The sequence below is a fragment of the Alligator mississippiensis genome, chromosome 9 (assembly GCF_030867095.1).
Source record: "Alligator mississippiensis isolate rAllMis1 chromosome 9, rAllMis1, whole genome shotgun sequence".
Lineage (NCBI taxonomy): Eukaryota > Metazoa > Chordata > Crocodylia > Alligatoridae > Alligator > Alligator mississippiensis.
This window is the reverse complement of record NC_081832.1, coordinates 18251862-18323950: the sequence shown is the minus strand read 5'-3', so window position 1 is coordinate 18323950 and position 72089 is coordinate 18251862. Positions and strand designations below refer to the sequence as shown.

The 72089-nt window shown below is 43.2% G+C and overlaps 1 protein-coding gene and 1 non-coding gene across 2 annotated transcripts; both read right to left on the bottom strand.

The window, feature by feature from the left end:
- Positions 1–22113: 22113 nt before the first annotated feature.
- Positions 22114–39015, bottom strand: LOC102567917 (uncharacterized). The gene is made up of 4 exons (XR_009464330.1): positions 38777–39015; positions 31624–31717; positions 23570–23679; positions 22114–22461 (listed from the first exon to the last, which is right to left on the bottom strand). It is a non-coding gene; the product is annotated as an uncharacterized LOC102567917 (transcript).
- Positions 39016–42090: 3075 nt separating this feature from the next.
- Positions 42091–45532, bottom strand: MAFB (MAF bZIP transcription factor B). The gene has a single exon (XM_006265320.4). It carries the CDS (start codon positions 45000–45002, stop codon positions 44070–44072), a length of 933 nt encoding a protein of 310 aa, XP_006265382.1. The 5' UTR covers positions 45003–45532; the 3' UTR covers positions 42091–44069.
- Positions 45533–72089: the final 26557 nt, after the last annotated feature.

The window sequence follows — 72089 nt, the reverse complement described above, 5'->3', positions numbered from 1 at the left end:
TGTGTACAATTCAGGTCACCCCACTCAAGAAAGATGCATTGAAACTGAAACAGGTGTAGATGAGTGCTACCAGGATAATCAGGAGAATGGAGGTCATGTCACAAGAGAAAGTAAAAGTGCTTGGTTTATTTAGCTAAACAAAGCCTGGGAGTGGGGATATGACTTCTCTCCATAAATACACTACAGGCTAGTCAGAGAAAAATGCTGTTTAAGATAAAGGACAGTGTTGGCACAAGAACAAATTGGCATAATCTGGCCATGAATAAATTAGTAGAAGGTTTCTAACCATCCGAACAGAGTGAAGTTCTGGGACAACCTTCCAGTTAGAGTAGCAGAAACAACAGCCAGGTATTTCCAAGATGGAACTTCATCAGTTTATAAAAGGGATGGGATTATATTAACTGGTTACTTGTGATTTCAGGGGATTAGACTTGATCACTCAGTCTAGGACTCAGACAGTCCTATGTTACCTGAGTGCCTTCCCACAGTGAGGCCCCTCTTGCCTTAATGCCCCATGCATGAAGTCTTATAGCTTTTCATACCTAATAGGCATGCAGAAGGCAGGGGAGCCTGCACCTTATAGACTAACTCAGAGGTTTTCAACCTTTTTTAATACGTGTACCCTTGGCGGGTGCAGAGCAGGAATGGAGGTGGGAGGTGGCATGTGGCCAAACACGGAGCAGCGGCACAGGGTGGTGGATGGCAGTGGCTGATGCCACATGCAAGCCTCCACTCCCCCCCACCTGCATCCAACTGGCCAGGCAGCGCCTCTGGGCACTCTGTCCGCACCTACCCACACGTACCCCCTAGGGCCTTCCCAAGTACCCCCAGGGGTATGCATACCCTCTGTTGACAACCCCTGAACTAACTGAATCAGAGATGCCAAGAGTTTTATAAGCAACAGCTTTCTTTATCAAATGCTATGAAAAACATGTAAAGTAGAAACAGTGAAAGCAAGGAACTTGCAGTGGGAGAAAAGCAATGAAAAGCAATACTTTTTCAGCATGTCCTATCTACACAGCTTCAATTCGCAGGAACTCTAGAAAGGTTGAGCCCATACAGGGTACTACTAGTATCAGAAGCAAAAAGTTTATTTCTGTTTCAAGCCCTAACATTGCAGTATATTATGTTGAATAAAGTTCTACAAATGAGGGGGTGAGAATATGCAGTGACTTAGAGCTATAATTTTTCCACTTTCAGATCTCAACTTCAATGCATAATGATACAATAAGAAAGCAAAGACCAGTAATTGCTTAACACTTTTAATCATCAGAGGAAGTGAAATAACTGTAGTGGTCTCAGCCTAGTTCTGACTTTTGCTGTAAGAGCCCTTTCAATTCCTGTTCACACAGAATTCGAAGAACTCTGTCAGCCTAGGTCATGCGTAATTGCAAGCCGTGATGTGTAAGACATTTACGTACACAAAGATGCTAATTACTGTGGAGCAGATCATCAGAACTGGTCAAGCTGTTCTTCATAGTACCCAAGAGGGTTAGGAACAACCTTTCTGCTCTCATGATCCCTGGACTACTTTGACCTTTGCAAAACAATACCTAGGTAATGTTATAAGGAATTCCCAGAATAAGCTGGATGACAGTTTTTCAGTGAATAGTAAATTTCCTGGGAAGTGTGATTTCAATCATCCTGAATCCATTCACGAGTTTGGGTCAGATTCAATGTACAGTTGCAGCTGTGGTAAGATCCAAGTGTTACCACGCCCTTCCATCCTATAGTTTGGGGGCTAGAGCATTTACCCAGGATGAATTAAAATAGCAGCTGTGCCCAAGAAGAGAGTCCATTTCAACTAAACTGACAAAGAAAAAGTACCCAAACCACTATTAATGAGAAGAAAACAATATTAAGAAATCTTTTTTTTTTTTTTTTTTTGCTTTATGCTTTAAACCACATAGAAAAATTCCAAAATGTGTCAGTGCAGTGAGTTTAAAAAAAAACAACAACAGCAAGGCCAGATTCTCAAGAGTTTGTTGCACGGCTGAGAAAAGAATCTAGGTGAAGAACAAACTTGCAGGATCATCTAAGCTTTTATCCTCTTAGATATTGCTGGCTGCCAAAGGAGTGGAACAACGTGAAAGCCAGATGGTGAATCATCTTCACTCGTGCATACAGAACCTGCCTGGAAATTCAGGCAGGCCTTTTCATTTTGATTTTTCCTCTGTCCTTGAGGAAGGAAGGAGGAAGGAAGAACAGAAAGAAAAGATGCTTTTATTTTTTGTTGAACAGTTGTGAGGTAGCCCGAAAGCTGGGTTCCTTCCACTTCTATCTACCAGCAGCCATTGCTTCTTGTACAGTTCTCCACCATGCCATTGCTAGATAGGCATGTTTTAGGCATCGGGGCCTATTTAGGCTCAGAGCCCCTTGAAATCAGTGGGAGTCTTTCAATTACCTAAGCTCCCTAGCAGCTGTTGCACTTTACTTTGGCTCTTGGGTAAGGTTTTTAAGACTAAATTAAATGTATGGAACACAAAAGGCGGAGGAGGGTAATTGAAGAGGAGCATGTTCTCTCCTGACAGACATGTAACATATTTGGATATGAGTAGGTCAAATTATGGGTGCTGGAAGGGAGTCCATTAGCAGAATACGCTGACTGACAAACAGGCAAACTGCTGAGCTTGCTTTTAACTCTGGAACCTGCATTACAAGGATTATTTATTTTATTTTATTTGCATTGGACAGTAATGAAGTATTAACAGGATGGTCAATGATAATAGATTCTGATCCCTCTTGTATCAGTAACTCCTCATTTATGAAAAATTGTTAGGCCAGAATCAGGCCCTCTGAGACCACAAATGAATGTGCTGAAATGATTAGGCTTGAACTGCTTCTGCAACCTTTGAACAAGCCTCAGCCTACCATCCAGCTATATAATCACCAGCCATGGCTCAGTTACAGAACCTGTCCAACAGGCTTAGGGTGACCCATTCCTGCAAAATTGAGCATCAGCTGTCAGACCCCACAGATGAGCTAAGGAGGAGTCGCAACAGCAGCAAAAGAACCTGCAAGGATAGAAAACACCAATTATGTCTCAGTCTGCCTTTCAGCATGGCTTGTTTAAACACCTGTTATTTACTGAAAACTCAGGTTGCTGGACTCATCACAGGTACTGCTTCTGGCAAAAAAAGGCTTATCCGAATTTTAACCCTCTGTGACAAGATGTAGCATATCTTAAGTTTGTTTAGTCCTACTTTAGTGTATTTTGAAGATACTAAAATAGCTTCTGAAATTATTTTAAACCCATTAGACTTTCTGCTAAGGACCACAAGTCCCTTTGGGGAATGCTCAGGAGTTAAATTGACTTTTGTGAAATGTATCCAGATTAAAAAATGAGAATTGTTATTCTGTATGTTCCATGTCTGCCAGCCGCTACATCCAGTTGAGCTGTGTTTGGAGCAGGGGAAGAGATGATGGCTCTAGGTTTCCTTGATCTTAAAGATGGTTTAGGTCCAAAATATGTCCCCACCATAAAGGTTTCCTGGTAACCACAAGTGGTGTAAGGGAACTGGTCAACTAGAACAGTCTTCTCTAGCCACTATTCTGCTGGCTGGAGTTCACCAGAACATGTTGGGCTCTAGTAACTTCTTCCTGGATGCCACCAGCAAAATGTGTGGCTGCTCAGAAAGTCCCCAGGGCCTGGAAACAGGCAGCAAAGAGCTGTCAGTGCTATGTTCATTACTCTCTGTGGTGGTGGTAGAAAGCAGAAAGCTGGGTTCCAAGCTGCCTTCCAGAGATGTTTAAGAGGGGAGGCCTAACAGCTTCATCCCTTCTCCATGCCCTACTTAAGTCACAAATTAAATGTGTCCAGGAGTCTCATTCTCACCCTGGTGTATGTTTCATAACAGCAGCTTGGCCTGGCAAGCAGTTCTAGCACATGTGAAGCTGTGAATTTCAGTAGCAGGGCTGCTGCTGATCACCTCTTTAGCAGAATTGTGTAGGTGTTGCTCAGCTGGAAATGTAGGGAGTGGTATAGGTCTGGAGTGAGGAGCATCACATTAAGGAAAGCTTAATAAGGGGGGGGGTCTACCTGTACTTGGCTCCTGCCACTACTCTCCATTTCCTATTTCTATCAACACTGATGTTAATTTAAAAATGTAAAGTAAAACAAATTGGAAATTAAACCATTGACAATTCAGATTTTTCATCTATTTGAGCATGGAAAGGCTGAAACAGGAGGAAAAAGGCTGTTTTGGCCCCAGTGTATCCTGATCTGTACCAAGGATTTGTACAAATAATAGATATCACACAACATCTCATGTTTTCATGAGCTCTTCAATCAGTTTGTAGACTAAAGTAATGTGGCGGATTGTAAAGTACTTAGGAGACATTCTAACTATCAGGAGCCAAGAAGTAGACACTGACTCTCTGCATGTTTATCTATTGCTGCAGAAAATAAATGCATAGGCCCTGATCTTGCAAATACCTAGGCAGGTGATTATTCAGACATGAACAGTTCAATGGCAATGCTCACAGAAATAAGTTAGGCATGGGTGTACGTGTTTGCCAGATTCAGGACAAGAGGATTCTACTATCTGAGGAAAAAAAAACCATCTTGTGAGGAAATACTTGCTTTGCAAATATAATGTGACTCATATGAACTTACTGTACCTGTCAAATACTCAGATTATGTGTTGTCATTTTCACAAGTATTCTAAATAAAATCTTTTAAACTAGGAAGCTAAACTTTCAGGGTCCCCGATTTAGGAACCCAGATTCAGGATCCCAAATTTCTGGTATTTAAAGAGAAGAGCACACAAAAGTTCCCACTGATTTCAGGTGCCTAAAGACAAATGTATAGATATATTTAGATTCTTACTTAAAAAAAATAGGGCTTAGTCTCTTTCAGATGCTTTTCTTTGTCCCTTAAGAGCGCAATTATTATGAAAACACGGGGAGAATATATTTACTTTCACTTCAAAATTAAATTGCAAAAGTTGCTTTTAGGTTTTATAGAAAGGAAAGTTCCAAGTTCAAAACCCTATGAGATTTAAGAAAGTAGGATTTTTTAGGTAACTTATGTGGGTGTGTGTTTTCTCTATGATCCTTTATGAACTGATTGACTTCTAGCATGTGCTGGCTCCGGGTATGGAATGTGGAGGGAAGTTTGAGTGACTGCTGTTGTACAATATGTTTCATTGTCCTTTATTCTCTTACAGCTGTTTTTGTGAGTGTGGGTTTTGAGGGGCTGTGTGTGGTTTGTGTGTGTGAGTAGATTGCATAAGAATTTAAAGAGCCATGCATCCAAAGAAATCTAAACCCAGCCTCCACATCTGGATGCCTCAAATTTTACACCTATATGTTTGCACGCTCACTTTTTGGTGGTTACACTTTTGCTCATACAGTCATTCTGAAGGCTATACATAAACTGTGTGCAAGGTAGATGATTAGTTAACAAGCAATAGGCCTGAAAATAAAAAAGTATGTCATTTATAAGCACAGCGATAATGATGGGCCAGACTCTCAATTGGTAGAAACCAGTGTAGCTTGATTGAAGTCAACGGAGCTTCGGAGATTTACACCAGCTAAAGATACCATCCTATGTATTTCCTGAGTGAGCAAATCCAGAGAGTGAAATATTCCATTTGGTTTATTTTTACACAGCACAGTCTATAGAAAGTAATCACTTTGCCAAAGTAGCAGTTCTCACCTCATGGGTATTCATGTGAGAGCAATGATATTCTTAAATAAAATCACGAATTTCCTAGGCAAAAATCTTGCATTTCTGCCAATAAAACAGCAGCTACGGCAGCTTTAAGGCAGTAGTTTAAAAAACACTGCTATAAATAGGTATTTCTGCACTACAAGAAATTAAAGAGAACTGCAGGCCCAGCCTCTCCTAACTGTGCCCTTGAACTGAATGCACATTTGCACACTTAAGTAGCACACAGTCATTGCCATAAATTTGTGCACAGTTGTGGTTAAAGTAAACACACATTAGTGGCATCTGCAGTTACATGTACAGTGTTATGTGCTATTCTAAAAATTGGGATGTTGCTGACTTGGGCAAAATGAGCTTCCTCCAAACTTCTTTCTTTTTTGTTTCTTTCTTACTCATCACAAAACACTGCAACTGCAAAGCAGCCCCTGGGCATGCCTCAAATTGATTAGCATTGTGACCATCAAATTTCGCCATTCACCGCTATAAGTCACACCATTTCTTCAGGGCCACAACCATAATATCAATCTCCCCCTGTGCCATTTACATAGAAGATAGTGAAAGGGCCCATGAATGAAATTGTTCGGCAGAATCCAAGGTTATGGGAGTTTGGGCATTCACTTGCTGTTAGTCATTACCTTGTTTCATTGGGTGTGCCATTTGTGCTTTAATGAGGAGTGGTTAAGATACAAGTTCATTCAACCCAACTGGGTGTTGGTGGAAGATCAAACTGCATGGGGTGATAGGATTTCATTCACTTTGCTGGAGGGTTCAAAATATCCTGATAGGCTGGGACAGCTGATGAATGTTTTCAGTCTGTTTCAGACAGCGCAGGAAACTATAGGGGCAATAATGAGATGCATAAATTACAGGAAATATTAAAAATCAACAAAAAAGTATTCTGACACCTCAGCCTCAAATAATGCTTCCAGGGATGGATAATCTATTCAGGCAGAAATCCGCACCCACCCATACTCGCTGCCTCTGAGTCTGCCAAACTCAGCAAAGCACTACGCCTTTGGACTGACAGACATTTATATTGCAACACTACCACTCAGAGACAACACTTCAGGGGGTTACAGCATGAGGCTGTGGTAGAAACAGCATTGTAAATCAGTCACTGCTCTGCAGATTGTGAGGAGGAGCCATATGCTCTGGGATCCCATCCTATAGCATGGCCAAAAGAAATAACTACATGGGGAAATGATTAGCCCCGATGATCCCATTTTTGGAATAAAGGCGGTATAAGATGGGGCCCTGCTTCATGAGAAAGCAGGCCACTGACAAAAAAAAAAGCCATGTTTTAAGAATGGCAACATGGAGAAATCGGACTTTAGGTTCATTTGGTTCATTGTCCAAGTAGACACCTGCCCCTGATTTCTTCAGTCAACCACTTGTACAAATAAAATGCAAGACTGATATATAAAAACTATAGCCAAGAATGTGCAACAATAGCTATATAATAAAAGTGACAAAATGAGAATAAGTAACCCAACTTCACAGTGGTGTTTCCAGTGTTACAGTGATCAGTAGAGATGGACTCAATCTGCCAAAAAAAACCCAAAGCACCCAAAGGGCTGTGGTGTGTAGACCTACCAGATTGATCCCATCTCTGATAAAGAGGCTTTGCTGGTTTGATCAGAACTGAGAAGATATCTCATGGGAATACAATAAATTGTTTTCTTATTAAAACAAAGGAACCATGACAATATAGATAGGGGAACTAGCAGTGTCTGCTTAGAGAGGGGATTTCAACATCTTACTTTAACTAAAACATAAGGGGGTGGGAATGAAGGCAATAGGGGCTGAAAGTTGCAGATGTGTATAAAACAGAAGAGAGAAGAAAAGAAATGGAAGCAGGTCTAATAAAAAAAAAATGTCCAAAATAGCTGAGAAAGGAGACTATGAAAAAGATGGGGGCCCAGGTATGGGAGAGTTAGAATTATTGTGCTCAAAATTCAGCAGTGAATCAAAAACACTGGAAACACTCCTTATTATAGGTAAAATCAGATATACATCTTTACTGTGCATTTAGTCTCTATATCTCTAATGGACCTAATTAAACCTCTAAACTGGGAGAAAGCTTGGATATGGGCCCAAATCTGAATCTGCATAGCAGCCCATCCTTGCGGAAAAAAGCTTTGTGCTGACCTTAGGAATGTATCATACATAAAATACAGGAGAAAGACATAACATAGTAAGGAATCAGCAAGGTAGAAATAATAATAATGATAACGATGACATTATTTATAATAATAATAACCTGAAGGTAATAAAAATATAAGTAATTCTAAGTATCTTCGCAGGAATAACATGCATGAAAGCAAGATTATAGCATCGGACCCTAAGTGGAATCAATAGTAAATCAAGCAATAACATATAAAAATGAGAGAACATTTAAGCAACACTGACCATAATCTGGTGAGGTTTGTTAGTAAAATTTAAGTTAGACCACAAAAAGGGAAAAGTAAGGACACTAAATTTCCCTAAGAGCAATGAATTATTTAATAAATGTAGAGACTATTTGCAAGAGCTAGATGAGATAAAATTAAAGCAGGAAAGGACAGAACGGGGCAAAGGAAAGTGTTCAAAGGGAAGTTTTATGTCTGTCCAAGAGTGATGTCTGTTATTTTGCAACAAATATAACTGAATAAAGAACAGGTTCATGTGGTCGAGCATAAAAATGCAAACAGTAATCAGGATGCTAAGTAGTTGTGTATGTGTGGTGGGGGGGAGAGCATATGTGTGTGTAGGAGTGAGTGGTTGAGAGTAGATGTATGAGTCACTTTCAAAAAAAAAAAGAAAGAAAGAAGCATTCATGAGCTGGCCATGGTCAATGTGCCACATAACAATATTGTAACAGGATTATTAACAATCCTATTAGAGGCCAAGGAAAGTAGTTGAAAATGGAGCACATGCTGGAATTCTGAATTTTTAAAACTCAAACAATCTACTAATTATGACAGGGGACTGGAGGTGGCATTTGGTTCTTGGTTTAGTACTGCTCAACTTGTGATTTTAAATACCTCAGTTACTCTCAGTTTATTTATTTATAATAGGAACTATTTGGCAATCTCATATGTAAGCAGTGTTACCACTTCCACTTATAACAAAATGGCAGTAATAATAATTGCCACACTCCCAGGAGAGCTGTGAAGCACAATTAATTAGCATAGTTATAATATTTTGAGATCCTTAAACAAAGTGAATGGGGAAAGTTTTGCAGTTATCATTTGCATTTTCATGTGCTTCTTGACTTCCTAGTTTTTTCAGGGGCCAGAAGGAGAAGTGACCAAGCCTACTCTCCTAAAAACCTGGACCCAAGTTCAAATCAAGAAGTCCTGTTAAGAACAATGTTCTGCTAGGGTTGCAGGCATTATTGCTAGGCTTGAGAGACTTGGGCAAAGTTTCCCTGTATCTGGAAGTGTTCAAATGGAAACTCTCAACATTCTGAGGTTCAGTTAATACTATGTATTTCAAGGGCTGTTATGTTCATTTTTCAGAGGTTTAAGAACCAGGGATTTGTTTTATTTATTTATTTATTGTATGTCTTCATATGTCTTGAAGACTGACCAGGCAAAGGCTTTCTAGAAACTAAGACCTAAAAGGTGAGTGCCTTTTTGATGGAACCCAGTGAAAAAGTCCCATAGAAATGTTCCACAATTATAAACTTTCTATATGTTGTCTTAACCTTTATCCTATACAATTTAAAGGGAAAATGTATGTGTAAACTTGGATCCAACATACAAAGTGCCAAATTTTCAAAATCATTACTGGTTGTTATATCCTCCAGTAGCCCCTGTAGTGAGCAGGGTACCTTTTTATCAAATACTCAGCCTCCATACAGTTATGGGACCCGAATTTTCTGGAAGAAATAGCTACAAATTTGAATGGAAAAGTTAAATGTGGTGCTTTCTGGAGTATGGAAGCATTTAAAACCAGTGGATGCACAGTCTATGCTACTGGCCCAATATCTATTGGCTGCAAACGTCTATACCTCTGGGCTAAGACCCCTAGCAGTCTTTCCTGCCAGAGCAGGGGGGCTGGACCCGATGATCTCACGAGGTCCCTTTCAGCCTTAAACTTCTGTGAATCTGTGATGGTATATGCCACCTTTCACCACTATCCTGGGTACATGTGGAGTCCCACAGGTTTCACATCTTCTCCTCAACTGACAGGTAGTCACTAGTCTATAATACCCCACACAATATCCAATCCTCTCTAATGCAGGCATTACATTGTTCACTATTACTTTTTTTCAGTTCTAGGCTAGAATAGAGTAGCATGCCCTACTTAAATCCACCCTTGAAGCTCAGCTAGAAATTTCAAGTAAAGTTATAGAACGTAGTTCCTGAGTAGAGGGGCCTCAAGAATTTGTCACACTCCTGTAGAAAACCTAGCACTTCTCTTCTGGATGCAGATAAGATGTTAAGAGCTAAGAGCTAACAGTCTGCCAAGTTTTGTGGAACTGGAAGGCCTGAAATGTACCCTGTCTCTACACCCCATGTTTCACCTGTACGTTTCATAGATTTCATAGACATTAGGGCTGGGAGGGACCTTGGAAGTTTGAGTCTAGCCCCCTACCCCAGGAGCAGGACGTCAACTGGGGTCATAGGATCCCACCAAGATAAGCATCCAATTTACTCTTGAAGGTGTTCAATGTAGGTGCTTGAATCACCTCCAATGGCAGGCTATTCCAGACCTTGGGGGCTCGGACAGTAAAGAAATTCTTCCTTATGTCCAGCCTGAATCGGTCTTGCAGTAGTTTGTAACCGTTCGACCTCGTCATCCCTTGGGGAGCTCTGGTGAACAAACGTTCCCCCAGATACTGGTGGTCACCCCTGATAAACTTATAGGTGGCCACCAGATAACCCCTGAGCCTGAGCTTTTCCAGGCTAAAGAGCCCCATGGCTCTCAGCCTGTCATCGTAAGGTCTGTTTTCCTGACCTCTGATCATGTGTGTGGCTCTTCTCTGGACTCTCTCAAGCTTCTCCACATCCTTTTTGAATTGGGGAGCCCAAAACTGGACGCAGTACTCCAGCTGTGGCCTCACCAAGGCCGAGTACAAGGGGAGAATGACGTCCTGGGATTTGCCTGAGAAGCGTCTATGGATGCAAGCTAGCGCTTTGGTCGCTTTACTAGCCCTAGCATCACATTACAGGCTCATGTTCATCTTGTGGTCAATGATGACCCCCAAGTCTCTTTCTTCCGTAGCACTAGCCAGTGTAGCACTGCCGAGCCTATAAGGATGCTGCAGGTTTTTCCTCCCAAGGTGGAGAACCTTGCATTTTTCAGTGTTAAACACCATCAGGTTCTCGTCTGCCCATTTGCTGAGCCTGTCCAGGTCAGCCTGGATCACCCTCCTGTCTTCTGGTGTGGATGCTTTGCCCCAAAGTTTGGTGTCATCAGCAAACTTGGCCAGTCCGCTTCTGACTCCAGTGTCCACATCATTAATGAAGATGTTGAACAATATGGGTCCAAGGACAGAGCCTTGGACCCACTGGTCACAGGGCACCATGATGATTGACCTCTATCAATTACTACCCTCTGGGTCCAACCACAGAGCCAACTTCCCAGCCAGCAGATCATGGTGGACCCAAGGCCACAATTGGTCAGTTTTGCCAAGAGGTGATCATGGGATACCAGATTGAAAGCTTTTTTAAAGTCAAGATATATGACATCAATCTCTTGTCCCTTGTCCAGGTGATAGGTCACCTGGTCGTAGAAGGAAATGAGATTGGTCAAGCAAGACCTACCCACAACAAACCCGTGCTGGCTATCCCTCAGGATGTTGGTGTCAACCAGTCCATTAAGGATCGCCTCTTTAATAAACTTTTCTAAGATCTTCCCCAGGATAGAGGTCAAGCTGATGGGCCTATAGTTTGCCGGATGCACTTTCCTCTCATTCTTGAAGATAGGCACCACATTGGCCTTCTTCCAGTCTTCGGGCACTACACCAGAGTGCCTGGAGTTTTCAAAGATCCGTGCCAGTGGCTGGGCTATGATGCTCGCCAGCTCCTTGAGTACCCTGGGGTGTAGATTTTCAGGGCTGACTGACTTGAAGGTATCCAGCCTCTCAAGGTGTTCCTTCATGAGGTCAACACTGATGGAGGGCAGGGGATCTCCCTCACCCAGACCTCCCTGTCCCATAGTGGGCATGGGCGTCCCACGGGACTGATGGAAGACTGACGCAAATACCCATTTAATAGGTTGGCTTTTTCCTGGGTGTCAGTTGTCCCATCTGGTTCAGCAGGGGTCCAATGCTGCCCTTGCTTTTCCTCCAGCTCCCCACATATTTGAAAAAGGACTTTTTATTGTCCTTGATGCTCGAAGCTAGTTGGAGTTCAGTTGCAGCCTTGGCTTTCCTGGTTTGCTCCCTGCAGGACCGGACCAGTGCAGAATATTCCTCCTTGGAGGTGAATCCCATCCTCCATCCTTTGTAGGCCTTTCTTTTTAGCCTCAGGAGGTCTGTTAGATCCCTGGACAGCCAGGGGGGCTGCTGTGCCCTCTTGCTGCCTTTCCTCCGAGATGGAATAGAATTAGCTTGTGCATTGAGGATCGCACCCTTGAGGAGGAACCACTCTTCTTGAACTCCCCTCTCCCTGGGGTCATGGTCTCTTAGGGCCTCACTGACAGACCTCCTGAGCTTGTCAAAGTCAGCTTTCCTGAAGTCAAGGACTTCAGTGTTACTGACTGACTTGTCAGCTTTACGGCGAATGGTGAAGGTGATCAGCTCGTGGTCACTGCCACCCAGCTTCCCATCAATCACTAGGTCGCCGATTACCCCAGTAGCCAGTACCAGGTTGAGCAGCACTTTACCCATCATTGGCCCATAGACTTCTTCAGTCAGGTAGAGGTCATCCACACATGATAGGAATCTTTGCGACGGCTCGGATTTTGCTGAGTGATCCTCCCATGAGATGTCTGGGTAATTGAAGTAATCCATGACAACCATGGTCCTGAAGCATGCGGCCTCTGTTGTCTTACAGAATATAGCTGTATTGCCCAATATGCCTCACCTCCCACTGCAATATGACACTCAGGAGCCTAGAACACGTCACTTTCTGCCACTCTGCTACTTACTGCTATGAATGTCTGATAGGCTGCAATCTGGGGGTTGAACTTTCTACATCCAGCAGATAACCACTCTGATCAATGATTCCCAGAACCCAGTTGGGTCACCTGCAGGACTTGAACACAGCCATGTTTTTTTATTTAGTTTTTGATGGACCCATTTATTGACTTGTTCTGTTTTCAGACATCTTATTTGAGTGCAGACACCTGCATAATCAATAGTAGGGCTGTGCAAAGCTTTGGGTGCTGATTCAATTCAGAGGAGATTTGGCCCAATTCGCTGGCCAAATCTCCGAATCTGAATCGAATCAGGAGACCCATTAAAAGGTCCGAATAGATTTGAATCTCTCTGAATCTATTCAGAAAAGATTCAGAGAGCTTTGGAGATTCAGGCAGTCCCTGCTGGCTTCCGCAAGGAGCTGGACCTGGACTCCGTGCTGGTAAATAGGGGAGTGAGGGAGGCAGGGCTGGAGGAAGGGGGAAGGGACCCCTGCCAGGCCCTATCCCCTGCCAGTTCCCCCAGCCCCCCGAGTGCCCCCCAGTGCCCCCATGGCTGCCCCACCCACCCCAGCTCCCGGCTCTTTAAAAAACAGCCTGCACTCACCAGCTGCTGCCCCACTGTCTCCCACTGCCCTGTGCTCTGTGGGGGGGGCTCTGCCATGAGCCCCCCAACTCCCACCTGCTCTCCCAGCCCCCCCCCCGCCCCCCCATGGATGTCCTGCCCACCCCAGCTCCCAGTTCTTTAAAAAAAAAACAAACAAAACCCCACACTCACTGGCTGCTGCAGCACCCTTGGAGTTTCTGAGGCTCATGGTGCAGGTCAGTGAAAGGTAGCGGGGATCACCCCCTGCCCAGCGGGAGCTGGTGAAGCATGGTTTTTTTTGGTTTTTTTTTTAAGAGCTGGGGCTGCAAGAGTGGGTGGGGGATGGGGGCTCATGGCAGGGCCCCCCCACACAGCATGGGGTAGTGGGGGGCAGCAGAGTTTCCCCCCCCAACCGCCTGGCAGCAGCCAGTGACTCTGGGGCTTTTTTTTTTTTTTTTTTTAAGAATGGGGAGCTGGGGCAGGCAGGGCAGCCATGGGGTAGGGCTGGGAGATTGGGCAGGGGGCTCATGGAAGAGCCCCCCACATGGCATGGGGCAGTGGGGGGCAGCAGGGATTGCCCCTGCCTGGCAGCAGCCGGTGAATGCTGGGCTTTTTTTTCAAAGAGTAAAGAGCTGGGGCCAGACTGGGAAGCCATTGACAGGGCTGAGAGAGCAGGCAGGGGATGGGGCCAATTTGGAGATTTGGCTGATTCAGTGGCAGCCAAATCTCCAAATCAGATTCGGCCAAATCGATTCAGGACTGTAATTCAAATCACTGAATCAAATCACCGTCCCCCAAATCGGACAAATCCAAATCTGAAGCAAATACTAGCTGCTTTGCACGGGCCTAATCAGTAGTGTTTGATGATTGTTTTGTCCTGAAAAAATAAAGATTTAGTTGACCATAACTTTCTGAAAATTCACAACAATTTCCCCAAATTGTTTCATTCAAGTAAAAGAAAAAAAACTAAAAAGAAAAAATCTGAGAAATCAAGAGAATATCATCGTGCCATTTTCTAAGTGAAATGTTTCATTTTTTATTTAAAATAATGTTTCATTTTGAAATGTATTTTATTTAAAATATTGTAAAGTTTTTAAAAACCAAACATGAAACAAAATGTTTTGCTTGGGGGGGAAATGATTTGTTTCATTTGATCCAAAGTAAGGTGCTTTTGACTTTTCCAGTTTGTCAAAAAAATCAACACTATGTTGCTGATTGGACCAGAAATGAACATTTTCTTTGGGTTTTCAGAACTGCCAGCCAGCTGAAAAATCAGTTATTCATACAGTTCAAGTTAGCAGTGTTATTACTGGCAGTCTGAACCATGGTTTTATCTAAGTCTGCCTATTGTTGGCAGCTGCCTATTTTGGCTTTTTGTTTTGGTATGAAGCACTTGCTGAAGTCGCTGTGGTGATAAGCACTAGCTGCATTTCCAAGATAAATAAATGCATGTTTTTTTCAAATGTGCAAAGAGCAGGGCATATGAATTTTCACATTCATGCTTGTGAAAATATGGCTGTAAGCGTTTGTTGAAAACTGCATGGTTTTGTTTTCCAGACATCACGATGAGCAAAAACTGGCATTTAACTTACAGAGAAATAGACACACAAGGTAGCAGAGTGGAGGCATTTTATTATTAGCTTGGAGTGAGCAGCTCAAATGTAATTCAAACTCCACCCAGCCTTCTGACAATTATCCATTTTTTTATCTTGCAAGGCACCGGATAAGCATTTTTTTTAAATGAAAAATTAGAGTGCTATAGGAATGAATGATTTATTTAGTTTTTACCTTTCAGCATTTGTGTTCATTTATTTATATGTTTGATTTTTTTCCCCATCTTGCTGCAGATAAAAAGGACACAAACTTGCAAACACTGATGCACGTGAAATAAATAGCTTGAAGGATTGGACAGTAAGAAAATCTGTTTTCATCATTTGGTTTTGGACCAGGTGATCTGTCCACAGATGTGGACAAACTGGAAATAGCCCAGTGGAGAGCAACAAAAATTATTCAGGGCCTGGAACGCGTGACTCATGAGGAAGGCTGAAAGAATTATAGTCTAGAGAAGAGAAGATTTTTGGAGGGGGGGGGGGGGAGGGGGGAGTTGAAAACAGTCTTCAAACACCTGAAGGGAGGTTAGAGAGAGGATGGGGATGGGTCTTTTTCTGTGGCCATAGGACACAGAACTAGGTGTGATGGAAGCTGCAGCACAAGAAATTTAGTTTGGGGGTTAGGATGTACTTTCTGACTTTGAGGGTAGGCAGGTAATGAAACAGGATACCTAGAGAATTTGCAGAATCACCATCCCTGGAAATTTTCAAGTGCAGATTGGTCAGACATTTGACTGGGATGATTTAGTCAGGGGTGATCCTGCTTTGAGCAAGAATCTGAACTAGATATCTTTGTGAGTAGGGCTGTGTGAAATTTCACCGGCCATTTCTTTTCAACACTGTTTCGACTCATTTTGAGGTCGAAACAGCAAAATTGAAAGGAAACAAAGGGCTTTGAAACAGCCTCGAAACAAAATGAGGCTAGTCGAAACATTTCAAAAGTCGAAACGTTTCGACCATAGCGCTAGGGGCAGGGAGTCAGTCCAGCTGGGCTGACTTCCCATCCCTGGTGTTAGATCAGGCTGGGGGTGGGGAGTCAGCCCAGCGGAGATGACTTCCCATTCCTGGCACTAGATCAGGCTGCGGGTGGGGAGTCAGCACTAGATCGAGGCGGGCTGACTCCCCGTCCCCAGCCGATCTAGTGAAACGTCGAAACAGAGTCAAAACAGCCTCGCTATTTTGACAAAGCAAAACGGAACAGCTGTTTCAAGTCTAAATGAAATTCAATACGAAACGCTGTTCCGTCAAAACCTCGAAACTCAAGGTGAAACGGAACGGTGCCATTTCGCACAACCCTACTTGTGAGTTTCCTTCCAGCCCTACTTTCCTATCATCTTGTGATCCCTGAGCCTAACGTAGTAAAATGCTGAGAACCATTACTTTTTGTCAAAGTCACTGGGAGTGGTGCGTTTTCCACACCTCCATTCTGAATCAGGCCTTTAACGATACATCTTGAAAACATACCATAGGGCTAGCAACACAACTAACATCTGTTACGTTTGACACAACTAACATGTGTGAGGTTTGGTTTTAATTATTTTTGATGATACCTCATAGTGCAAGAGAACACATTACAAGCTGAGCTGGTAGCAGCACCTGTGACAAGCCAACACTCCCTCTTAAAGGCCAAAATTGCTTATTACTTTGCCAAACTTTGTTTGGACTCAAATTTTCCATGCCAGGTGTCTGTCATCATGGAAAATTCAACGGTTTCATTGTTTATGAGAACAAAGGATCTTACATGATACAGTGGTGAGTGTGGTATAAGAATAGAATAGAATAGAATAGAATAGAATAGAACTACTGAGAGGAGGTCCATTGTCTGCAAAGGTTTTCAGGACTGGGGCACTGGTTCTCTAGTTGGGGGTCAGAAGTCTGTTTGACTGGTTTAACAGCTTCTCTTCTAGAACAGATAATGGACCTTCATGCAGGAGTGAAAAGTTGCACAAAAGAACAGCTCTACCTGGTAATAAATACTTCTCTCTCACACACATTGTTTCCATCGAAATCTGCTGTTCAGCTTTCCACTGACCTATGGAAACACCTTGTGGAATTTGGTTGAAAATTGTAACTTTTGTATAGGTTTGTTAAACCATCCCATACAATTTAAAAGAGAAACACTGCCCTGCTATAGGCATCTATAAGGTGGCTCAGATAAGCTATTGAACATCTATTCTGTTCTCAGCTGAGATTTCTCAAAGACACCTATGGACAATTGTATGTGTCCATTGAGGGATTCCTAACATAGCCCCCCACCAACTCAGAATGTTCATTCCAAGACCACACGGATGAGTTAAGAATATGAAGGAAAGAATTTTCCCATTTATGAATGGGCCCGGGGGTCTCTTAAAAGTCTGTGCTTTTCATTTACAGGAAATATAAGAGTCAGATTTAGTTCTTATTTAGTTTAGTGAAAGGGAAATAAGACCCTAAGTGACCCAAGCTCATCACCCTAGTTTGAAATCCTAAGGCACACTGCAGGGCTACTCAATGCAGCCTTAAGGGGGATACATTGCAAGATACAACAGTGCAGCACTTTCTGCTCAGCACAGGGCATCATGAAAGAAATGCAGAGTTAAAGAAGGTCAGACACTGGCAGTTTATCCATTAAAAAAATGCTAAATAATCCAGTGGTTGCACGGGGTTCGGTCTTCACCTCCTTGCACAAAGCTCCCTCTGAAATCTATGCTCCTATTATAGTCAATAGGCATTTTCCCTGAAGAAGTGAAAGAATGCACTACCAGTGCCAGACAATTAATGCTTCTCTCTTGAACAAGAAAGAGAGGAGCATCCAACATGCGTTCCAGCTGACACAGAAAACACTGGGTGGCACCACTGGGTGGGACCAGCACAGAATAAAGGTAGGTGGTAAATTATGTATATACTTTAACTGGGCAGGGGAGTCCAATAAAACATTAATTAAAAGGATAGCAAGCATCATAGCAAGGGCAAAAGGATGCTAATTTGCTCTGTAACCTGATCAAATGCAACTACAGGCCTTGAGGGATGTAGCCACTTTTGGGGTTGATTGCCAGTGTTAATACAGAGCATTAACTTTGCAGCTTTGCTGCAGGCAGAACTTGTCCCAAGAGAGCTAAAACTTTCAATGCACTTATTCTATCAGAAGAGGGGGTTTTTGTGTGTGCGACTGCTTAATTAATGAGCCTCTTTTCAATATTAATATGCTGAGAAGTTTACTGCCTTAAAGGTGTGTCAATATATGCATTTTTCTGGTTAAAGCAGTTTGCCTTTGGCTATCCTAAAATGTAAAAGCTATTAATTAAAGTGTACAGTACTTTGAAAAAGGATTGGCCTGCTAAAGTCTTTGGGGGAAAATTGCTAGAGAAAATATGCCAAATGTCTCAATACATTGATATGCTGAAATGCTTAAACTGAAGTACTGCAGTAAAGATTTTTCAAAAGGCTTCACCTATTTTTTCATCCTCATACAGTGCTGTCAAGTGATCCCAACCAAAGAAAGTAAAGTAAGATACAGAAACATGTCTAATCATCAGCTCTTGCAAGTTGCTCCACAGTTATTTGTATCATGATTGAGTCTACAGGCCTGAACCAAGAGATTTCCATTGTGCTGGATGCTGTACAAGGATACAGCAACCTAGAGAAAAGAGTAGGAAGAGACCACCTCTGTCCTTTAGAGCTTGCCATCTAAACTGACAGGACAAAAAAGGAGAAGGGAGTACTATTGACCCTATTTTACAAAAGGGAAACTGAGGCACAAAAAGCTGATAGGCCATCTTTTCAAACACAGTTAAGCACATACAAATCTACATGCATCTTTTGGTGCCTAAATATCTACAAAAAATCTGGCCCCAAGTAACTTGCCAAGGTCATCCAGGGAAGTCATAGGGACATCAGGGGCTGTACCCAGAAGTTCTGATCCCAAGCTAATATTTCAACTACATGACTGTTCAGCACTACCTGATAATCCTCTTAGACTTCCCAGCAATACCACATTGCTCTTTCCCCTATGGTAATTTCTGCTCTTTCCTTCTCCAATTGTCATATTTCTAATGAAGAAGAAAGCAGCGGATGTTTGCTTATTTCCTTTGCAATGAACCCACATTGGTAGTAGAGTGACATGCTTGCTTTCCCAGGTCACTGAATCTCTTTCTCAAAGTGATAAAACACTTGATGGGGGCTTCTCGGAGTGCCAGAAAAAAGGTGCAGCTCTGATAACAGAAGTCAGCATTCTGGAGTGTGTAAAGGGTTAACTATTCAGGGAACAGGCAACAGAAAAAAAATAGCCTGAGTTCAACTGTTCTGCTTGGCTGGTGATTGAGACCAGCTGATGTCCATCAAGAACTTAGGTGGAGCAAGCTTGGAAGCCGAGCAAAATGAAGACAACCTGTTACAAGAGGAGGGTGATGAGACTATATACATGGCTCTTGCCCCTTCCCTTGGGAGGGGGTATGAGTTATGGTACTAACTAGTTTGAGTGAAGTTGAGAGAGAGCGTCAGGGGTGTTTTTTTTAGTCAAAAAACTGCTAAAGCACCTAGCAGCTTAGGGATAAATGTAAGAACCTATATCCTAGGATAAGTGGTAGCTAGATCTCATATGAGGGGGACATGTATGCAACAGCTGTCTGGTTACTGTAGGGATTATGATGTCTTTAGGGAACAGAGTAGAGACTAGTTTGAGGGCCCCTGTACATACAGCTTTTGGGGGCTCTAGTCTCTGGGGAATAAGTGTAAACTAGGGAAATTCTGAGGGTTGAGTCTCCTTAACTTCTGATTAGAAATACTTGGCTGAGAGAGAGCACTTTATTGAATGGAGAATGAACTTCTGCTGTAAGATAAGTTAGTAGCTATAAAACTGTCTGCTTGGAGATCAAATAAGATGTTTTATGATGAATCCAGTGAATATGGAACTTTCTCATAATACTCTGATCTCTGTATAGCATGTTATAAGTGGGTTGTTACCACCCCTCTAATGAATGGTGTTCTAGGCCCTACATAAACAGTGGCTAGTAAAAGTGGGCAGGAGGAATGCTAACCCAGAGACTTGAAGTAGGTCAAATGCTTTTTCAGAGGCCTTAGGTGGCTTAACCGGGCTTTATACTGGGGAATTTTCCTATTCTAGTAATAGCCATTTCAATAGACTAAAACACAAAATCATTGCACTTTTTTTTTACCTCTTAAGCTCCTAGGTTGGGAAACTCAAAAATCAATTTTATGTTCTCAACCTAGTTCTTGCTCATGCCAGCCATGAGCTGACCACATATGGTCTTACTAAATAGTTTCCATTTGAAAAAAAAAGGCTAGTGCCATTCAGGACAGGCATGATCTGATAGAGCTGTAGTAGGTTGCAGGGGGGGGTCCATACCTAATGTGCCTTGCGTCCAAAACAACCCTATGTGACTACCCAGGGCTAAATTCACTGATGGATTTACAAAGTATTTGGGGGGAAATCCTAAAAATCTATTTTGAAGCCTTTTTACGTGATGACAAATAAAACATTTACAGCAAAACTTCTAGGGGCTGTTGCAACTGTGTGTGTGTATATCTATTCTGCCATCTTACACCCATTCAGATGCAATTCATGGTTCATTGCACATCACACATGCTCCATTATTTTGCAAAGTTCATCCCAGTATCTGCTTATGATATATATATAAAAAGTGTGCATTTGGGTAGTAGCTAGTTTTGAACAAGCCCAACACACTTGTTAAGCTACCTAGCTCCCCATAACAATTCTGCTTTGACTGTAAACCTGTTTTGGGGCAAGGTATATCTCGATATGTAATTTGTGGGTGCCAGTCTGTGACTAGGGTCCAAGACACTTCAATAATAACAAGAATCGGCTACAATTGGAATGGATGCCTTATGCTGCCCACAAGCAGTATGGCTAATTAACACAAATTAGAGAAACACTGTCCTTGAAGACTGGGAATAATTTTTGCACCCCATATTAAGACATTTCTAGTTGCTTCTCTCTTCCCAAGCTGTGCATACAGATGTTACTCTGAAGTGGCCTGTTGTCTGAGCCTCTCAAACTTGTTTTACTTATATCATGACCTAGATTCTAGCAGGGACTGCCAGAGGGGAAGCCCAGCATTTCTCTGTATTGCACCACGGAAACCACCCAACTTAAATGGATTACTCCTTTGCCATGGGCTGACTTGCTTGTGCTAGTTTGCTTCACTCTCAAACATTTATTACAACACAGAAAAGAATATTGTGCTGAAGCAACCTGGAATATTGAACTGTCTTGTCTGCTTCCTACCCCACCTCCCCCAGCATTAAGAACAGGTGCCTTTTCTTCCTGTGCTGACCAAGGTATCATTGTCCTAAAACACATAATTTATACATTAAGGCTAGGGAAGGGATTCACTCCAAAGGGTAGAATCTAGATGATGTTTCTGTCACTGTTCCTCAGTAACATCTTTCAGAATATCCTTGCTGCAAATTTGGATCCACAGTTAGCAAAGCAGCAAAAGTGACAGCACTTATGTGCAGCATCAAAGGCCAGTGTCCTCCCCAACATGAGCAAGTCTGACAGAGGTTTTTATTCACTACAGCTTGCTTGTATGGTAATATTTTAAAGAATTCTATGACCTAACTACTGCCTGAAATAACAAGGGACTAGATTTGATGACTTGAGAGGTCTCTTCCAGTTCCTATGGTTTTATGGGTAGGATTCCCCAAATCCCAAGCTAGTGTAGTTTTGAGGACCTGAATAATTCCAGGCATCATTGTGCACAGTGAAGTGGAAGAAATTTCCAGCAGGGAATGGTAGTAACTGTGTTTCAATACCAGTATTGTCAAATCCAAGTTTTCAAGAATTGAGTCAGGCTTCTTCCCACCCCCAAATAAGAGATTTGGTTTTAAAATCAAGACATGTTAAATTTAACACACTTTAGGGCCTTATAACTTGTACCTTTTTAGACATCACCCTCAGTCTTTCTACAACAAGAAGGGCTAAAAACTCATTTCATGAAAGCTTAGGTTCAGATGACCCCCAGGTCTTTCCATAAAATTCCAAATAGCAAGAAACGCCTCAGAACATCATGATGGTTGGCAATTCTCAAGGAGCCGTCTTGTATATTCAGTCTACAACTCTAGGTTAGATTAAAGGAATAGAAGAGTCTCCGTGAAGGATCTTAATGCCTGTATCTCCAATGAGAGGCAGCATCTCTTAAAACACATTGGCTCTTCTGTCTGTCTGTAGAGACAAACATTTTACCTGTGCAGTTACATACAAGACAACAAACCAATTTGGGAAGGAGTACTCTGATCCTTCTACCAGATGCCAAACCCTCACACAAGTTCTGGTTTAAACCTACACAAAGGCCCCAAATATTCTGGTTTAAGATCCACCAACACTGCTAAAATATCGAAGCAAAATCTTACAGAGGGAAGAAAAAGTAAGACTAAGACAGCAGTCGTCACCTCCGAATACTAACACTTGCCATTTAGAGAAGCAGGCCCGAACATTCATTTTGGACAGACAAGTCTTCCACTTTCCACTCTTTCTTTTTTAAGTCAGTTTTCTTCCACTTTGTATCCTGGAAGGTAAACCAGTTAACAACATGTAACTTGGTAAGCAGCAAAATGACTGAGGTAGCAATGTCTGTCTGTTAAAAAGGGACATTATTGGCTTAACTGAAAACTTTCACACTCGGCTGTGAAATATAGCAAGTGGTTGAGGATATGAAAAGTGGGAATATTATCCCATTATTTCCATCTCTCCAGGAAAAGGAAAAAATCTTAGCTGCAGCTAAGTCCTGCAGGGAAGGTTTATTTCTCTTATAAAGCACTAGTTTAGAGTCTGTAAGCAGGTTACTTTTCTGTGCCTTTGAAGCACCTTCTCAAAAAGCTTCAAATGTTCAGCGTTTCATTAGATCTTTCGAAGAAACTCTGAGCCAGGATCATGCCTGGTGTAAAACGATTGTATATGTACCAGTTTACACAGCTGAGAATCTACCCTTCTGTCTGCTATACAAATCCAGTTTGCACCTACTGTATTATAATGCAAAGCAATTTCAAACATCCTTTCAGCTCAGGTTTGATCTGACCTGCCAGAAATATTGAATGTTGCCTTTAGAAGGATATGCCTCCATGTACAGGGTACAGCTCTTTTTAGTGACTGGACTATTTCTACCAGAGACTGAAGTGAAAACGCATGAAAATGACACTTTACCTTCTTACCAGGTTGTTTGTGTAATAAATGTTCTGGCCTCCTTCAGTCCTTGAAAATAACCAGTGATCCAGACTGGATATGATTTGAACCAGATGGATCAACTGGAAGTGAAGGTGGCTGTTAGTTTCTGGCACTCCCAGGGGAAAAAAAAAAAACCATGGATCATGGATGAGTATCCCACCTGGACAAATTGGTGGTAGGAAGAAAGGGACCTGTGTCTTAACAGCTTCTGTTGCCTCTTCTGGTATGGCCAAGTGTCCAGGTGCTAGTAAAACTGCCTTGGTCACTTCCTCAGAGAAGAGGAAAGTGACTTCAAAGGTTGCATAACCCCACCGATTTTAAATCCAGAAGCAAAGGGGAGCTACCAAAAATGACTCATAGGGAGTCTTTTATATAAAATAGTTAACATTGTTAAATGGCTCTTTAAAAACATACACGCTCACACACCATTGAAGTTTCAGTATTTCCCTGACCTCCATTGATGGACTGTCCTGTGGGGAATCAATCAGCCGGAGAGCTCTGACAGGCTAGAAGCAGCTGGAGACCTCATAGTCTGAAGAAATATAGATTGGCAGGAATCTGCCTGAGTAAAAAGGAAGGGATTGTTAGGAAGCTTTTGGGAAGGGAAAGTGATTTGGCAAACAGAGCCTGCAGATTTCAACCCCTCCCCCAAGATCTGCTGGTCCTAAGGAACACTCCTATAAAGGGCTGGAGCCCCTTATTTCTCTGGATTCTGGGCAGCATAGCTATGTGAGAGATGAACCCTCTCCTAATGATGAAATGGGGCTATGGCCTTGTTCTCATTTGTATTTGCTACCAATCATGAGTCAACATGTATTTTTCATTCATTACCTATATATGAACATCCTCCATGGTCAGTGTAGCTCTTGGAACCAGGCCTTTTAATTTAAAATTCATCAATTTCAGTTTCTCAGCTACCTATAGGGAGGTGGTAAATAAAACTGATGACTGACTGTACCTGATCTCTGTCCTCAATATTCTCAGAACAACATTTGGTTCAGTTAAACATGGGGCCCTTGGTCCTTGATGAGGTGCCTCCTTTAAGAAAAATGTAGTTTACCAAAGTTTGTTTAGCAGTACCAAGAAATGGCAATACAGTTGGTAGCTTTCTGTCCCTATTGCTATACTAGTTGTTCAGAAAACTTTTATAGCAGGTCTGACTGTGAACTGCTAAGATTTGTTGGCTGTAATATCACCCCAGCTTAAGTGTGATACTTTTGCTAGCAATGCATAAATGAAAATATTTGACACGTATAGTTTATGCAGACTGGTGAAAGAGAACTAATAGCCTAGTTTGACCTCCTCAAACTTTCTTCATGCTGTGGTGAGACTGGGCCACTGATTGGATTTGAGGCCAATGGATACATTGAACCAGGTTGTGTGAGTGGATGGGCACTGGGCTGCTTCCCTCTGTTGAAGGACTCGAGCTTACATAGTGAGAGCTATTAGGGAAAGGCAAATGCATTGTTCATGGTATTAATTATAATGATTTCTGTTTCAACTAGCACATTAGCTTGCAAATTTCTATTGAAGGCACCAATTCTGGAAGGTGACCCTTGCAGCAAGATTGCAATATCAGTGTAAAGCCTCATTTACTTCCATGGGGTTTTGCAGGGACAGGTCCTATTGCAGAATCAGGTCCACACTTTCGACACAGAATATATTTATCAGACAGGGTTTGTTAGCGAGGTATGTTAAGGTTGATGTATAAGTGGTCCATTCAACTGAGCTGCTCTTTCTTTAGAACACGCACATGCTTCTTGTGACAACCCAATTGTGTTGAAGGTTAACTGTTGCTCCAGGTCACAAACTTTTTCTTCTTTCTTGCTAAAAGATTTTTTTTTTTCTTTTTTCTGCTAGTAAAAAAAAAAAAGTCCTTGCTATTCAAGTCTATCTGAAAACAGCTGCTTTAAAAAATATGTAATTTAAGAGAAAAATACGCAAGCATTAGACTCTCTCTACAGCAGGGGTGGGCAAAGTCTGGCCTGTGGGCCAAATCTGGCCAGCAATGGACTCCATTTCCCAGCAGCCCGTGCCTTCATGGCTGGGGCCAGATTTCACAGAGACCTCAGCAGCAGCTGCACTGTGATAGTGTAGGGCCAGGGTTTCCCTGGAGACCGGCCCCAGCAGTGCTGGCAGGTGGCAGCAGTGCCAGCTTCTCCCTGGTGGGGGGCTGTGCTGCAGGCGGGAGCAGGGTGGGCTTAGCTGCTGACATCTGTGCAGAGCAGCAGCAGTGGCAGTGGTAGCACTGCCATTGCAACTGGTGGCTACAGGGGGTTATGGGGAATTTTGGGGTGGCCTATAGCCCCCTCAAATCTGCTCCCCCCCCCCCCCACCAGCACTGCCCCTGCTGACAGGGCACACAGCAGGGTGAGGAGCTGCTCTGGGCTGGGCTGGGATTTTGCAGCAGTGACAGTATGACCCAGAGCCACAATCTCCAGCCTACATGCCCCAGGCAGAGACATGCAGGCAGCTGATCACGATTCTGCCCCTGCTCCGGACCATGCTGTCACCGCTGCAAGGAGCAGAGGCAGAGCTGTGATCCTCTGCCTGCACACCACTGGCCAGAGCATGCAGGCTACAGATCATGGCTCTGCCCTGGCTCTGGACCACACTGTCACCACTGCAAGATCCTAGCCCAGCTCTTGAGCAGCTCTGTGCCCTGCCACATGCCCTGCCAAGGCTACTGGAGTCGGTCTCCATGGAAACTCCAGTCTCACTCTATCACAGTGAGGATGCTGCTGGGGTCTCCATGGAAACTGGCCCCAGCCACACAGGCAGGGGCTGCTGGGAAATGGAGTCTGGCTACCAGACTGATCTACTATTTTGCCCATATCAGCTTTAAAGTTACTTCTCCTTAAAAATGCTCATATTCAGGGAAAGTAAAATGTTACTTGTCCTTCATGCAACAAGAAAGGGTTTGAATACAGAATAAATATGCTTTTATCAAGAGGGGAAGGCTTGCAGCTCCCTTTGCTTTGGTGTAATGCCATCAGCTTCAGTGGAATCATTCCCTAACTTTTTATAATGAAAGTCACAACTGAGCTTGTGAACTCCTAACATTAAAGACAAGGGAGGTTGGTTGGAGAGTAAACAAAAGAGCCATTTCCTTTTCCAACTCTATCTGTTCATTCTTCTGGAGAAAAGAAAAAATTGTCATTGGTTTTAATTTTGCCAAGAGTTGGGGGTGAGCGACAGGATGGAACGGAGGAGCTGAAGAAAGAGAACAGCAGTGGGACAGGCTTGTCTGTAACTCAAGCCTGTTGCAACTGGATAGCCCGCTGCACCATCTACCAGCCTAACGAGAAGCATGACTGGTACCTTCGATCCAGTAATCTCAGTTTATTGTCAGATTGCTGGAAGTATTTCCTCTCTGCACTGTTCGAGAGAGGTGGAAAGGATCTGTTCCAAGCCAAACTTAACTTGATCACCTGTGAAACTGCACCAGAATTGCTTCTCCGAGCCCAGAGATTTGTTAGCCCTGAATACAAGTTCCTGGAAAAGTCATAGCCATTAGGTTTGCATTAAGTGGCTGATGAGCTGCCTGTGATTGTCTGTCTGGCATTTTCTTTCTTCTTTTTGCAACTCCATTTTTTTTAACTTGTAGCTTCTCTTTCTTCCATACTTCATCCAAGAACCACAAGGGAGGGGATATGTGAGGGCTTCTACCCAATTATGCATCAAGAAAATGGTATGAGGAAACTGGAAGGCCACTCAGTGCCTAGCTAAGGTAGATGAAATATTAGTGTGAGAGAAGATTTATGTTCATGACCTTCTGAGGTAAGGTGACAGTACAGCCCATGCCATGCTGTATCTGATATGCATATTCATAGCTCGTTTGTTCATGAAAGAAATGACTGGATTGGCAATAGTTTTGAAGGACACTGAACATGGAGTTGAAATAGATTCAAGTTGCTTACAAATTAGAACTTCATCATCTTCCTAATAAATTGGTAACCACTATAAATCTTTGCATATTGGTGGTGTTATTGGAAATACAATGTTGTATTTTATTGGATTGGAAACATTTCACAGCTATCAATCTGTCAATTATTTTAGCACAACACAAGGTTTCTCCTGCTGATAGATGGTGATTCTAAATAATTTTAATAAAGTATTTCTACTTACAGTGGTGTCATGAAGCCTGCCTGCCTGTGAAATATTGTGATTTTTTTGAAGCACTCACCTGATAACACTCTTTAATTGTAACATTAATCTGTGTGTCAATCAAGCACTTACAGACTAATATATGGATTTTTTGTCTGAGGTTTTTCATAAAGGGGGGTGGGAATTAAGATCATACAAAATTGTTGGCAGTATATGAAGAAAGAAGCAATGCCAGACTTGTAACCAATCATGAAAATGCATGTTGTGAAGCATAAAGAAAAGATGTACTCTTTGCTAATGAACTGTACTCTTATTCAAAGATTTTTCCGACAACTCGTTTATCTCAACAGTTCTGACACTATGAATGAAGCAGGGTCTGGTTTGAAATAGCTGGAACAGATTTCATGCCTTTTGGACCAATAAAACGCCAAGTAATAAGTATCTCCTGTACAGGCCTCCAGGTGCTTTCCGAAGGTCAGGGAATGGCATTGTTCCTATTTTACTGATGGTACAGCTAAAGCACAGAAAGATTAAGCAATTTGTCCAAGGTCACAAAGTGAGTTCATTGCAAAGATGGCTCATGTGCCCTATAAGGCAGGCTTTGTTCCAGGGAACATGAAGCAGTGTGGTTGAACCTCCAAACCTTCTGGGGTTCAACTTGAAGGATTCAGCTGAGAGCATTGAGTAAGCCGAGGTTACAGACTGGGTTGGAAGGTTCACAGGTTCACTCCCAGAGCCAGCCAAAAAAATGCCAAAAAGAAGTAAGTAGGTAATCATGTGAACATAAAAGTGGGACTCAACAAATGCTAACCCTCCCTTGGTGTAGGGGATGTGGATGGCCAATACTTTGGTCGCCTTGGAATCAGAACCTCTGAAAAGGTGCCATTTGATTTGGGTTTTTGTTTGTTTGTTTGTTTGTTTGTTTTTTTGTGGGTTTTTTTTTTTTTTTACTCTAAATGTAGGCAAAGCTCACATAGAAAATAAAGGTTGGCTCTGCTTGAATGAGCTAGTTCAGTAGCTTTTATCATCTACAGAACAAAGTACCAGGCTCACCTTTTGCTTTTGTGTGTTGCTCACTGATCTCTCTGAAATTTATATTAGCAGATGCAACAGGTCCATGACCCAGGCTGCATGTTAGCTTAACTTTTCATTGAAGCTTTCCCACTGCTGCCCTTGTTTGTCTGGTGTTACAACCAACCTCAAATGACTTGACCTGGCAGGTAGATGAGATTCTACATACACAAACTGCTTCTAGCCCTATCTGCTGGACTAGAAAAGGTGCCTTTGTCAGGAGGGCTTCTCATTTCCACAAAACTCCAGCCTAAGAGATGTGATTCTGCCACTCTTACTCACATTAGTGCTACTTGTGACTAAAAGTACTAGCCTATAGTAACAGTGGCAGAATTGAACCCTAGGTGGTCTGGTACTTTATCCCTATTTATACATCTATAAATTCATCTATTAAACTGATTTTTAGAGGTGCACGCCTGTTTCAGCAATTAGAGCAAAAATCTTTATAGCCCTTTTGGTTTGAATTGGGCTGGTTTCAAACCCAGGTACTAAAATGAATAAAATTATCTTGAAAAGCACTGTACTCCAGATTCCTCTGCATCATGTTATGAAAGACACAAAGATAATATTTGTATAAATTAAAGCTATTGGAGATGTATGGTATTTCAGTTTCTGCTTCATTAAGTTGTCCTCCAGCCTTGAATATCCTGAGATCTATTCTGCAGTACTTTTCTATTTTAAATTTAATCTACCCTGCTGCAGAATGAAAGCTTAAAAGGATATTGCCTCTTTAAATTAAATGCGAAAAAAATAACAATGTCAAAGTTCTTGCTGAATTGAATGCAATCTATTATAAAGTTTTAGATTTCATAATGATTACCAGTACTTTCATATATCCATTAACTTCTCAGATAGTTCAGCACTATGTTTCTCCACTGCTTCCTACTGGTTCACAGTGACCACTATTAGCCAATTATTTTTTTTTTTTTTTTTTTTTTTGTAGATAAGACCAGAAGAGATTATTGTGATCATCTAGTCTGACCTTCTGTATAGAACAGGCCTTAGGACTTCCCTGAATAAATTTCTGTTCAACTAGAGCATGTCTTTGTACATTTTTCTAAAAAATAAAAAAAATCTGGATTTTAAAATGTCCAGGATGGAAAATCCACTATAACCCTTGGTAAATTGTTCCAGTAGCTAATTAGCTTACCAGTTTTTAAAAATTGCATTCTTTTGAGTTTGAATTGCTCTTGCTCTGACTTCCAGTCATTAGCTTTTGCTAGAATTTTGCTGTAGATCCCTATACTAAATAATTGTTTCTAGTGCACATATTTACAGACTGTAGTCAAGCTACCACTTGAACATCTTTAAGAAGCTAAATAGATTGAGCTCTTTAAGCCTCTCATAATGCAAGTGTTACTCATTCTCATGGTTCTTCCCTTGACCCCTCTCTAATTATTCAACATTCTTGAACTGAGGACACCAACCCTCAAAACAGTTTTTTAGTGGTGGTGGCCATGAGAATATATGCCCACCTTATCTTCTGTTTTGGTAAGACTATAGGTCTATGTCTACAGAGGGGTTTGGTATGATGATATTAAGGCAACTGCAGAATCCTTTAGCAAAATCCATAGTGGTGAGAGAGGATGTAAGGCTCCTTGTACAATGCCTGGGGAGAGTTGGGCAACTCGGCACAAGACTCAGAAAGGTCAGCACACTGAGCAAGGGACTATCTAAGCTAGCTAATAGGACATGCTGAAGATAAGTATTTGTTTTAAATCATCCCTCTTTCTCTGGTAGTATCTTACTCTGTGCTACCAGGGTGTATCTTCCTCAGTTTGCAACACAAACCTCTTCTGAGGGAATTTGTCTATGTCCAAAACAGTCACAGGAGATGCGGTGCCCCCTCAGTCCAGTAGTTCAGAGCACTCAGTCAGAATGTAGGAGACCATGGATTCAGTCCATCCCATCCGTGAAATGATTCAAGCCCCCATCAAATCTAGGCTGTTCTGGAACTGCAGGGAGGGTGCTGAAGCCTGTGGAAGCTGCTCCACTTGCACAAAATTATTTAGATTTGTTGCGCCAGAAAGTAGGAGCAAGCATGAGCGTGACTGCTTTAATTTGGTGATTAGACACTCCCATGGAGAGAGCCTCATTCCAGTCCCTGCTCCAAAGGTACTGAATGGAAAAGATTCCTACACTTTGTGTGTGGAGCCCTTTCTAATAGATGTGTTCAGAGTGCTTGCTAAATTTAGGCCCTGAGGCAAGGTAGGTGAAGGAATGCCTAGTTTGTAGATCCTGGCAGGGCCTAGGCATGAGAGAGCTAAACTGTTTAGTCTTGCTAGGATTCAGATGCTTCTGTGCAGGCTCAGAAACAGAACTTTAGCTGCCTGGGGGAATTTTATTGTTGAAAACTGAAGCATCTATGGACTTGAGGTACCTCCAGGGTTATACAACAGTAGGGTGGTGGGGGTTTTGAGGATCTGAAGTTCGGACTTAAATGGACTTAACTCCTTTTGTGAACCCAGATCTTCAAGGAAACAGACCTCAGCATTTATATAAAGCTTGCTGAAAACTGTAACTGGTGATGGGCAGATTTCTGAAAGTAAAGGTAATGGGAGACAATGGATGTATTTTGATGCAAGGAGGCACTTGGGTGGAAAAGGTCACTGAGAGTGGATTTGTGTGATACCCTAGTGCATCACAGTCCGATGAAATGGAGCTCTCCCTGAATTTTACTATTATAGGGGGTTCTTATGGATATTCAGCATGAGAAATCCCCAGGAAAAGGAAAATACAGTATGGAGGGAAATAAAGCTGTGTTACTGAAAACCAGCAATTAAAGAAACCAACTGAGATTTCAAGAGAAACCATTAATTCATCAGACAAAGTATTTAATTAAAATAAGAAGCACTGTATTCATCAAGGTTTTTTTCTAATTCAGGGTAAGTCTCCCCATTTGCTACAGGTATATTGCACTTGCAACAGTAGTTGGGAAACATTTACAGTTGCCTTTTTGTAATGAAGTTGTTAATTCAGTGATGGAATGAACACACCTGTTCCCTGGGGTCCTGGGTTCTTGGCTCAAGGTGTTTGCAGCCCTGATATGTGTATAGGGTGGAGCAAACTGATTCAAGCAAAGGCAGATACTGTTTACAGCTTAATTGCTGCAGCAATATACCTCTACTGCATTCAGTCCAGCTATGTCTTGACAGAAGGAACCTAATTGGGTGAAATCTTGGCCCCATTAAAGTAGGTGGCAAAACTCCTGCTCTTCAACCGTGGTAGAATTTCACTCCAGGTGTAGAACATGGTTGTGTTTAAGCAGAACAAGTGACTCCCAAGCCAGTTTCTTCTGGCTCCTAAAATGTATTTGCTGGTCACTCACCAGATCTCTTCACTGGATTGCCTGGATAAATTCAGTTAAGCAAATCTGGGAACTGAGATATGCTGCTGCTGCCAAACCTTGTAACAGGGGACTCCTGCAAAGGAAAAAAAAAAGCCTGTGATAAACTTTGTGTACCAGGATGATGGCAGTGTTGGGTGGGTGAGTGGGAGACTACAGAAACCTACTCATTTTGGGGGCGTTATTCCCCTTGTTTAATCAAAACTAGGCTTCCCTAATCATAACCAAAGAGGGAGGCAGCAGCACTTGGCAAACAAACTTCTATTAAGTGCATTTGCTGGAAATGTTTATACTTTGTTCTTGACAACTATCTTGAATATATTGAGAACATTGCACAGTGTTCCAGCTTGCATAATTTTGAAGTGGGGGCAAAGTCCTTGTGGGGAAGTTTGAAGTATCTTTCCTTAGGACTTTTTTTTTCTTTAACCTCTCCTTCGGTGTGATCTGATCCAATCTAAAATCAAAATATTTTCTCTTAGAAAGTATTTTTGTGATCCAGAAAAATGTTTCTTTCATACAGGTCTGATTTAGACACCTCTGGAGCCACATGTATGGCAAGGGGATCTCGTTTTAAAAAGTGGCACCCCACCCCCTTCTTCATTTGGTCTGGCAGATGTTTCAGAAGGGGTTCCTTGCCTTCCTGCAAAACTCCCCTCTAGCAGTACATCCTTGTCTGGAAACTCTCTACCTCTTCCCCTTTCACATCCAGCTCCTGCAATAGTTTTAAAACTTTTCTAAAGCTTTTTTTCTAAAGCTTCTTTTTCAGATCCAGAGCAGGTCAATTTGTAAAAGAGAAACAGACCTAAGTGGACCTTTTATTCAACTGGGCTGCTAGCCAGCTTGCAGATGTGCCATCTGTGACAACCCAGGAGAAAGACACCCCCCCCCCCCCCCCCGCTTTGCATATGAGGAAAGGAAGAAAAGGGGCAGCTCAGGAAACTGGTTAGAGGAAGACGGGTGCTGTCCTCTTCCAGGATGCCCACACCTAGATAGTGGCCAAACTTCTGGACAGGGTACAGTAGCCCATGCGAAATGAATCTGGAGGTCAGACTAATTCCTAGTGGATGAACAGTCCACATTACACTTTTTTGTTCTCCTTGAGAGCCTCTCTAGAAAAAGGTAAGAATGTAACAGATGTAGAGAATTAATTGCTTTCACCTCTAGGCCCTTGGTAGATAGAGGCAGGGGCAGGAATCACCTGTTGGGTGGGGAGAGGACAGATGGTGAAAACTTGACCAATCCACTGCTTATATTGAGGGTGCCACTGTGCTGTTCAATCGATCCTGGCACCTTCCCCAATACTAAATTTCATCAAAAAAAGAGTTGGGGGGGGGGGGGGGGGCTTCAGCTATAAAGGGGAGCGAATAGTGATAATGAAACAATATCATGGGAGGCCAGGCCCCTGGATTAATTTTTTTTAGAGGATCTAATGAGTTAGTGAAATATGACAGGCAGTCATTGCTGTGGGCACCATTTGTGGGCCTCAGAAATGAGTTGGTGGTCTCTTGCAGCACAGTCTCAAGTTAGTGAACAGTCCGCATCATAAAAACGTCAGACATAATTCAATATGCCATGACTGGAGTCTGCACTGAGCAGAGCTAAGGCAAAGCAGAGAGACTAAATCACCCATCTGACTCCCAGAGCACATAGTCCCCCTTCAGGTCAAGAATGTGAGCTAGGGGCTGCCTGCATTGGTGTGATGTTCTTTCCTGATAGGTACCTGGCCATTGTTTCCATCACTACAAGTTTCTTTACTTGCTGTGAAAACAGAGATGCAGAAATGCTGAAGGGTTAATGATGTCTGGAGAGAAGATGCACAGCTCTGCACAATAGAAGGAGCTGGTGTGTTTTTCTCTTCTACTTGTAAAGATCCCCTTTTTTCTGTATAATTGTGCATTGTAGTTATCACAAAGTTAACAGGTTGTTTGTCTTTGAGTATTTCATGGAGTCTGCATTAAACCTCCATACAATTTACTTTAATAACTTGCCAAACCTGCACCAAGTCATAAACTCACATATTGTATGCGACATTACCAGTAGAGCAAGTACTGGAATGCAAGGGCTAGAATAATTTGACAGCTAACATAAAGCACCATGATTTATATTTGGTTATATTGAGATTTCCCCCCCCCCCTTCTTTGAGCACTTCATATAAATATTTACTTGGATCCTGGGACCTTGCTTAACCCTCAAAGTGCAGCATTTATCTTTGTATTTTTATTTTCAAGGGACTACCCCAAAAACACCCTTCCTTTTAAAAATGCAGGTGATTTTAAACCAAAATAGCTTAACCTATAAACTGTTTCATCTATAAACACCCAGCTCTGGTAATTATGATATATTTACTGTAAAGTTCAATTGGAAACAGATTAGGGAAGAGACTTCTTTAAAACGATACAGGATTTCATTGATTTATTAGAAACAGCATTTTTAGATTCTATGCCAGAGACAAGATGATAATGCCACTATGTTTAAGTTTGATCCAAATTACTTCATTAATTATTGAACTGAGTGACATGACTATACAATCTGCTTATTATGTCAAATTTAACTCTTACCTGTTATTTCATTCCACTCTTTCTGCTTGGCCTTCTTTAAATTCCAAATAAGGTACTTAATTCTGTGACTCCTCAAGCTTCTATGTGCAGCAGTCTTTTCAAGAGAGATCTAGTAGCACTCCGGGCTGGGAGATAGATATGCTAGGGCTTATTTTGCTGTGCAATTTTGGGCTCCTTAGATAACAGAAGGCCCAAACGTTCATGTGTCTGCTCATTCTGGGTACCCAGACTTGACAGTCTTTCAGCACTTAAAAATGAATGGATGCTTCTAAAACTGCTGTTACAAAATCTCTTTGCTATTCAGCTTCTGTAGAATGGGCTCATTTTCTTACATTCTGCAGGTTCTGTGGATATAATTCACAGAACTGCCTTCAGCTCTTTGGTGTTTGTGCTTAGGTAGTGCACAAGATGCATTACTGTCACTTAAAAATGGAGAAAACTGTAAGCTGCAACTGACCACTATAGAAAAATTGACCATATCCAAACAGACTTAATGGCCTTACGCTGTGAGGTTCTGAACACATTTGGGTCTCCTTGCCTTCAACACTGGAGACAGACAACAAAGTGCTGCATGTGCCCCCTCCATTGTAAGCAGTACTGCATTTCACTAAATATGATGTGCAGGGATGCCTGTGATTTAACAAGAATGAAAGAGTGAATGAAATACAAGTGTAAAAGCTTTTCTTCTCAGACCTTGACGGGATTGCTTGCCTCGGCAGTGCAAATAAAGAATAGCAAAGCCAAATGCAAAAGATTCAGCTTCCTTTTGCTGCTCCTGATCAGCTTTAAATAGAAAAAAAGAAAATATATTGGGGGGGGAGGAGAGTTGAAAGATGTCATGGCAGAGACCTCTATATAGTCAGATTTACTCTTTGAACTCTACGAAAGGCTTTAGGGTAATATTTGCATCACAACACAAAAGCAACAGGGAAACATTTAGCAAAACCCTAAGGTGCAGGTTTATTGCCATCAGTAATTTCATCCATATTGCAGAGGGCTAGTCTCTGTAAATGGCAAAGTTTCAGCATTTCAGTAGGAATGGGATTGGACCCAAAAAATGTAGGGCTAAACTGTATGCTGGCTAGCTTTCTCTCAGCATCTCATGGCATTCTCACTGATTTCACAAACCTACCGACTTCAAGCCACAGTGCATGGAAAAGGGTTAGGTTGAACTGAATGAACAGAGACTTGGATTTGGACTTTGACACTCTGCTTTATTTCCACCTCTGCCCCTGGCCTACTTACTGACCTTGGCCCTGTGCTTCTGTTTCCCTCTTTGTAAAGTGCTTTGAGATTTTGCTAGTGAAAGCCAATATAAAGAGCTATGCATTAATAATTATTAATGCAGATTCCAGAAGACCTATTTCTTGCAGTCTTTACTCCAGCAAAATTCCCACTGAATGAAATTGCCCTCATGCTGATCTTGTTATACCTATCTACATAAATCAGGAGCAATGATCTTGAAATCAGTGGGACACATGCTAGTGTAAAACCAGTATGAGTGTGAATCAGGTCTACTATGGAGTTTTTGCTTGAGAGCAGCAGCAGAATTGGATATTCAATATGCTGGAACAATCTGCACATAGTTGTATGTGCATATACACAGATGCGCTCTATGATTATACAGGGCAATTACAACGCGAGGGCCTTCCAGCAGTAGCATTGAATAAAAGCATTCATTTTCAGTCTTATAAATAATATTGATGCTATATCTATATGGACATCATGGTATCACAGTGAAAGCAAGAGTCTGCAAAGAACGTACAGTCAGCTAAATGATTCTGCGTCAGAGCTGTTCAATGACATTGTCACTGAAGGAGCTTAGTATGGTATAAACTCTTGCCTTTCCTTCCCTAGTAAAAAGTTTGAAATGTTTCTTTTAAGAAAGCACTAAACTTGGTAAAAGGACATAGCTTTTCTACCTTGCTCCCTGCCCCTCATGCCTCAGGATATCATAAATTTTTTATACCAATAAAACAGAATTTTTGATGAGCTGCTATTTTGCATTAAAGCAACTTTACATGCAAAGATTGCATAATAGGAAGTAAAATTGAATTTTGCCTCAGAACAAGTTCTTATTATTAATTTAAATGTTTTTATATATTTTAGCAGCAGCTTACCATTCTATATATTTAATTTCTTTCAAGCGAGAACACTTAGCATGGGTTTCCTTATCTAAACAAATCTTTTAAGAGAACACATGTATAAAGTGGAAATGTAATGTTTTGCATCTGTGCCTTAAGACAAACAGTGAAACTTTAAAAGGGGAAATAAAATAAGGTGAAGGACAGCTGTCTCTAAAACCTGATATTAACCGCTGTGACAACAGGGCATGTCCGTTTTCTTGATAGTGACATGCTTTTTTCTCTCTGCTATGACTATGGCAATATGTTTACTGCAATCGTATGGTACCAAGACTATATAAATACAATAAACCCTCAGTGGAACACTTGTGTGTAAGGCAGAGGATTTGCGGCATCTTAGCTCTCAAATCCATTGCAATCCATTTTCTAACACGGTCATACAACATGATGGTCTGGGGAAAGCACACAGACAGAAATGATTTCCTCTCTTCCATGAATGCAGAAGCAGGCAAGGTCTGCAGCACTTAGGCGCTGCTCAAAATATGCCATTCACTTAAGTCACTTTTTAAAAAAGCAAGCAAAGCAAACACTGAGAGCCCCCCCATGCCCCCCATATACACCCATACACACTCTAACACAGCTCACAACAAAAGTCCAATGTGGAATTTTTGAGACCACTGAATGCTACATTAGGCAGAACACTAAGGAAGGATTATGCAATAAGCCATTAAGTAGCGTAGTGTGTTTTGATTTTTAACTTCAGATTTACTGTAACCCTAATGGAGTGAAATATAATTAATTTTAAAAGCCCTGTGGTCTAAATAAGGGGGGAAATCAAATTTCTTATTGAGACTGGAGAAGGTATTATGATTATTAATAATAATATTTTACATAAGATCAGAACTGTAAGGGGGAAAGTTATATCTGAGAAGATAGCAGCTGCTTAAATGTTGACAGTTTGCAAAGCATTGTGACTTGGAAACAGCACAAGCACGGGCTTATTGGAAGGCATGCACATATATGCCTCTTAAAGATAAACTCCTCGCAATTTGCAATGCCAGTGATTTGCAAACCCACTTGTCAGTCCCATTTCCAGTAATATGGCTAAGCACAACAGTCCTGTCTAAACTGCATAGACACGGAAAATGCCTGCCCTTCATTTCTTTGCATATGGGGCTCCACAACGAGGAGGGGGGGAGAATAAAAAAGCTCTGAGATGTTTTATCTTTCTCCTCTGAAACCTGACACCAATACCCCTGAAGAGCTTCAATGACCTTGCTCTGTCAGTCACCAAAAGCAACCAGCCTGCTAGAAAGAGACGGGCATTTAGCCAACTTAAAAAATTAAAACCTAAAACAGCTGGGAACAGTTATCTCGCAAGCCCTGGCTCATCCTAATAACACATCTAGCCTGCCCACCCTAACGCTGAGCACTGCTCTACTGTATTGCAAGAGCATCCATAGCCAGCCTCTGCAGAAAGTCTTTAGACTGGTGTTTTTATCCGTAGTCCAAAAATGTTTAGTCTTAGTTTTCTCTGGTGTTTGGAAATAATCTAAGAAAATATTTGTAACGTGCTAAAGTTGTTTTTGTTTGTTTGTTGTGTTTTGGGGGTTTTTTGGTTAATAACATCGTCTATAAATTGCCTGGCACAAGTATTGTGCGTGTGTGTGCGTGTGTCGCCAACTGTGTTTCCTGTCTGCGCGTCTCATTTGATTCTGGGAGCAGCCCTCGCTAGTAGTCACCTCTGCCCTGAAGGGAGAGAATCCTTGAGCAATGCAAATCTCTGTACAGCTGTTAGCAATAGCTCTTGCAAAACTGCAAGATCAAACAAAATAATATTATTTTCACTGAAGGGGCTCTTTCTCCTACACTACAAGAGATCACAATTTAACTGGCGTTCTGAAGCCAAATTTGGAATTGCAAACCCTGGGCTTTTTTATGTGCATACATGAAATATAGCTATAACCCAGCTCGCTGACAATAAATAACGAAGCCAGACCAATTGGATTAGTGAATTTTCAGGCTGTGTGTTTAAAGATCATCATCATCATTCAAAATAAAATAAAAATAAGCAATGCTACCAGTTTGATTTCTGGGGATGTGGGCAATCTTCTACCTTTGCACAACCACTAGCAAGGGAGATTTGGGGTGGAAATGGTATGAAATAACTTGCAGGTCTGAACAGTTGAGGGCACCGAGGGCCCGATCCTGTCTGTCTTGCAGGCAAGTTCAAAACTCCCACAAGCTGCAGGGAGACCGGGATCAGATCTCTTCATTAGCAACTAAGAACTTGGAGGGCATCTCGTCCATGTCCACCACGTCCACTTGAGCAGAAGTGGAGGGTGCGGTGGGTTCAGTCTGGGGAAAAACTGAGCTTAACACCTGCAAGCTAGACATTTTTAGTCCTGTCTTGGGAGAAAGGAAAATTCACGTGTGTTCGTGAGATCTTTCCTCATCTGCTCTTCCTTCTCCCTGAGTCTCCCCGTGACTTACACATTTGCTGGTGTTGCTTCAGTCCCTTCCCTCCGCGCCCTGCACCAGCCCAGGCTCTGCATCTCTCTCTACATGTCAGCAGCGGCAGCACTGGGCAGAGGCAGCGCACATGCATGCAGCCCAGCACGTCTGCGAGGGGGCAGAAGAAGATACCCAGCGGGGCTTGGGGAGGGAAATTAGGTTTTTCAGCCCTGCTGAAAATGCAGCAGCCTTTTTTCGTCCTTCTAACTGAAACCAGGTCGCCAAAGGGCTTTGGCTGTATAGTGGTCCCTACAGAAAACCACAGAGTGCCCTGAAAGCCCGGGGCAGGCTGGCTGCCCAGTGCCCAGCGCTCTGCAGGGACTCGAGAAGCATCCTGCGGCCAGACCTCTGGGCTTTGCTCAGAGAGGCCAGTTGTCCCTTTTTGTCTCGGTTGAAAGAAACCTGCTTCCGAATCGGCCCATCCATCATCCCCCTGATGCCTCTGTCAACAGTCTTTTATGAATCAATAATGAATCGGGAGCTACAAAAGTAAATACGCCGGGATTTCATTAGGGCTCGCGGGGCACAGGCTTGGGGGGTTAACCCCTTCGCTGCCGGGGGACTGCCAGAAAACACCCGAAAGGGGCTTCCTTCTGCCTGGGTGCTTCGGCAGTCGCAGGCGCCCGGCTGCGAAGGGTCCCGCGGGTCGCCCCCAGCCTGCCCCGGGGGAAGCTGGCAGCCGGGTCCTACCTAGGTGGGATGCTTTGGGGCTCGCAGCATCATTGACTCTAAAGACACAAGCGCACAAACCCACTCTGCTGCCCCTTCCTTGAGGGTAACGGTCTCTCCTGGTCACCCCCTCCCACCCCCCCGGGACTTGTCACTGTCACGCTACGGGCCCCAGCACTTGTGCACGCTCCCGGCCCCGCAACTGCTCCCTGCTCCTCGCAGCTCTCCCCGTGTCAGCGGCCCCCAGGGGTTCATCTCCCTCCTGAGCCCTGGCCACACCGGGGGGCTCTCGACTGATCGCCCGTGCGCGCAAGGCGTCGTGCGTGGATCCTGGCTTCCCTGCGGACTCGGGAGGACGAGGCGAGCCGGGGGGGATGGGGCTGGCGAGCTCCGAGAGATGCCACGGGAGCCCGAGCCGGGCTGCACCAGAAGAGTTGCTCTGAGTGCCCTGGAAGCAAATCATAATAATAATGATAGTGAAGAGGGGCAAGGGGACTGCGTGGGGCACGTGTTGCCGGCTTCGGGGCTGGGGCTGGAGTGCTCAGCAGGTCCCGGTGACCGCGATCAAACGGATCAAAGGTGACCTGGGCACCGAGCGTGCACAGGCTGCCAAGAGATCCCCCCTCCCCCCCGAGGATTGATGAGGCGCTTCAGCTAGCGGATCGGTTGGGTCCCTCGGAGGCTGCCTTCCCACAAACCCGAGCCGCTTCTTTTTTTTTTAATCAAATGAATTAAAATTCATAAAGAGCCCCCAACCCTGCGGAGACGCGTCCTACAGAAATGAACCTCTGCCCCTTGAACCTGTCCAGTGACACAGTTAATCTGTGGGAATCCAGCGTGCTAAGGCCACTGTAGCGCTTCTCTAAGGCCTGTTTTCCTATTTTTTTCTGTTGTTGTTCAATTAGCCCCAGTGATTTATTCAATGCATGCATGAGAGGACATTAATATGCGGTGGCAGTTCCCACAAACAATATTCCTCTCAGGCTCTCTGCAGCCATAGCATGCATCCATTGGCAAAGAAAAAAGGCAAGACATGGAAAATTAGGTTCTATCATCTTTCTTCTTTCTCTCTCCCCCTTGGACACTGCTCCACGTTGTAAAGGCAAGGGGGAGAATATCATGTCCCCTTAGGGATCTGGGCACTGAAGGCTTTGGATTCAGACTCTCGCCCCTGGCAGGCTGCTGTATCAGGAGCTGTCTGTGACAATGCAGCTGATGTGTCTGGGACTGCGAGGGAGGAGGGGAGGAAGGATTTTGTTTGTAAGTTACTGTATTTGCTTTTCATTTTTCCCACACTCTTCTCCACTGATTTGTTTTCCAAACGTGCCTGGTGTCGTTGCTGCACAGGCAGCTCCCTATTGTTGGGAAGAGGAGAAGAGATGATTTTGTTTCTCTTTTTTTTTTTTTTTTTTGAAAGAAGGATTTAAAGTTAAATCCGCGGTTCGCACTTTTGAAAGGAACAATCCTCCGACTTCCAGGCTGCTGCTGCTGCTTTCTGTTTGCAACTTCTCCCTCCCACCCCGAGGCAATAGCTGGCAAACTGCAATAGCCATGGCTAACCTGCCTTGGCTGCAATTTACTTGGATAAATGATTGCCATCCACTTTGGACTTTAAAGCAACTAATTGCTTAGCTGTCGAGATTGCAACAGAGCTAACCCCGGTCTAGTGGCACTATAGGGGTGGGGACAGTGCTACTTGAACCCCTGTGGGCATCTGCTGCTGCCACTGAGTTAATGCCATTGTCGTGCCATGAAATGCCAGAACAAGCAAACTGTGCAGCTCAGGAGGCGAGAAGTGCAGGGGACAGAGGGCTGCTCCTGCAACCGAGAGGATGTGTGTGGGGGGCAGGCAGCTTTCAGGTGCCGGCTGGTTTAGAAAGACTTGGCGAGAGTATTTTAATGAAGGGTGCCCTCTTCCCCAGCACCTCCTCCCAGCCCCCAGTTTCATTAAGTCAGAGGGAGACAGGGACAGAGACTTTTCCACTCAGTGGGCCCCTGTGCCGCTGCATCAATAACTTTATCTTATCAGCGCATCCACAGTGTCTGAGCAAGGGAGACGTTTCAAAGAGAGGGGGGAAGGGATTGCTTTGGGAGGAAAGCATAGGACAGAGCCTTCACATAAGTAGTCCTTGAGGGGGAAAAGGAAATAGCGTGAAACATGCCCCCCAGTCTTGAATGTCAATCCGCTCATGGTTTGCCTTTGTGGCTGACTCTGGGGCTTGCTGATGCCACTTGCCTATCCAGGCTGGGCTTGCAAGTAGCACGTGAGAGCTGCTTTCAGCATCTAGCAAGGGAATGTCAATCCCATCCAACGGTGGGACTTTGACAGGGTGTGAGTAGAGCTGGGAGGGAAATGATCGTGTGAGGTGACCCGTGGAAGTACTGTTTATAGCTGGGTTTCTCACTTTGGTGCAGAGATAAGTGGAGAAAGGGGGACAAGCCCAAGTTTCTGCAAGGGGGAGGGATAAATCCAAGTTCCAAAATCATCATTACCCCAAGTGCTGTGGGTAGAAGACGAGTTTGGAAGCTGTTTAGCTGCATCCCCCCCTTCTCTGCCCAGAAGTTTGTTGCATGTTAAAGAAGGCTTCAACACGACGTTAGAGAAGCAAAGTCCCTCAAAGAAATGCCATTTCAATGATTTTAATAAGCAAAATAGGAAACAATTTTAATAACCAAAAACAGAAACCAGTCTGAATAAAACTACAATAGACCAGGTTTTTAATATTTTCATATCATAAGCAGGATTTGAAATTGATCCCTTCAGAACTTTACATGAAATAAAAACCATTTTTTCCGCTGCTGCAATGTTTTGATTTCAACACAGTTGAATCAGTAAAAACCAAAGATCGTTTTCTGATGCATGACTAATATCCACAATATTTAAAACTGCAAGCACCATGCTGTTCATTACAATCTTGTTATTACTGTTAATTTATAAACTAATACAAACTTAAAATGCATCCGGCCAGCAGTGCCAGCGATCCTAAAAGGAAACTAAAAAATACGTTTTCATTTTGGTATTTTTGTCAGTGCAACGTAAAATCCTTTTACTGACCTGCAGGAGGAAAAAAAAAAAAGTAATAAAAACACCCATAACACTCCAAACTACTACTATATAACTGCAAAGAAATTTTGGCTAAAACTTTCACTCACTGCATGGGAAGCAGAGAAGCAGGTTACAAATCGTTGCAAAAGAATACACTTAAAAGTTGCGGTATGTCTCTCTTCTTGAAAAAGACGTTTGAGTTTTCTATACCTTCTCGTTCCTCCTTACCCTCACCATGGATAAACCTAACTAAACTCATGACACGGCTGTGCTTAGCTGGCAACTGACTCGTGTCGTCGCGGGTTTGGAAATCCAGAAGCAATTGTTTCTTAAAAGAAAACAATCTCTTGTAAAATTCTTTGTTTCCTGAGTGTATGATCAGAGAGAGGAGAATCTGGTCAGACCTAACCACTACAGGCTGATCATTGTCCTGAAGGCAAGACGAGCTTCACTGCCACTTTAAACCGTGGAGTTGGGATATAAACTGCTGGGACTCTAACCTTTCCTTGTAAGTTTGGGTTTGTCAATGCAGTTGAGTCGCTTACTTTTTCTGCCCCAACAAACAAAAAACCAAAATGAAAACTAGGGGGGGGGGGGGAAATTACAACTTAAAAGTGCACCAAATATACAAAGTTGATTTCTTTTTTTCTGAATGCAAATGCAAAATGCCCATAACTTTTATTATCTCTTTACTTTTAATAACAAACAAACCGTATAACCAGCCTGCTGAAATGTTATTTTGTTTTCCTGTGCGGTTGGATGTGGCAGGTATTTACAAGCTAACAACCATAACAGAAAATGAGAGAGAGAACCCACGAACAGAACTGCGCGCGTAGTAGTTTTGATAACTTGTGATGCTTTTTTTTTTTCTTATCAATGAAACGAACAAAACAAAAAGCTATGGTCGATGATCAACAACATGCTAAAGTTAAACAAGAAAATGGTACAAAATAGAAATTATTACCATACATGTCCAGCATGCAGGATTAATATTTTTAATGCAGATTTTCGTATTTTTTTTCTATATAATCAAGCAGGCAATAAAACTGATGAGTTTTTTTTTCTCGTAATGTCCCATCTGAGTCCTGTAACTATTCATCAAAGCAGGCAATATATGAGGAGTTTGCATATATTGTCCTTTATTGATTTCTCCTTTCCAAGCAGGTAAATTGTGCATGAGATGTTGCTTTTTGCATGTCTCCTTTCTTTGCTTTACTCCCAAGCAGGCAGTATGTTAGAGATGGCTTGTGCATTGTCCCTTTTGCATCTAAACGTCCACAAGGCTCTGAAAGCAAGCGATCTCTGCAAACGCTTTACATGTCCTCTCTTCCTTTACCTTTCTCTCTAACTGGCAAACTACGGATGAAAAGTTCACGCCTTTACCTCTCTCCCACCCACCCCCAGTCTACTTTTTCACAGCTAATCTATAAGACAGGATGCTGCAAGTATTAAGTCTCTCTCTCTTTCTCTCTAGTCAAGCAGACAGATGGATGGAGATGTCAGAGGATGGGAGAAAGGGGACAGTGGGGAGGGGGGTCTTTTTGTTTGTTTAAGGACTCACATGAAGAACTCGGGAGATGATGGGTTGTCACTGGTGGATCCGGCCTCTCTGAAGCCATTGCTGGCAAGTTTCTCGCACTTGAGCTTGTAGGCGTCTCTTTCTCTGGCCAACCGGGTCACCTCTTGCTTGAGCTGTTCCACCTGCTGGATCAGCTGGGTCTTTTCGTTCTCCAGGTGGTGTTTCTGCTGGACTCGCTTATACCTGCAGGACTGGGCATAGCCCCTATTCTTCAAGGTCCTCCTCTTCTGCTTGAGGCGGATCACCTCGTCCTTGGTGAAGCCCCGCAGGTGCCTGTTGAGCTCCCTCACCGACATGGAGACCAGCTGGTCGTCCGAGAACCGGTCCTCCACGCTGCTGGAGGACGGGTGCTGCTGGTGCGTGTTCTGTAGCTGCTGGGAGGAGCTGGAGGAGGTGGAAGGGGTGGGAGATGCCTGGTGGTGGTGGTGGTGGTGATGTGGGTGCCCGCCGTTGGCCAGGTCTTCATGGGTGACCCCCGCGTACTGGTGGTGGTGGTGCGGGTGGTGGTGGTGATGGTGGTGGTGGGCCCTGAAGCTGTCGAAGCCTTGCAGCTGCTGGGGCACTTGGTGGGACCCAATGAGAGCTTCCACCGCGTCCTCGGGGGTGAGGTTCAGCGCCTCGGGGTTCATCTGCTGGTAGCTGTTGGCCATCCAGTAGAGGTCCTCCAGGTGGGTCTTCTGCTCGGTGGGGCTGAAGCTGGGCGAGGAGGGCACGGAGCTGCAGGGCGTGCTGATGGGGGTGGAGGAGACGGAGCCGGCCGGCTGCAGGCGGGTGCAGTGTCTGCCGGGGCGATCGTTCCTGCCCAGGGGCTCCTTCTTCACGTCGAATTTCATCAGGTCGAAGTCGTTGACGTACTCCATGGCCAGGGGACTCGTGGGCAGCTCGGCTCCGATGCTCAGCTCTCCGGCCATGGCCGTCTCGCAGGCGCCGCTCCCGGTGGAGGGGGGGCCGGAGCTCTCACTCCAGGGGACAGCCCGGGGGAGGGCTGGCCGCGCTCGCCCTTATTCCACAGAAACTTTTCTTCTTCTGGCCGAGGCAACAAAGCCAGGGCGGAGGAGGAGCGGGCGCCCGGGCCGCGGTGCCTTTGCACGGGCGAGTGCAGCGCGCCGCGGGCTGCGGCGGCTCCGGCGGCGGACACCCGGCGGCGAGGACGAAGCGGCAGCCCGGAGAGAAGAAAACACGCGCGCTCAGGTCTCTGCGGGGCAAAAAAAAAAAAAAAAAAGCAGAAAGCCAAACAGCGCGGGCCTCCCTCCGCCTGCTTTTGTAAGTCCGGATCCTCTGCCCCGAGCCACTCGGTTGCAACTTTGCAGCCGGAGCAGGGGGCGGCGCGGGCCGGGGCCGGGGCCGCGCGGAGTTGGCGGGGGAACAGGGAGGGGAGAGGGAGCTCGGCTCTCGCTCCAGCTGCCGCCTCCAGCTCTGCTCGTGCGGCTGCGAGTGTGAGCAGCCCCCTCGCCTCTTATAGCCCTTTCGCGATGACACCCGGGGAAAGGGGCCGGGGCGGCCGGGCGGCTCCGCCAATGGCAGCGCGGCGGCGCGGGCCCGGGGCTGCCAGAGGCGGGGCCGGGCGCGGACAATGTGACAGCTCCCCGCGAGTCAGCTGACTGGCAGCTGGAGAACAGGAGCAGGCTGAAGCCTGATCCCTTCTCGCTCCTCTCCCGCTCCCCCTGCTCTCATGTTTTCATCTGCCCAGATTCTCCTCGGTCTCTTCCTCCCGCCCTCCTTCCCTCGCTCCCTCCCTCCTTCTGTGCCCGGCGTCGGTCACAAAGGCAGGAGGCAGCGGGATCCGCGTCTTCCACTTGCTGCCCGGCCCTTTGTTCCAAGCAAAGCCAAGTCCCTTTGCCCCCCTGCCCCGCGGGGGAAGGACCGGCTGCAACTTTCCGCAACTTGCGCTGGTCCTTTCCCCCGGGAGGGCAGAGCAAACGTGCTTAATCTAGCGGAGGATTCAAAGGTGACCGGGGAGAATTGTCACTTCTGTCTGCGCCCCGGGTGCGGGCGCGTGTGCGTGTGCGCTCCACACCGGGGCACGGCTGCAAAGCGCTCCCCGCGCCCGCTCGCAGCCTGCCAGCTGTTGTGTAAGCCTCAAATACCGCCCCGAAGTAAAACAGAAGCGTTGGCACGGACTATATTGCAAACAATTCGGGAGGCGAAGGGGTAAAACGAATTGCCTGCCTAAGCGGACCCCCACCTCGGCCGCTTCCCCTCTTCCTTGCGAAGAAGAAGGCGGCTTGTTAGGGATTTTTTGTTTTGCTTTGTTTTTTGGTCCAGTAAGAGGACTTTTTTTTTTTTAACATTTTGTAACGATTAAGGGAGATTAAGGCTTTTTTGAAAACTGTTTTTACGTTCAAACAGGCATAAAGCGCGACCCCAAGTGGCCGCTCGGAGAATAACACCAGCTCTGGAAGGAAAAAGAAAGAAGTAACGGGGAAGACGGCTGGAGAGGCAGAGAACCTGACCTAGGAGTCCATGGCTCCTGCAAGACGAACTGAAACCTGCAAGAAGGGGACAGTTTTTGTGCCGCTGCTCCTGGCACCTAGCACAGCAGAGCTCCCCTCTTCCATCCCCACTGCCCAGAGGGCCCCCCGAGAGGAGGTTTTTAGCGTAAATGCTCATCTCTGAGCCAAGCCTGCTGGTCTGCTTTCCTGCCTTCACCTGTCTCCCTTCGACAGCCTCAACAGTGACAGCACTGGCGTCTTTCTGCCTCTGCAGGAGCCTGCCCGTATCCGGACTCTGCTGGACCCAAAAGAGCTGGGGCCTGGGTTCCTTCCCCGTATTCAAATCAAAGTGTTTTCTCCCTTTTAGGATTAAAATCCCAAACGGGGGGAAGCATTTCAGTTCATCCCCAGAGCCCGATCTCACGTCTGCTACCAAATGTAAAACGTTCAAGGCAACATCCACTGTTCCTCCCCTCCCCACCCCACCACCCTTGTCCTGCCCGGACAGCAGCCGCCGGGCGATGACTTGCTGTCTGTGTAAGCGTTCCGGTTAAGATGAGCCCTGGGCTGTGTTGCAGAGCGAGAGGCAGAGCAAAGGCTGCTGAAAAGACCTCTCGCCCCAAAAGAAAAGTTCAAGAGATCCCAGGGAATCCCCCCCGCCCCCCGCGGGCAGAGGGAAAGCTGGGCAGAGAGTGGCCCCGAAGCGGCCCCGGTAGCACTGCAGGCGCCTGGAGGTTTAATTTGGTGTGGCAATGAAGGAAACGCCGGGTCATTTCATTTGAATTTTCCCCATTACACGTGCAGAATATAGAAGTGGCAATCAATAGCTCCTTGGAGCCCTGACATGGTTCTTAACCCTTCGCTTCCCGCAGACGTGATGCGGAAGCTTTCACACTCCTCCAGAAGCAATCTCTGCTGTTCCCCTTTCTTGGTCCGTGTTATGTCGAGCACAGAGGAGCAAGTGTCACCTCTTCCCCCCCCCCCCCATGCAGGTCCCCACCCCGCACTGAACTCCCACGCGACTGTCACTCTCTCTGCAGGAAAGGGACTCCTGGCCCTTTCCAACTGGCCTGACTGCATCGGGAGTGACGGGGGGGGAATACTCAGCCCAGCTCCATCTCACGTGAAAGTACCCGGGGTTCAAATTTAGCTTTCTGGGCTGTAGTCTGAAAGCCTGAGCCTTACCCCTGTGCTTAAAATAGCAGCGTTTTGCTTTAGTCTGGTGGGGGGGGGGAGAGGCTTTAAGAAAGGGGGTGCTCAGAGGACAGATCCTTTGGAAACCAGTGGGGTGGTTTTAAGCGGCGGCTGGAAAGGCATCAACTTGTGTCTCCCTTAGAGCCAGCACTGACCTTAGGAGCTCCAACTTGTGAAATAGCCTCCAGTGGCAAATTCTTTCTGGCTGTCTTATTGATCACATACTGCAGGGCGCTGTGGGCCAGCATTATTTCACCTGTATAGTAAATGTTTCGAGTGAAACTGATAGCAGGTAAAGGGGCTGGAAGAGCAGGGATTATCTGCACAGCGTCTCCAAGCAAGTAAGAAGCCCGTTTAAAACGTGCCATTAGATGGCTAATACTTTTGTGATAATTACTGAGGTGTATTCACAAGGTGGAGCTACTTGAAAGACTGGCAGCTCTGATGTGATCATCTCTCTCTCTCCCCTCCACGCTGCGGTTCAGATTTGTCAGTCTTTCATGCTCCTTTACTTAATCTTTTTCCTCTTTGAACTGCAAACTGGTTTCTTTATGTTCACGTTAACTGAGAACAGTTTTGTCACTATCAAATTTCTGGACAGTTTCAAGGGTCTCTGTTGTTGCCATTTGAAAACCTCCGCATCCACGATTAAGAAAATCCGTACCAAAAGACTCTCAGCATTTCATCACCTGGGGTGGAGGAGACCAGAGACTTTTGAAGACTGGATCCTTATGTAAAGGCTGATATGGTTTATAGTAATTCCATCGTCAAAGCTTAATCAGTCTCAGATTTATACATGATAGAGGGGGGATCGTCCTTTGTCTGACCCAGTTTAAAGGAAGGACTGAGCAGGAAGGGGTAGGGAAGAAAGAGGAGGTGTGAGACCCAAAGCCCACAGCCGATAAACTAGATCAGTCGCATACACCTGAGACTGAGCTGCTCTTCCAAAGGGACAAGTTCCTGAGCAAGCCAGCGAGAGCGTGAGTGCCAGAAACAGCAGCCACCGCCACCTAAAGACATCACAGCAATATGTTAAGCATGCATTTCAATAAACAGCCGGTGCCTTCAATGCTAATGCATCGCCCAGGCTCCCAAATCCAGAGATTAACTTTATTAGATTAAAGAGAGAGAGAGAGAGATTCGCGAGTGTGTATCTATACTAGAGGCAGGAAATAATGTAAGAAAAAATGTATGTTCGCAATTTTGGAGCTTTACAAGATTTCCAGACTGTCAGCTGCTCATTATTTAAGAAGAACGTTTAGTACCTGGACCCCAGGATAAAGGAGACCTAATGGGGGAGGGTGAGCTGGAAAGCAAAACCCCGTCACATCTGTCGTGCTTCAAAGCTCAGAGATACAAATCACATTTCCCCGAACTCTTCAGCGCACACTTACTTAATCTTACCCAGTTTCAATGCCAAAAATGCTGCTGCTTTAATACAAACGCACGGACTAACATTGGGCAATTTTAAGCGAGGTTTTAAAGTTCAATCTCAGTATCTCACTACTTTCTCCCTTAATCAATAGGAGTCAACAAAATTCCTGGAGGACCGTCCTTTTTCTATTAGCCACCCCCTGACATTTTCACCCAGACGAGAGTGTAAAGAATTCGGAGCCGCTACAGTGTCTCCCTTAAAAAAAAAAATAATAATAATAATACTAACCGTGCCCATACATACCTGGATCTCTGTGTGGTTTTTGGCTGAGTCACAGAGTGGACGTTTGAGAAGGAATCACGTTACATTTGCATGCAGCCCTAAACTCTCCGTGTCCAGAACACTAGGGATAAGTAACTTAATCTACTCAAAAAGTAAAGAGCGGGGAGAAACTATTTAAAATCTCTTTGCCTTTCGAGAAGCGCTGATTCTTATGAGTATGCTGATTGGTACACTTCAGTCTCAAGAAGCATTGACACTCCATGACTTATAAATGACTGTTTTGTCTGAAATGAGCTTTGTAACTAAACAAAATCAGGTGGATCAGAAATTCGGTACTGAGACCCCCCCTCCCTCTCCTTTTTCTGAAAAGGACATAACTTTCCCCCCCTTCCCCCCCCCCGCGCACACACCCTCTTTTTCAATTTCCAAAACTGAAAGCAGACACCGTGTTGTGTGTTGTATTTTTTCCCCTGTGTAAGCAGCAAGAGACCTGGTTAATCATCTATTGCAGATACTTGTGCATCAGAAAGAAAAGTGTTGATGTTTGCTTGTTTGAGTTGATGGGGCTGGCCCGCGAATTTCGGATTAAATTACTAATGGCAATAATAAATCTTTGTTCCCCCTTCTTTCTCTCTCTCTCTCGCTTTCTTTTCTGCTGGGATTGTCGAAATAACCCATGTAACAACATTCTTTGGAAAAAGTCTGCAGAGCAGCTTTGCAGTATAAAACAGCCTATTGTGCTGTCCTGGGTTAAGTGAAATCTCTCCCGGTTTTAGCCTGTAACAGTTCAAGAGCAAAGCAAATCCCGAGCCTAACTCTAGACCCGCTTTGCAGGTGGATCGGTCAGGAGGAAGTGGAGCAGGACTTCAGCAGGGTAGGTTTCTCAGAGCATGGACCAAAATGAAGTGACAGCTGGAGAATAGGAAGGGGATATTGCAATCCAAGCGGACCAATATTTGTATATAGCTGCGTGTGAGTAGTGCATTAATTTTAATGCATTCAGTCTAATTAAAACCACGAAATCGTCTGCTTTATGTAGTCTGGGGCTGGGGCATTTTGGGTTTGGTTTGGGGTTTTTTTTTCCAGTCCAGGAATGTGTTATGTTGACAAGCGATTCTGTGTCACCTGCATGTTGTGCTTGACTCTGGGCAGAGCCCTGCCTAGAAAACATTTGCGCACGCAAGCCAATCAGTCCAGCAAGCGGTTAACACCAAATAAATCTGCAGTTCTGCGGACCCTGAGATCGTTTGCAACTGACATTTTTTATAGCACTAAATTAGGCTGGCTAATCATGTTGATTTGAAAAGACTGATGCGAAGGGAACAAGCAGATCGCTTACTATTTAAAAAAACAAAACAAAACAAAAAACAAATCTGCAATTCAGTGTTGCCTTGAATTTGTTCAGAGCACGGCGCCAGGCAGCGATCTAGCCGGGCTGGCATTGTGCTTTTATCCTAGGTGTACGTGTGTGTGTGACATGTAATGCAGAGGACGTCCCTGTGGCAAAGCAGGAGATGGGAAATCCAGAAGTTGGCATCAAAGGTGATTTTTGTCCTTTAGCCCCTCGGGGAGCCAACGCTGACTTGAGCAACTCAGTTTTGGCCATGCACTGCGATCCCGGTACAGCTCCTCTCCCTGTCTCGGGAGTGAAGCCTTCAATTACTGTCTGGAGCTGGGCTGGGAGAATATTTAGGCTTTCTATGAAGTGTTGATGTCCATGAAGGAGCCCTCTCCTCCCCCCTCCCCATCTCTTCTCGGCCAAGCTTGGGGGACAGACTCCCTGAGACCTCGCCTGCTTTTTGGGTGCTGAAGACCACCAAAGCCTCTCTCAGATGCTTCCTCTCCCGCTGCAAAAGAGCCAGATGGAGAAGGCACTTTCCTCTACAGCGAGTGCTTTGGGTTAATCACCAGCGCAAGTCGCCTTGCAAGTCAAGCATGCCCCTTGCTGCGGGGAGTAGCGGAGAGAGAGAGAGGGAGAGAGATTTGCTGTCATGGCTTTTTTTTTCCTCTCCCCCATGCATTTTATTGCATTTCCAGCGAAGGTCCAAAGGGGAAGTACAGCTCCTCAATGGGACCCTGGGGGTCTCGAGCTGAGTAGTTAATTCAGGCTACTCTTTCTGTGGGGTTTTGTGAGCAGAGCTAAGACATAATTCTGTGTTGATAGATCACAATACTTCTCACTTGCCTGGAATCTTTCAACCGAGGATTTCAAAGCACTTTGGCAGTGGGGCAGTGGGGAAAGACTATGACCCTCTCTTGAATTTACATCTTTGGCCCTTCTCCACCAAGGAGTTGTTTTAAAAAAAAAATTGTTTTGTTTTTTTTAGTGGCAAGTGACCAGGATTGTTACCTTTTCCCTGTCCCCCTCAAACTCTTCATTTCCATCTACGTCTTTTTTCTCTCTCCCTTACACAGATATTCTCCCCCCCCCCCCCCCCGCCCCATTCCTCCTGCTTTTGGTATAGAAATATCAGGGATGCCCAGTCCAGCAATACAGGCTAGTAAGAAGTGTGCATTAAAAGCAATCTGCTTGACTCTGCTTAAACTAGTCCCTCTTTCACACTTGAACCTTGACAGGCTGAGTTCCAGCAAAGAGCTCCTCCAAGAGCATTTAGCTAATAAGTACCTAACCATTTCTAGATTATCAGAGCAGCACATTTCAGGTCTGAAGTAGCCAACAGAAGCTGAAGAGCTATAATTACTACAGCCAGCCCTCAGAATGTAATTCAAAAGGTCTCAAACCCTTTCAGAGTGGACTAAATTTTTAAGAAAGAAATTGTCTTGCCTGCTCAGCTTCTCTCATTTAAGGTCAGAGAATGGCTAGAGGAATTTCTATGTGGAGGAGTCAATATGAGTAAAGTATTTTAGCTCTTATTTTTAATATCATGTCATGTGGGAGGGAGGGGATGGAGAAGGGGAAGAGTGTAGCAGACACAGGCCTGACATTGAAAAGTGCTCAAAACTAGGGAAAACCAGATTTTCCAAAGAGCTCAGCTCTCATTTGAGGCACTGAAATAAGTGAATTAGATTGTCAGCACTGAGGGTCCCCTTGAAATCAAGTTATGCACATGCAAAAATATCAGTAGGATCAGGTCCTAAACAACCAGCATCACTTTTCAACTAATTACATTGGTGGTTCCTAATGCATGGCCTGTGAACAGACAGTAGTTAATAGAAAAATGGCTATTTGCCCAACATTACATTTTTAAGTGCTCATCAAAAACATGAGGCTGGATTTTTTCAGATCTGTTTCATCTACCTACATAAATGCTATATTTCAAAACCCAAGCTGTCCAGTCTTATGCAGGATCAGGGCCTGGTATTATAAAAGAAGTCCTTATGCATGCTATAATGCCCTCTGGGAACCACATCCTTTAATTCAGACTGCTTAGCAATTCTTTTCATTGGATCAAGAAAACTGCTTATATGTTGAAACTCTTGGAATTCCCTTTCTAGCATTTGCTGCATAAGGATTTAAATATAATCATATAGTCTGTGTATTCTTTTTTTTTTTTTTTTTTTTTTTTGCTCCTTTCACCTCTAATCCCCATTAGGGATTTTGTTTTGTTTCTGTTTTGACAGCCCCTGTATATATGTGTTTGTGGTTGTTCTGTACGATTCCCTGATTTAATATTGGTGCAGTTACAGGAGAAGGATGCACAGTTAGCATTTTTTGGCTCAAAGTATTTTTCAAGCTGCCTTTTGATGTACTGATCAGGTTTGCAGCTTCCATGCTTTTGCCTATCAGAAAAGAAAGGTCAGGTTTATGGTGCCCCAAGAAGGAAAAAAAGGGGTTTGAGTAGGAGACAATTCCACCTTGACAACATTGTTCCCTGTTCACTGAATGAAATACAGCTTTCTCTCAGGCCTTTCCATACCCCACAGGATCAGAAAGAAGCATGGATGAAAAGGGAGGGAAAGGGATGAGTGTCCACAGGATGTGTTTACTATAACCCTGATAGACAGTGAAAGGAATAATATCTTTTTATAAACTGCATGAGGTTAGAAGTCAACTGATCTGCTGGTGAATTGGATTTCATAAATCCTGCAACTGCTTTAGGTCCAGATCCACATTTCCCCTTATTCCACCCTTGCAAATTATAAGATTCAAGGTGGGGGAGATGTTTTTGGGGGGGGGAAATTAATGTTTTGGATGATTTATGGCCTAAACACAATTTCTTGTTTCTGAACTCTCCCAGGAGGGAAGATGGGCTGGAAACCTTGATCTAAATTTTGCCACATGGCCCTCTTTTTTTTCTTTTATATTGAGCAGAACCAAAACACCAAATTACATGGGCAGCCTCTGTGTGGAACATGGCAGACCAGGGAGAGGGCAGGCTGCAACAGTATCTATACAGCAGGAAGGCAGCAGGAAACAGTAGCTGTTTGAGCAGGGAGCACAGGGTAAGAATCAGAAAGCAAAGTAGCAGATCAGGTCAGGAACACAGGGAAAGGAACTGAAGACAGAGTGGCTGATCCGGCAGAGGAAGGGCACCCCAGGTTGGGTGTGGCACTAATTTCTGACATACCTGCCAAAAAGGTTGGCCCCCACTTATTTAATGTAACTGCCATTCTCAGTCTCTGTCCTTTCATTGTGCATAGGAGGATCCTCAATAAACTCTGTCAATCACTGCAGGAGAGCATCCTTGATAGCTCTGCTGAGCTGCATCTAGACCTCCTCCTTGGCTTGAGAGAGGGTCATGCAATGGAAGGCATGGAAAGAGTGGGGGAGACGATGTGTTTCTAGAGGGAAATGCACACTGCTTTGGAAATGGAGCAGTGTCAAGGTTGCTTAAGTTCTAGATGGATCTTGACAGAGGTAGGCTGGATTTGATAAATCAGATCTGAACATTCATTCATTTCTGTTGGCTTTTCTCCATAGTGATCAGTGCCCACTGCTCGAGTGCAAGGCAAGATACATGTCTTATATACTCCATACTGGTACGCTGTAAAAAAAGAAAGGAAGGACATTTCCTTCCTGACTCCTGCATTGATCCGTTTTATAGCCTCATTCAGAACTTGGTTCCCACTGCACTAGCCTCAGGCAATGGTTTCAGGCATTATCTCCATGTTCTTAAATATAATACATACTGATTCATGCTGCAACTGAACATAAAAGGCCAGCTTCCTTTCCTGCTCACCACGAGTTGGAAGTATATGTGCATGTACTGATTTACTTTTTAATATTTTCTTAGAGTACTGGAAAAAGACACATTGATGGTTGTCTGATTGCTTCACTCAGAACTTCTGTCTTCTTCAATATCTAAGCTCTGTTTTTAAGTTTAATCTTAACTCTGTATTTCTTTACTTTTTTAATGATTGTATTTCATAACTGGAATACCCCAGTAAGGCTTTTTTACTATTAAAGCTCAGGGTACATATTAGTAACTTCCTCTTGGCAATAGTTTTTGTCTTCAATTAATATACATTTCAAACCTTTAACACACTTCTATAATAACTAGTTAAAAATTACAGCAGGAGAGGAGGGGGAGAGAAGAATGGGAACTTCATCTAAGAATTCCCAGCTGGAAACATCTGTTCAGCAGCAAGTCACCTGATGAGCAGTTCTAACCAGCCAAGTGTGAGTTATTTTTGTTTGTTTAATGTTTAAAAATAGACTTTTTAATTGATTCCCTAGTGGACATTCCAGTAGAGTCCTTCACTGGCTTTCACTAACATCTGTTCATTTATACTGAAGGTCTGGTAGCCCCAGACCACTAGATCAATTGCTTACTCTGTTAAAAAAAAAAAACCAGTTGGCCAGCTGGAACCAGTAGGAACCAGTTGAAAGCTTTAGGCAAGAGTTTCCACTAAGGTAATCAAGTCTCCCAAGAGATGATGCATTTGATTTATGGCCTGTCATCTGGAGCTCCAGGTGCTCAGCACCTCTGAAAATCAGTCTGAAATCTCTTTCAGCACATCTTAAGGTTAATGGATGTATATAAGAGAGACTTGAGAGGATGTGTGAGAAAACTGACCTAAAAGAGTAGGTTCACTTACTTTGGCCATAATCCTATCTTTATCATTATGTTGTTTATCAGCAACAGCTTTCAGCCTATCTGAGCTTGTCATGCGTCGTTCTTCTGTGGAGATTACGCTATAGGCACCCACCCAGTACATCAGCCCAATTTTTTTGGCTCACTCACACCTGACTCCAGTGCCAGTAGATCATGGCAGAAATTAACTTTTCTAGTTGGCTTCCTCCTCCTCCTCTCCATAATTGACATTACCTATCTTTGGCTTTGCTTCCTTTCTAGTTTCCTGGCCCATGAAGGTGATCGCTAGAGGCCTGTCAGCCTTAAAAACCCAAGTCCAACTGGATGTTGCAGACTTGGCAGAAGGTGGCTGGGAGTGGGGAGAGTGCTGAAGGGCTAGAAATATGTTGTAATGTACAGGAGCCCTGGATGTGGTACTTGGCTCAAGACCTTACCAAGTTTAGCACCAGCCCTGATCCAGAGCAAGATAACCGGAAGTCCCCTCCCTGACCTTAGTTGAGGAGAAAAATCTCTCCTGACCCATCTCCCTTCTTAGGCAGAGAGTTCACTTAGGCAGCCGCTTTTCTTGGCTGAAAAAGGCTGGGACTTTGAGCAGAGAGGTGGTAAGGTAGGCCCCTTGAGCACACAACAGATAAACACAAAGGGGATGTATCCAGTGCCTCTCTTCTGGCTGGGCTTTTCCTGAGTAGCTGCTCTTTTTGATGGCTGCTCTTGTTTGCTGTTCCTCTGTCCCCCCTTATGTCTCCTCACCTCCCACCTCAGCCTTCTGAGGACAGTGCTTTTATGGTCAGCCCTTTACTAACTCTTACTTGTTTAGATTAGTGGCTGTCATGGAAATGATGGGGTTAAAGTACATAGAGACATCAGCAGTACTGTTTTGGTTACAAGCCTTTGGGCAACTCTTACTATGATAGTGAGAGCACAGAAGTACTGAAGGGAGGGGCTGGATTTGTTAGAGTAGAACTGAAAGTCCAGAGCATCTAGAAGACACAAGAGAACTTATGGAGAGAAAAAAGCAATGCCTGTATCTGGGTTGGGTATTTAGATACTGAAACAGGACATCAGTCTTTCCTTTCTCCAACCTGCATGCCTGCCATTGCAGGTAACAGTGGGAGACAGGAGAACAGAGTAAGGACTAGGATCTTCCCATCTTCCTTTCCCTTGAGCTGACTTTCACTAACCATCCCCACCTTTCAGGAGAGATTTGGGTTTGCTCAGCTGAAGGAAGAGGAAGTGTTTTGGGGATGCTTTATTTTAATTGAAGTGTTGGTGGCAGGGAAGAGGAGAATCACTGTCATGGAATTAACTTTATTAGAGAAAAGCAATTCTCCACTCTGTTTAAACATGGGGAAAACATCAGAGGCATCATGCTGCACTGAATGGCAAACATGCCCATGTATTTATATCTCTTATGGCTTTCTTTTGAGTTTTATGATGCTGTTCTCAATTACTGCGTTTGCATTTGTAATTAGAGTGCAGAATGCATTGTGAAGGCTGATTATGAAGCTAGCACATCTTTTTTTTCAAATAACCCATTGCTCAGTGTGTTGCCCAGAAAACCTTTCCGTTATGTAAGGAACTTCATTCATTACTGCAGGACCAAGTTTGCCTCCTGAAGTGCGTTAGAAGGAAAATTGTGTTTGGAAAATGTTCATTGTGTAACTGCATCCTTATAATAGGATGTTGCTGCAGCTAGGCCTAATATAACTTCATTGATGTTAATGGAAGTTTTGTCTTTGTTTTTGTTTTGTTTTTAAATAGGAACAGAAGTATGGCCTTATGACTGGAGAGGAAAGATAATCCAGTGGTTAGGGCATTGCATGACACTTGGAGAAACTGTTTTCAATTCTTTACTCTGCCACAGCCTTTCTGTGGGGCACAAAGCAAGTCACCTAGCCTTCCTGTGCCTTTGTAAAGACTTTACCAAGCCTCCATCAGGTACAGTCAGCTGCAGAATTGTGCCCTTCTGTGTCATACACCCACTCTCTGTGTTGTGCCATGCAAACATCCAAGCCCAACAGGGAAAGATGTAATCTCCCAGCAAAGGCATCCTACTCTCTCCCTTGTACTCTGTTGGAATCTGGAATCTTGTTAGTGTTACTTCTGCACCATCCATAGCAAAACAAAGGGTGTTGAAATAGCCTCAAAACAAAATGAGGCTAGTTGAAACATTTCGACTATAGTGCTGGGGATGGGAAGGCAGCCCTGCTGGGCTGCCTTCCCACCCCCTGTGCTAGATTGCTGAGGTCCTTTCCCCAGCCCCATGGTCGGGCGAAACGTCAAAACAGAGAGGCTGTTTCCATTCGAAATTGAATTCAAAATAAAACACTGTTCTGTCCAGACCTCAAAACTGAAGTCAGAACAGAACAGTGCAGTTTCACACAGCGCTACTAATCATATGTATGTAGTGAGGAAATATGAACCCTGGTGTATATGGGTGTGCCTTATTCCAGCCCCAGATACAGGTCTCCATTCTGATTCTTGATGCACAGATGTTCAGAGAATTCACTAACGTTGTTCTTCCCTGGTCCACACCTAATCTCACCTCTTAAAGTCACACACTTCCCTTATTCTAACAAGCTGGGAAAGTTTCCTTCCAAACCTCAAATTTCTTAGCAGATGATGATCCTGTTGTGAAACAGTTAAGAGACCTCCAATGCTTCTCTGTGGCAGGTGGTTTACAACCTCATCTGGATATAGGAGAGGCCATCTACAGAGAGAGGATAAAAATCTGAATTGAGTACCCCTGTCTATCTGTCTATTCAAAATTGCAGTGAGCTCTAAGGCCCACTCAGTAAGCTAGTAGCCCCACATGGTGGGGGCTAATGGATGAATGGAACAACTGATTTTGTGGGACAACTAAGGAACAAAACAGGATAGGAGTGACTTGGGGGTCAAAGGGTCAAAACGTGAAAGTGCATGCTTTGGAGGGGGACACTGAGCAGAGCCCCCCAGGCTATACCCACTGGTCCTCAGAGGCATCCAAGGAGCTGGTGGACACCACCCACTGGTGCTCTGCCCAGAAACATGCTCAGACAAGGGAGCAGAAAGTGGCCCTGCAGTCTCCAGGCACCTTCTTGACCAGAGCCTCCTTCCTGGTCAAGTACAGGGCCCGCTTGGCCAGGGCCAGGAGGAGGTTGATCAGGAGGTCACAGGACTTGGTGGGGCTGTGGATGGGAGGGAAAAACTCTAGAAGCAACTAGGCTTTGGGAGAAAGCTAGAGCTAAGTTCCGCTATCTAGCACTGAGCTCTTGGTTAACGGAGCTGAATCCTAGGAAGTGGCCCGGGGGATGAACTTTAACTTTAGAAGTTGTGGGTTGTGTTAATAGAGCAGATGGGGAGAGGCATCTGCAGTGCCATGACATGGAAGTTTGGTGCCTGGGGCAAAGCCCACAGTGGTAGCCTGCCCTCGCCCTCGCCCTACGCACAGATCTGGGGGGCACACGCCCCCACATGCTTGCCCAGGACTGCACGCAGTGGTAGGAGCTGCCCTTCTCCTGTCCCCACACCCCGCCAATCGAGCTGCTCGCAGCTCTGTCCCATGTCCTACCCCAGCTGGGCAGCGCCTGTTGGCACCCCTTCACTTCGGTGTCTGGGGCGGTCGCCCCGCTTTCCCCCCCGCTTCCCCCCCTTGCTACGGCACTGGGCACCTGCACCAGTTCATTAGGTTCCTGGGGCACCTGTATTAAGTTTCCAATTCTAGGATGCGTTTGTGCTCATACATAGAAATGGAGTGCAGGTTCCCTGGGTCTGCATGAGTCAATACAAAGACATTGCCTTTATTCCAGAACTGTTCACTTCATCCCATGGACAGCTTTAATAGGCTCTTGCAGAGAACTGTGTGAGGGTGTGCATGTGTGTGTTCTGGGGAGAGGGAATCAGGAGGTAGAAGATGTGTGTCACAGGGAGGATAAAAGACCTTGTCAATTGGCCTTATCTGGTTTAAAGATTATCATTGCCATCATGCATGTGTTACCAATAACCCCTATGATTATTTTGCTGCTGCTTTAACTTGATTACCCAAAAAAGACTAGTGAATTTCTGGTTCACACCCATCCTCAGCACACCTCTCAGCCTGCTAGGGCCCAAATGTGGGATGCAATGCGTAACAGATACCAAGCAAGGGACATCTACAAACTACTCATGTGTGACACTTAATCTGCCTATAGACACTTTCCTTTAAAAATTCATAGCTTTCTATAGCCTTAACTTCATACTTTTTTATTTTTGATGTAACCATCAGCAATTAAAGTGGAAAGGCACTCATGTTTTATATGCAGTGTAACCTTAGGATTGAAATAAGTGGTGTCCTTTAGAATGAAGAACACTTGAGAGAACAACCAGTTGTTCACAGCAGTGCTCTTTGAGTTGCAAACACCATAGGGCAGGGGAATGTTTACATCTCAGAAAAACTGTTTGCATTTATATTTTTAAAAATATTATCTCAGGAAAAAGAGAACAAAAACAAATCTCTTCCTATTAGATTTCTATGAAGATTTTGCTTAAGAGATTTCAGTTTAGGGAGTTCCAGCTTCCTGTCAGCGCTCACAAAAACATTGTAAGTGCAATAATTCAGTTAAAAGCTCTTTATTTGATACTCTTCTTGCCATTTGTGGGGTCTTCATCCTGTCAACTCTTTAAGTAACAGCTTGTCACTGATCTCTGTCAAGTAGAATAGAATACTTGGTAGTGTGGTTGCAAATTGTTGTGGGCCTGGATGATCCCCTGGGTTGTGATTTATGACCCCAATGAACAAAGACGACAGTAGAAAAGGCCCTTGCAATCTCTGAAGCAGTTATTGCAACAATTAGATCACTTTCATTAGATCTAATTTTGAATCTCTTGCTTGAAAATGTAGTTTAATGTATTTTCACACACTTGCATGAACCCTCCTTTCTCCTAAGAATAGGACAGATTTTGTGCTTCCCTTGAACAAACCTGTTTAACTGCTTTAACATGAGGATGTGGAGACTGCAAGGGCATGCAGAACTTCCCGGAGCTCATCCACAAACTCCAACTACATCTGCATTTAAAGTCCCTCTTAAGCAATATGTCAGCAGCACGTCTTTATATCAAATGATGCCAACTGGTATATAACTTACCTGTTGTTGGGCCCATTCTCAGTCTGTCTGCAGATTGTGAGTTGCTCATCCTCTATGGGTATTTGGAAAGCACCTACCACATAGCAGTCTCTACCATAGATACATAAGAATGACACTGATACCCTTATACAATTACTGGGACGTGGTTTCTGTATGAAGTTCTCAGCTAGATCAGACCTCAGAGCTTAGTAACATGCTTCATTTCAACCTCAAGGTACTGACACACTGGTTAGTGACAGGCAAATAGAGGCTTTGAAATGACAGTCTTAAAAAACACCTCTTACAGCATAAATAGACAAGCTGGCCTGCTTCTTATTTGCCTTTGAAATCCCAATAGGAACATTATCAATGGCATGGGGAAAAACTGGGTACCCTATGTTTTTGTAACCCTTGAAAACAGACTTTCGGTCACGTGTAACCTCAATAGTCTGGTGGGTGCTGCTCCCATAATGCCACAGGTTATCAGTGACTCTGGCAGTGCAATGACTTCCAAGAGTCTTGCAAGAAGATGGGATTAATGCCCCTCACCATTTCTGATCCTGCCTTGAAAAGCTGTGGATTGAGGATGTAATCTGGAAACTTCTGTTACATGGTGGATCATGAGTTACTTTGGCATCAGTAAATAATGCACAGTACTAGCATTATGACCAGGACTTTTACCTTGAACTCTCTCACCTTCCTCTAAAAAAAAAATGAAAGGCCATAACCTGAAAAGCCATCTTTTCTTCTCCAGAAACCTCCTCAGGGAATTATAGCTAGTCGTGGGGATCCGAGTCCTTGTCGCACCTGCCTCAGCAGATTCCAGTACCTTCTATCGATTGGGCCTTTGGAAATAGCCATGCTGTGATATTCATTATTCTCCAGCACAGGGAGGATGAATCCTTTTCTTGGCTTTGACTTTTATTAGCACCTTGCAATAACCCGTTATATAGTGCTGTCTGCCAGCCATGCCCTTTTACTGGCATTAGAGAAACAGCTAAAGTGCCCATTATTATTTTATTTGTATGATAGTCAGCAAATACAAACAGATCATGTATAAAAGGTGTGTCCTTTCTAGTAAGGCACAAAAAAATCTTAATCTTCAGTCCAGAAGCAGTAGATTGCCACAAACAGTCGGCAGCTAAAATCATTAATCTTTGCTGCTTGCCCAACTGGTACTAGTAGTAAAGAAGATAATACACTAGCAGAATCAGTGACCCACTACAAATTGGTCCTGAAAGGTCCACCAGCCTAAATAGACTTTTGCTGATCCAACACTTGTTAGGAATCCCAACAAAGAGACTATTGGTTCATCTGATGAGCCGCTTACTATTGGGCCTTTTGCAATGGCTGGTGATGGATGACCATCCTCTCTTTGAGGGGGAAGATGCAGCTCCTGGTATGGGGCCTTTTCTCATCTTAAATTTGTACTCAATAAATCACAGGTGCAGAAGAGACAGCATCAGTTTCATTACACCTACATGCTCCAGTATCAATCATGCCAACACAACGGACTACATACAGTTCATTTCAAGAGGCTTTTTCTGTTCCAATACCATTTCCATTCTGTTGTGCTTAAGGATTCCAAAAGTGTTAAGAGTCTGCAGCAAAACACAAGTAGAAGCATGTACTTCATTGTAAATTCAGCCTTTAGACAGGAGAGAGAGGGCTTAGCTCTTGTACTTCAGTTTATGATTCCTTATGCTTGTTCAGTTTCACCCACTGGAAAATGTTACATGGTTTTCTTGTTGTCACACACCACTTTCACTAGCTTCTCTTTTACAACCCTCTCTTAGAAAAGTCCCTTATTCAATGCTGCAATAATTGCAACAAAATACTACCCTTCGTGGGGAGGATATCGTTTCTCTAAATTGTCTATGATGATTTGTTTGGTTCAGATTAGGGAGGTTTTATAATTCTGCCCCATCATTTCCAAAACCTATTTGTAATACAGTTTTAGGAAATGTCTTCTTTTCTTGTGGTGTGTAAATATCTACAGACTTTGAAAGAGATGTCAATTACATTTCAGAATTTATTAAGATGTTGCCATAGCTCATCCACTGTTATGTTAATTTGAATGTCAGCACTTAAAATACACTTAAAACCAAGGAGCCTTTAGAGCTTTCAGACTTTATATTTAATGTCCATAATCAAATACTTTAACGTCATTAAATGCATGTCTAACACTCATCATAAAAACTGTGAACAATTTTTAAAAGTGTAATAAAAGGTAATAGATTATTATTCCTTATATATGTCCAAAATCCACTTTGCCATCTTTAACCAGGGGAAGTAATTTCTTAGTGTCCAATTATACTCCAATTTGCATAGGAACAACTGTGTTTTGTGCAATTAAGTTATCACAAAGTCCTGTCATTCTGTAGCATTCTGTTAATCTTTAACTAAACGAAAAGCCATGTCAGCAGAGTACCAACACAGAAGAGATGGGTGTTCAAAGGAACTGGAATAGGAGCACATTCAGGACTGTCAGACAGAACAAGCTTTTCAAAAGGACACTTCCATTCAGTTTAAACCTACAAGAGTGTTGGGCTGACACCTCCATTTATTTGCTGTAGGGCTATAAAGAGACAGTGAGAGAGAGAGAGACTTTCAGTCTTATTAAAGCAGTATTTGGAATACAAAAAAGGAATTTTTTTCTCTGCTCCTTTTTTTTCTCTGTCTCAGCAGCAGATCAGAAAACATGGATATCATTAATGCAAGATTAGAAATGACTGGTTCTAACTTACCTGCAGAAGTAGTTTTTGGTGGGTTTTTTGTTTGTTTGTTTGTTTGTTTTTTGTTTTTTTAAAGCCAGGTAAAAAAAATAAAGTTTTACTATAGGACCATAGATGTGGCATAATAATAAACATATTTTTGCTTCCTTATTTTACAGATGCCTACTCTAGGATGTAAAAGCAAAAGGAGGATGTATAGGTTAGCATCACTGGCATAGCTTAATAATTATTCTGGCTAGATATCTGTCTCGGGTTCAAATGACAAGATTGAAATCCAGTAAATGATATCTGGGGGAATCTTTAAGGACAAAAATGCTTAACATGTGGTTCCTAATTATAACACAACTTTATGGGATAGATTCTCAGCTACTGTAAACTGGCACAGGGCCATTGTCATCAATGGAGATCTGCCAGTACATAGTACTAAGGATATAGCTCTTACACTCAAAAAATGATGGACATACGTGCGTCTGTGTGTGTGTGTGTGTGTGTGTGTATGTGCATGCGCGCGCACACGCGCATGTAATTTATGTGTATAAAATTGGTAGGTAAATATTTGCACAGCTTAACTATCTTGGTGTTGACTAAAAGCTTCATTTGAAGTAGCGCAAGCATGTAAAAGTATGTGGTTATGTTTAAATGTTTTTATTTTCTCCTGAAGCCTCTAGTTTTGCAAATGCATCTTACCTAATATACATTTTGCAAAGTCGATGCCTATAAAAATGTTAGCTTGGGTTTTCTTTCAAGGCTGATTCTAAATACTTATATTTTTCATTTTTCATCTCTATTAAAAGTAAACATGCTGTGAATCCTCCTCCTAGTTCCTTTATCATGCTACAAATTATGGGCTTTTTTGTCACCTTCATATTGATAAAAGCAGCTGTACCTGCTTTTAAGGCTACCAGTGGAAGAAACTTTTCTTTGTTGTGATTTGTGCTTATCTATGAATCCAGGTTTAGCACAGAAGAAAATTACATAAGTCTCTTGTGTTCTTCACTCTTTATTATGGGTAGGACTCTGTAGCAAATATTAATCATGTTTTCAAGGTAAAGCTATAAGATGGAAGCAGTGCAACATTCCTTAAGTATTGTCCAAGATTTCGCATGGGTTAACATTATCTACGAAGACAAATGGCCTTATTTTTAACAGTAGTTAGGTACCAAAAGACGCAGATAAGTGCTTGGTAGAATTTTCAGAAGTACCTGGGCATTCGAATCTCATTAACTACAATTGGAGTTAGTGTTATAAGCACTTAAAAAAAATTCTATTGAGCACTAGCTCTGTCTTCAGGGTTAGACATCTGTCTCTCCATCACTTTCGGAACCAGGAGTTAGACTTCTAAATTGTTTAGGTGCTATTGAAAATTTTACTCAAGCTATTCCAATGCACAGCGTTTTGTAACCACGGTTCTTTAAGTGCAAATCAAGTTCAATTAAGATATGTTTTCATTTATGACTATTATACTAGACCACTGACAAACCTATCACTCACGACTGATTTGAGTCTGTTTCCTCTAAACTCAGTGACAACAATTGCTAGTGATTTCAGTGATCCAGGATTGGGCCCACAGCAAATACAAAATCATGCTATTAACATTCTAAGTGCCTTTGTCACTGAACACTAATTAAGTACTTGGAGAACAGTGAGTTTTCTTTCTCTGAGATACTGTTGTCTCAAAAAAGCTAGCAAAATACTAATTGCTTTGGCAGAATATTGGTTTAATATACTTAGGTTTTATTGTTCTTTGATAGACTATGAAGGATTAAGTTGCTCAGCTCTTTTTATTTCACTAGCTTGTTTTGCATTTTGCACACAGTAGTTCTGTGGTGCCGTGCTTTTAAAATTTTACCGGTTCCAGGATCAAGAGGTAAAGTTTCAAAAGTGTTAAGGTGGATCTCTCTGGTTTATATCAAGTGGTTCTTTTGCAGCAGCCTCAGTGAAACAGCCCACCATCCATAACATGAAAAATGGACTTTTGTCCTTATTTCAAAACTAACTTATACATTTATTATTTCTGTATTAAAGCAAGCCAGCTTAGTAAGTGAAATTACACTGTTGTAAAACTGGGGTAATTGAGATCAGAATGAGGCCCTGTATATTTTGCAGGCAATTACAGAAACTGTTGTGAATTAAGATGGGACCAGGAAGATCCAAACAGTTAGCAAAGGGGTATGACTGAATAGTTCTTTTCATTTAATAGCATTTAGCTAAATTTTAAGGGTTTCTTGTGCAGATTTTATGCATCCTATGACAATATTGGGGAATCCCGTTCTTAACGCAAGGTCTGTTAGTAAGAAAATCTGTTTTGATTTAGAGGGGAGTATTATAAAATACTGCTTATTGTGGTCAGGCATCAAGACAAGAGTAAAATGGTTAGAGCAGCAGTGAAATCTTGGCCCCAAAGGAAGCAACAGGGTCTAGATTTTACTCATGGACTCAGAAATCACTAAAATAATTCCTTAGAATTCTCCCAGAACCTCCAAAAATAGCTGATTTAGTAAAATTATGACACCTTCAATTTTAGGATTTTACTTAGAAATCTTTGGGGCTGATTGAGATTTTTTAAAAAAGTCACAGGCCTTTGTTCTCCTGCAAAAAAAAAACAAAAAACCCTGTCATTTATTAGATAAATGAAAGTATCAATTTCTGTTTAAACATTAACAGGGTGATGCCAAATATTAGTCAGTTCCTAATAATTTTGAGGGATTAAAAAGATAATAAAAGTAATAGTCCATTACATTACCTACTTCAGCAAGATTGTAATGAATGTAATAAATTCCAGATCAGGGTTATAACAACTTCCATCTATTTAAAATGAATTTGTAGGGTTACTTTCATTAACTATGTATATGGAGAAAATGATCTGACATATTACTTTAAAAGAGCTGTAAAACCGATTAGAAGGAAATATGCTTCCCAGACAGTGATCCTGGCCGCTGGGGAAATTTTATCCATTGGAAGGGGGGGTGAGGGGCGAAAAGGATAACTTAAAGTATGACACTGCGTCATTTCTTTTAACATACTTCCCCAACCAGTTTGCTCTTCAAGAGCTTTAATGACAATAACAATGGTTAGAAACAAGGAAAGAATGAAAGGAGCTTTCTCTCTTGCTTGCTTTCTTCCTTCTTTTTTTCCCCCTCAGCAAAGGAATGATTTGCTAATGAATAAAGGGCTCCAACACTGGGAATTTCTGCATAGAAATGAAACTGTGTGCCTGGCACTGGAATGCCCTTTTGGCAGCCCAGGGGAAGGCTGAGGTATTAAGGGGGACCATGCCCTCATTGCTAGAAGGAGACAAGGGAGCTAGCACTTGACTGCACTACAGAAATTACTGCTGCACCTAGAATGCAGGCTTCATTTATCAATTTCATAGCAAGGGGAAAGGAAAAAAAAACCCCATATGACTGCCTTTTTCAGCTGCACGCTAAATCTAGTCACCGAGAGCTTTCCAAATCCAGTCATGTGTGTTATAAAGAGTCTTGGATAAAGTAACTTAATACTAATGATTTATACTTAATTGGACCTCTAAGTGATTAAAGTGGCAGTAATGAATGAATAACATCCTTCTAATTCCCTTTTTCCATTTGGCTCAGGCTGAAGGCCCCCTCTTTGTGCACAACGCTGCTTGGGAGGAAATTATGCCAGTATTTTTTTAAGCTTTTAGTAGCACGTCTGAAATAAGTCACAGGTCTCTCCCACTCGTATCATGTTTACAATAAATGACTCCATAAGTACGCTACCAGGGCATTGATTTTTTTTTCTTCTTTTATTGGATTAGCCAATTGTAAGGTTAATGAATATGCATTTGGCAACCCATGTTTGTGAGGCCAGGTCCCACGTGGGCCCAAAGTGTTTGAAATGTACGAGCGTAAATATCAGCTTTGTCAAAATATTGATTCACTTTAAAAATAACACAACTTTCCCCTCTCTCCGCTAATGCGCAGAAGGATAATACTGCTCCAAGGATTTATTTTTTTCTTGCTCTATATGGCTTAGTATTTCCAATTAATTGATTGAATCAGCCATGGTTCTCTCAATATTTCAGTTTGAAGTACTCCCTCTCTGGTTTTAGTCTGAAAAAGCATTAGTATATTTTAGTTTTAATACAAAATCTTTTTTTTTTTTTCAGACAAGTCTGTGCAAGGTTTCTGTGTATCCTCTACAAGAGAGACATAAGGCCTGGCCCCCTTTCCACCACTTTGGCAGAGTAAACAGATCTTGAAATAGGGTAAATAATATGCCTTAAACTAAATGAGAAGCAGAGTCATGAAGCACAAGGCAGTCTTCCCTCCCTCACACTAGTGTAAATAAGGAGCGGTTCAAGTGAAGTCAGTGGAATTAAGCAGGTGTCAGGTTAAGGAAAATGAAAGAAGCAAATGTTAGATATTACCTAATAAGGGCAGACTGTGTGATAACCCTTCTTCTGGCTTCAGTGGGACTGGTTCTGGAGCAAAGCACTATTTTATGGGTATAAGAGCCTTAGAACTGGGCCCTAAGTGAATCACATGCTCCACTATCTTTCCAAAGCCTTATAGGGGCCTCTCACATGACTAAGTGCTCACCACATGAAAAGGGAGTTTGCAATCTGGCTGTAAGACTTCAGGCCAGACTTGCCCAAGTTCAGCCATACCACTGGACTGGAACTTGGGATAAGGCGGTTCAATTACAGAGTCTGCAACATGTTTCCTATGTGACCTCTTAGTCATTGCATTTCAGTTCCCCACATGCAAAAGAAGGATGGAAACACTTGTCTACTTAAACTTTAACATCTCAATATGGTTGCAGCTCACCTAGCCATACATAAGATTGCTTTAATCTGCATAGTTAAGATATTGATATCAGTACAACTGTGAGCAGCACCACAGACTTCAGTACAGGCTCACCTAGATCACTAGTTAAGGGCTTGAGTGGCTAGCCCACAATGGAGTCCATGATGCCATACCTTCATAGCTGCTGGTACTCAACTTATTCAGATTTTAAATTAGTTTGGATATGTTTATACATGCTGTAATTACACCTCCAACTGCAGCATAGATGTCTGTGCATGTACAGCGCCCAGCACAAAGACTCTGCTGTGGATGGGGGTATCTAAAAATACGGTAATGCAAATAAATAACACTCCTGGCGGCTTGCGTGCTTATTTGGTGCAATGAGTGCACCTGAAATCTCTCTGTGATGCTTAGTAGAGGCAACTGGATTGGGAGGGTTTGTCCTTGCTCAGCGCTTTTTGGGAAGCTGGTCACCAGGTCCATGGTCATTGTAATTCTTCACCTCACCGGCAGCAGTCTGAGAACCTCTGGTCTCGTCATCAAGGCTGCCAGAGCCAGCACATTAAATTAAATTGGAGAGAGAGATTTTGTCCTACAAAGAAATCAGGGTTCTTTTGGTTTTAAAAATGTCCTGATTAAGGATTATTTCACAGTGAGAAAGTTTTATGGAAATATCTTTGATTTCATAATAGTCACAGATGATGACTATTCAGTAAGCATGAAAATTTCCTCCACTGATTCTGAGGGTAGATTGCTATTGAAAGCTGGTTGCCGTCATGGGTAATAAAATCGTACAGCAGGTGTCAATAGGAACTGGCTAATTAATAGACCATTACTGAGCTGTCATTGACTAACATTACAACCTTGGGGTCTAGTAACAGTTGCGTAAATCTGGAGCATTTCCACTGAAATTGGTGCAACTCATGATAAGATTGACTCTGCTTTCAATTATTTAATCACAGGCCTGAACTGAAGGGGAAACGAGGAGTAAAAAGATACCTGGATCATTGCACATATAGTGTGGACATGGCTGTGGACTATTATTTGAAACTGCATGAGTACTAGTATTAAACAGAATTACTGTTAGCAAAGTGCTAGCATCCTTCCCTTGACTACAGTGTGTGCATGTTCTTGGGAACTGGTAGAAAACCCTAAGTACAGTCTGTGGTATGATTTAGGACTATTAGGAAAAAATCCTTCAGTACAATGGCTCAATAAACTATTATGAGAACTATGCCAACGAATATCATACTTAAACAAGAGTTTCTTGCTAGCAATCATGTGATTGCAGTCTAAAACCATATAAAGGCATTCTCTTTGTTGGGACTCATTGGAAGAAGGTTTGAGATTTCTATAAAGCAAATGTTCAGAACAGGATTCTCTGTCGTCAGCAAAGGCAGCTCTTGAACGTCATACAGGGAAGTCTGAACTCCATTCGCTGCTGTTGAATGGTTCATTCTTTGCCGTTTGTCATGGCTGACCTACCACAGATTTTAATCCATATTGAAACAAAACTGCATAAGCAGAGGAGTTAATGGTCCTCCTGCAATACTTTTACTCTAGTGCTAGTGCAACTCCAATAGTCTTAACACCCACCTTACACCTCATGTAAAAGAGTGATCAGGCTTTGGTGGTTTGTATTTGTCTACATGTATGTAAACTCCCATTATTGTGAGTAAAGGTTTTTAATGATTTTAATCATTACCAGAAGTAACACTGTTAAGAGAATAAAACTCTTCTGCCAGATGTCTCTGTCTTTTTCAGTTTCCCTTTCTTTTGAGAGAAAGGATGAAACTCTCTGTCTATAAAACACAATCAAACCTGGAGTGTGGAGATATAAGATTTCACAGCCCCATTTACAGTAACGCAGGAATACAGAAAATAAATACTTATTGCAGGAAAAAAAAGAAAGAAACAGAAGCCCTGACCTCTGCTCCCACAGAGGCAATTAGGGCTAGAAAATATGCAAGGAAATAGTTTTGACTCAAGATAGTGATTTTATTTAGCTAAGCAATTAAGTACATGCTTAAGTCCCATAAAAGTCAAATTTATGCATATGCTTATGCCTTTGAAAAGAGATGGATTTAAGCATGGGCTAAAACACTTTTCTGAATTGCCTGTAAGGTAAGACGTGGGGTGTTGTCTAACTCACATGGTGCTACTTGCACGTCATTATGATCAGTGGCTGCTTTTCTTCCTGCAATGTGATGAGACTTTTGGCCTATAAAGGAATTAAGGTCTATGAAATCTATTTCTGATGTGCAAATATCAGATCACAGACACCCAGTGGTACTCCATGGTACTCTGTGTAGCCTTATGAGCCTGGTAATTCTGATGTGCCTGTAGTGTGATGCCTTTTAATCCATGTAAGTGCTAGCTGAAATGACTTGGCCCTTCTCGCCAGCTTTCATGTTTAATTTGGAAATGTGCTATGTTGCTCTCCATGCTGTTTGTCTAGGCACCATGCAAAGGCATAGCAAACGGCTCAAATCTGCAGTCCCTCCAGCAAGGTAATGCAGGATGCTGAAACTTTGTCAGGGTTTAGGGGTCACCATGAAAATTCAGGGCAGGGGGGAAGCAATGTGACATGTTTTCCTCCAGCTCTAGTGAAAGAAAATCTCAGTTTAACCTCTTCTGAATTAGTGTAGCAATGATTCAGGGAAAGGCTGACAAGGATATTAGTGGTGGGGGGGGGGGAGTTGTTATCTGCAGCTACAGAAAATGCATGGTCAGGAGTACTGGGGAACAAGGGAAAACAAAGAGCAAGAAATAACCTCGCGTTGGTTCTTTCTTTCTTTCTATGGTGATTCTGTTTAACAGGGGAAAAGGGATAAAAATGATAGTAGGAGAAAGAAAAGGGATGAAGTGAACAAGCAAGGAGCGAGGGATAAAGTAGAGATCTGAGGAAAACAGTGGATAGGAAAAAAAGCAGGACGAGTAAAGAAGGACGAATATAACACAGGATTTGGGACCACAGAGGCAAAGGACATTTTAGAAAGCAAAAAAGGTGAGTCAGACTCTCTTGTTGCTTAACCGTATCTTTGCACCCTTTCTAATTGCTGTTTTCTAGGAAGCACCCACCATTCAAGCAGAAATGAGAGCAGCAAAATACTGTCTGTTCTGTGCCACTGGATAGCGAAGAGGGCCTTTGACTCCTGTCATAATTGTTTGTTACCGTGCCTGTTAGTCTAACATCAGTAGTACCTGGATATCGTCAGGTTACCCTGTTACATGTTGGCCATTGAAGGAGATCAGAGGGTAGCACACACAGCACTACAAATAGATATTTTTTGTTATTTCCACGCGAGTGCTTTGAAAACGATGCAATCCTCATGGAACAGGTAAAATAAAGAGGGTTGGAAAAACATGTTGTGTCTCAAGCCTTGAGAACCAGCTGTCCTCTGCATCCTACAGCGCATAGCACATCAAGCCCTCTTAAAACGGATGAAATGTTGAACACTACAGCCTGATAAAACTAGCAAACTCATGTGAAGAGTTTTTTTCATGTTCTGGGAGGTTCCCAGGAGGACTTGCTCTCTTCAAGGACTAGTTAGCTATACAAACATATCATTTGCTTTTGCATCTCTTTGAACTATTCTCAAAACACCGGAGTAATAATTGGATATCTTCACCTCCACTGGCCTGCGCTGCATGGGTCATATATGTAAACATCAAACTCAAATAACAACCCCAAAATTTAATTTATTTCTACCTAAACAAGTTCTTTTATCATAAAGCAATAAATTTGTCTTGGTGCTAGCAATTTGTTGCGGGTGACATAACACTGCAAATTGATTAATCGCTACTGTACACGACAAAATGAGAAAAGCAAGGAATTATTATGAATAGCGTCCATCTGATACAGTAGGGATTCATTATTCAAAAGTGTTTGCTAGTGCTTAGCTATCCCCTTGTTGCAGATTACATTCATTTGCAGACTTCCTACATCATGCTTACACAAATCAACAAACATGCATTTATTAAGACATGGAATGAAAGCTATTAAAATGTGAAAAATTGCCTTTTTCTTTACTCTTTTTTTTTAAGATGCTTTTTTGTGGGGGATGTTTCTATGCTGCTGCATCAAGGAGCTTTCTTAATTTATTTCAATACTGTACCCAGAACTGATCACTT

What these genes read in the sequence shown, in the direction of transcription:
- MAFB (XM_006265320.4), bottom strand. Translation starts at nt 45,002, where the DNA reads ATGGCCGGAGAGCTGAGCATCGGAGCCGAGCTGCCCACGAGTCCCCTG.